At 37.7% G+C, this 72,089-nt stretch overlaps 2 protein-coding genes and 2 long non-coding RNA genes across 5 annotated transcripts in view; 2 read left to right on the top strand and 2 right to left on the bottom strand.

Annotated features, from left to right (window-relative positions):
* LOC110800684 (uncharacterized) overlaps positions 1-385 on the bottom strand; it is a 13,441-nt gene extending 13,056 nt beyond the window's left edge. Inside the window, exon 1 of one of the 2 annotated variants that reach the window (XR_002536719.2) lies at positions 73-385. This is a non-coding gene — a long non-coding RNA (uncharacterized lncRNA). The remainder of the gene's footprint in view (positions 1-72) is intronic. The other variant, XR_002536718.2, reaches the window with a different exon arrangement.
* A 46,489-nt stretch (positions 386-46,874) lies between these two features.
* LOC110800688 (uncharacterized) lies at positions 46,875-47,570 on the top strand. Its single transcript, XM_022005995.2, has one exon. The coding sequence runs from the start codon at positions 46,875-46,877 to the stop codon at positions 47,568-47,570; it is 696 nt and encodes a 231-aa protein (XP_021861687.2).
* A 460-nt stretch (positions 47,571-48,030) lies between these two features.
* Positions 48,031-50,781, top strand: LOC110800683 (uncharacterized). The gene is made up of 2 exons (XR_002536717.2): positions 48,031-48,394; positions 49,424-50,781. It is a non-coding gene; the product is annotated as an uncharacterized lncRNA (long non-coding RNA).
* A 20,196-nt stretch (positions 50,782-70,977) lies between these two features.
* The window catches only part of LOC110800685 (uncharacterized), a 2,934-nt gene continuing 1,822 nt past the window's right edge, over positions 70,978-72,089 (bottom strand). Inside the window, exons 2-4 of the mRNA XM_022005992.2 lie at positions 71,736-71,850; positions 71,528-71,634; positions 70,978-71,438 (exon numbers count right to left, since the gene is read on the bottom strand). Coding sequence (XP_021861684.1) covers positions 71,223-71,438; positions 71,528-71,634; positions 71,736-71,850 — 438 coding nt within the window. The 3' untranslated portion in view covers positions 70,978-71,222. The remainder of the gene's footprint in view (positions 71,439-71,527; positions 71,635-71,735; positions 71,851-72,089) is intronic.

The raw sequence follows: 72,089 nt of genomic DNA, 5'->3' as shown, positions 1-72,089 counted from the left end.
ACAAAACAAAGAGAAAAATCAAAAATTCAACAAATCTTGTCAATTGAAAGCAAGGTAATTGAGTGGAATTACATAACAAAGGAGGAAGAAGAAAGAAGAACCAAGGGTTTAAAGGCGAGCCGTAGAGTAGGCGTCGCAGAGCTGAGCGCGGTGACGGTGGACTGTATGTGAGCCGACGAGCCGTAGAGTGGGCGTCGTAGTGTGCGGTGAGGTGAGCCTCAGAGTTGGTCTCGAAGGTGGACAGGGTCGGTGAGGCAGTGACGGCGACTCAGCGAGGCAGAGGGCTGGGCACCTGGGAAAATGGGCAGCCTGTGCGGCGGGGAGCAAGGGAGGGGTCTATATGACTTAAAAAAATTGGGGTCCTTACTTGTGTACGTTTTGGGAATTTTTTTAACTTTTCTTTGTTAAATTCTATTAAGGCTTTTTTTACCTTTTCAAAAATTTCGCCGGTAACGTGATTCATCTTGACTCTCCATAATCACGGCATTACGAGAGGCTTAGAGATTTAGAGTAGGTTAAGGCCTGGTTCAATTCCTTCGAAATCTTTAGGAAATTTGAGTTTTTTTTATGCGAAAATGTTTAGAAAATATTCGTCCCGCGAATTTAGTTTTTAATTAGTTTTTCAAGTTTTAATCAGACAATTTTATTTTTTAATTGTTTTTTCCTGATGTATTGTATGGTAGTAATTCTAATATAGTGTCGCTTATTATTTCTTTAATTAACAGGTGACACTAAAACTAATTTGTATAATTTTTAAAAAAATAATAAAATAAAAAATTAAGGGATAGGTGTCGCCTGTTTTAATGTGTGGCACCAACGCTTTTAGAGTCCCATTTGATATCACAAGCAACACTAAAAGTATTTCATTTCAATTTTTTTAACAAAATAGGTGTCGCCTGTTATCATGTGCGACACCAAAACTTTTAGAGTCCAATATTTGAACACATGCGACACCGAAATTATTTAATTTAATTTTTGAAAAAATATTGAAAATAAAATTTAGAAGAAATAGGTGTCGCCTGTTAATAATGTGCGACACCAAAACTTTTAGAGTCCCTTTTTAAAACACATGCGACACGCTAGCCTCTTTGAAATATCTACTAGCTACTTTATGTGTCGCCTGTTTTATAAAATGGGACTCTATATATTTTGGTGTCGCACGTTAATTTGAGGCGACTCTAAAAAGGCGACTTAAAAAGGTGTTTTTGTAGTAGTGAAACCATAAAAATTCAAACATGCAAAATAAATTTAAAGAGGCAAAAGAATATGGAATACATATTTTTATTGATGTTTTTGGGATTACACTTCTCGTAACTCTCTTGATTCTTCTCGTCTAGGGTTTGTAATATTTGAATCTTGTCGACTTATTCCAGTACTGCATACCTACAATTTGATAGTAGGAAGGTGATGGGTCTTTGTGACTTATTCCATCTGAGCCTTCCGGAACTCTAATGTTAAAACTCTATTATATAGGAGAGTTGAGAGTCCTAATAGGTTCAAATTCCCTAAATCTTTGAAATATTATCTTTTCATTGAGGTATAATTGACACCACAAATTTACAAAATTTCGGTGTCTACAGACTCGTAGCTTACGTGGCGCCTAAATCTACCAATTAAACTCCGACACGTGAGATTGCGACAACTAAATGTTGTCGCAACTTGCGACCTTTATCATCACCCATTGACTTTTTATTATATAGATGGTACTCCCTCCGTCCCAAAATTACAGTCTTGTTTTCTAAATCGGGGCGTCCCAAATTTATAGTCTTGTTTCTAATTTTGGCTACTAAGGTCTCCACTTTCTCATGTACTATATTAATTAAAAATGTATTGAAAACCCCACCCATGTACTATATTCCACTTTTCTATATTCCATATTCTCTTTCACATGTACTTTATTCTACTTTTCCATACAACTCAATCATCATTTGTACTTTATTCCACTTGTCATGTACTATATTCTATTTTTCTTAAAATTCGTGTTTTTGGTCAAATAGGACTATAATTATGGGACGGAGGGAGTAGTTGATAGTGGAGTATTTTTTAATATAGATAGGGGTATGTGTCAACTTTTTAAAGGAGGTAAGGGGGAAGGGGTAGGATGCATGAGACCACAAAATAACATGTGAAAGAAGTAATTGATATAATATTACTTCTTAGCTTGCAATCTTACTGGTGTCAGTTGTTTGTGCTGCCTAAAAGAGTGATCAAAGAAATACAAAGTTACTGTAGGGTCTTTTTGTGGACTGGTGACATCTCTCCTTCCAAAAAAAGCTCTTGTTTCTTGGCACAATTCGTGTCTCCTTAGGTGTGTAGGAGGTTGGAATATTAAGAATATGGAGGTCTGGAACAAATCCGCAGTGTGTAAGTTGCTTTGGGCTATCACCAATAAAAAAGACAAGTTATGGGTTAGATGGGTGGATAGCTACTATATGAAAGGGAGGGATATTGCTAAGTTTCATTGTCCTAGCACTATGTCCTGGTCTCTCAAGAAAATCTTTGGTTATTTGCATCCAATTGACACTGTTGGAGGATGGCAGTTAGTTGTCATGAGAATGGGCCTTTTTCGATTAAGCTTATGTATTAGAAGTTGTGTGGTGTGCATAACAAAGTGCCTTGTAGAAGAATCGTTTGCAATAATCAGTCTACACCTAAAAGTCTGTTCATTCTATGGTTGGCCCTATGGAAAAGAATGCCCACCCTAGACAAGTTACTTCAATGGAAGGTAGTCACTGCTGACTCTTGCCTTCTGTGTGGATCAGCTGGGGAAACTGTGGATCATCTATTCTTTGAATGTGCTATCTTTGATCAATTATGGCAGAAAGTTCTACAACTCTTAAACTTTAGCAGACCCACTGCTAGATTTACAGAAGAACTTAGTTGGATGATTAAAAGTAGTAAAAGAGGTGGTGGAAGACATAAATTGTTTCTCATGTCCTTTGCTGAGTGCATCTATTCTCTGTGGCTAAACAGAAATGACAAGCTGTTTAACAATCATTGTAAAAGTGCTGATGTCTTGTTTAGGGAAACCATGTTTAGAGTTGCAGCTAGAGCTCCTGCTAATCTTATTACTCTGTTGATTGAGTTAAGTTGTAAGTAGGAGTTATTTTGTAGCATTTGGTTGTTTTGGCTGTTTTGGCTTTGAGGTCAGTTTGTAAGGGTTGTGCCTGTTTTCTCTTCCTTTGGTATTAAAATCATTTTATTTATTATTTACAAAAAACTAACTCCAAGTGAAAAAGGAAACCTTCTCTCTCTAGCCATGGAGGGTGGTGTATGATAAGGTAAGCTTCTATCGTGCGCACTCCATCATGCCGAGAAAGAAGAAGACCACGACGAAGCCTGATACTCAAGAAACATCTGAGACCCCCTCTTCTCTATCATTGGAGAAGATTTTGAGACCCCAAAGTCAGAATCAGAAGAGAACGATGACACCCAGCTCGACCTCGAATGAAACTGTAGATCTGTTGCAGAGCCTTCCGGTGCCACTGAAGGAAATAATGCCCTTGGTCCAAGTATGCATTCTATGTTAAGTCTAATAAATGCGGTTCAGTATTAATTAACAAGTTAATAATTCAGTGAGATCAAGTGAACTGAATGCCTATCTAGAGGCCGCTTCAGTTCAAGTAGAATTAATGATATTAATCCACAGCTTACTATTGACTGAACCCGTAGGGTCACACAAATAGTACGTAAACGGATCAAGTATTTAATGGCATTAAATTCTCTATCTATGGATATTCGGAATCGACGGATCTTGGTTTCAGTGGGAGCTGAGATCGTCACAAGCAAGAAATGAATACTCCGGAAACGATGATATTGCCGGAAACGGAAATATGGATCGTATCGGAAATATAAATATTATCCAAGTCGTAGATGTTGCCGGAAACGGAAACATGGTACGTATCGGAAAATATTAATGGAAATGGAAATATTGCCTGAATCGGAAATATTGCCGGAAACGGAAATATTGTCAGAATCGGAAATATTATCGGAATCGGAAAATAATTCTGGAAACGGAAATATTAAATATTTGTTCGAAACGGAAATTAATTCCGGAATCGGAAATATTAAATATTGTTCGTATCGGAAATGAATTCCGGAATCGGGAATTTGATCGGAAGCGTATCGTACGAATTAGCATCGGACGAGGCCCGCTAGACGAAGCCAGGCCATCGCCCAGCGAGCCGCACGCACCAACGCACACCTCGACCAGGCCCAACAAAAGGCCAGGCCCAGCCAAGGGCGCGCGCGCGCAGCACAGCAGCGTGGGTTGTGCGCCTGTCGTGGGCCGCAAGGCTTGCGCGGGTGCACGGCTTGTGCAATGCTTGTGCGGGAAATCCTAATCATATTAGGATTTGTGCAAAGATTAAAATCCTAATCCTATTAGATTTGTTTTGTTATTTAGAGTCCTAATAAAGTTCTAACTAGCAAATCCACATCCTAGTAGGATTACAATTCCTTTTCCATACTCCTATAAATAGGTGCCTAGGGTCACAATTTATGGGTACGATTGAAGTATTCAAAGGGTAAGTCTTTGAAATAAAAATCAGCCATACACTTGCAAACACTAGCCGAAATTCCTAAGCACCTTAAGGACGATTCTAGTTGGTCTAACTTGAGGCGGATCCGGACGTACTGTGGACTATCTACGGAGGGACGACATTTGGAGTCTTAAAGACTTGTTCTTGTTCGGTTCGGGCGCAGCTAGGGAAGGCACGCTACAACATGTATGCATCTATTCTATGCTAAATGATTATGTGTAAATAATATGCTTTCCTGGCTTTATGGTTTTTCCGCATGATTTATGAATTGTCATATGTATCATAACCTAATTTCTAGAACTTTAGAAGCTTCTGGTGAGATCATCTAGTTGAAACTTAATATTCAACATAAATGGTAAGAACTTTGTTGGAGTGACATTGGACATGTCTAAACAAAGTATAAAAGTCAACACTAGAGAGTTCAATTCTTAAGGCTATAAGAAAGCGTACAAGAAATAGGAAAACAAGGAACAAATGAAAGGAATTTACGATTCCGTTTCTACCTAAAAGTTAATGTTTAAAGAAAAGTAACCTATCATCAAACTTCCTTGGTATCATATACCGCTTGAGGTTCTTACTGCGGTAATAACTCAAACAATGGAAGCTAGGCTACACTAATGACCTACAAGTGGGAAATGAAGCATGGCATTGCTACATTAGTTGTAGGGTCATCTAGTTTGTTTTAAGTCCTTTCAAAGGCTAGAACTTAATGGCTATTTTGTTCCATAATCAGCATACCTAAATTTCTGCTTCAAACACAGAAAGACTCACATTCAAAAGAACAAAAATAATGCTTGTTTGTTTGTTTATTTGAATGAAATGGTCATTTACAGGTTCAGTCAATATGCTTGATTAAAACAAACAACTCTTTAAACAATAAAGAACTTTACTAGGTTCAAATCAACCCCTTGATTTGAGTTCCACTTATCTTTGGCATTGTTGCTTAGACCATATTAACAAGTTAACATTCGTAAGCTCTATTTTAATGGACTTTTGAAAGTTGATTGATTTCTAGATCATTCAAGACAAGCTAGTCTTACTTGTTGAAAGTAACAAAAGATATGAACTATTGTTAGAACGCCTAGACAATAGAGTTCAAAGCTAAAGAAAGATTTTATGACTTTATGGATTTGAGTGAATATAGGTTTATTTACTCAAATATGATATAAGTTGAATCTGTTTGGCTAGTTCAAAGATTCAGAAGTATAAAATCCACTTGGCAAGAAATCATAAAGATCTAGGATAGATCATGTTAATGATTACTTGAGACCAAAATGATCATCAATGATTGTGTGTAGTAAAATTCACAATCTAGCTCCATAAGATATGGCATATCTAAGTGGAATGATCAAAGTCAATTAATACTTGATTCGATCAATGATGAATCATAAAGACTTTTCCTATAATTTCTAAACAAAAATGCTCAACTACCACCAAACTAAACCAAATTCGTCAAAGCTATTGAAAAGTAATTTCAGAATATCTTTTCATAATATATATCTAGAGAGTTGCTAAACTCAGTGGGAGCTTAGTGTTTGTCATTCGACAAAATAAGGCCCGAGTATAGATATATGTTTCATTGTGATTTATTCAAATGAGACACACGGGTATTGTTTCTACCACGAATTTTTGAAAACATAATGTTTGTTTGCTCGAAATAATGTCCTTTTGGAGATTCGTTTCCAAAATGACAAGTGGGAGAAAATAGACCTCGAAAGTCTTCGAGGCGAACAACAAACATAAACGGACATTCCGGAGGCTTTTCGAAGTACTTCAGAAAATCCGAACTTATTCTTTAAGGACTTTAGAAGTGGCTTTAAAGAATAGACATCTCTTAGAAGACTTTACAAGTGCTTCAAGGAGAAAAGAATATTCAAAGGACTTTCAAAGTGTTTGTTGATATTCAATTGTTTGATGTTCTATACCCATGTAGGCATAGAGTTCAAGTCACTGAAACTATGAGATTCTTCTATTAGATAATGAAGAAACATAGAGTTCAGGTCAATGAAACTATGAGATTCTTCTATAAGTGAAGAAACCTACAACTTGCAGTTAAACTATTATCATTAATGAGTTTGTGACTTGCAAGAAAACTATGACGAAATATAGATTCCCTAAAATGGTTAGAGGCCATATATAGACTCAAATGTTTTAGATGGTTAAAGGCCATAAAACATAACCAATGTTTTGATGACAAAATTGAAATTTTGTTGATTTGCAAGAATAGTTTCACACCTATTGGTTGCAAGTTTGTTTTAAGGATTGAAACCATCAAACATGAAATTGTGTTCACACATAAAGCTAGATTAGTTGCTAAAGGTTACAAGCAAATTCATGGCATGGATTGTGTTGAAACCTTATGCATAATCTTAATGCTCAATTCTATAAATCAAGCAATGATTGCATATTGGTACATATGGCAATTGGATGACAAAACAATTCCTCAATAAAATGATGGAATAAACTATGTACATGGTATGTCATAGGATTTGTGGATCCAAATAAATGCTTGAAAAAGGAAAGCTAGCTTATGAAATCTAAAGTACAGATTTAAGCAAGCAATTGGGAATTAGAAATGTATTTTAGTGAAGCTAATAAGTATTTTAGTTTCATAAAATGTACATGATTCTTATAGATATATAAGAAGTTTAGTGGGAGTACGTAAAACTTAATTGGTCCTATGTGTATCATACACATATCTCTCTATTGTGAAATAACATCCAAATGCTAATGACTTAGATTTGAAATTATTCATCAATGATGGACCATGGCGAAACTTAGTGCATACTGGGTATTAAGATCTATTTATAAAGATCTTATAATATTGTTTTAGATTAAGTAATGGCATTTACTAAATCAAACACGAAATACTCCATTGGAGACATTCGACCTATATGAATAAATCTAAGTAAAGGATGTTTGAACTATGTATAAGCATTTACTAAGTTAAACATCAAAGGATCTAAATAAGATTCTTAACCTATATTATATGTCAAAGAATTTAGCTGGATTTAGTATCTACTGAAACTAGATGAGCTAAAATTACATGAATAGAATTCAATTGGGAATTATTCTGCAAAAGAATTTATCATGTATGATATAATATGAGGATCGCCAAAAACGTATCGTATGGCTTTAGGCATGACGAACATATACCAATCTCTATTGATCTAAGTGAAGATCAACTAGATTGAGATCAAGAATACTTATGGTACTTGAAAAGGTACATAGGAATAGTTCTTGATTCAAGGAAATAAAGATATGCTAAATATTGATGCTACACGCATAAACACTGGCAAAGGATCAAGCAAGATTCCCTTGGAGTTAACCATTGGCAAGGACGAGCTATAGAGCATCGTGTTTTGAAAATGGCAACATGGATTGGAGACCATGAGTTGTTGCGTGGGAAATTAAAATAATAATTTCTATGTTCTAAGATACAGCTGGAAAGTTTTCCACATATCTGTGAACTTCTTGGATAAGTAAATCCAACCAAAGCATCACTAGCAACCTAAACAGTTGAAGTAGAAGTACTTATTGCCTAAGAAGCAATAAAACAGAGTTGTTTGTATTAATGAGTTCTTCATTGAACTTAGGTAGATCACATGTCTACTGACTTGATGATTCTTCATTGAAAAATGCGTAGATCCACTCTTGTAGCTGGACAGACTAGATCACAAAATACACATACTCAGAAGATCTTATCATCATATCTCGAGAACATTCGAGAAAAGGAGATTAAGATTGGCAAAGCATGATAACTAAACCTATGCAACAAGTGAGAAGCAGCACTCACGTTGTAGCACTGGAAATCAAGCATAGCTTTGAATTCCATGAACTGTTTTAAAGATGGGTTCGAGGCCCATGGTTGTAAAACATTAGGGGTTGAACATTTATCATATACGAAATGTATTTTCATATTCCATTTAATCTTGGTTTAGTATTAAATGATGAGTCCCTTCAATTTGACGATATATTCAAGATAGACTGTCAGGACCAGTCCTGTGACTAAGAAATGTCTATCAAGTGAACTTGAATGTCAAAAGTTGAAAATGGTCCTTGGTCGGAGTTTTCTATAAAGATGGACGCATAGAAAACGTTAGACGACTAGAATGCAAGATGAATATTAGTTCTGTTTCTTGAACTATGTGGACATGGCAATGTCATAATCATTTGCATAGATACTTACTTTGGGAAGACTAGTATCGGACAGACCTATGAAACTTTACTGTAAGAGATGAAAATCTGTCATAAGTAAATTTCATTAAAATTATTAGACACTAAATCCTCAATACCTGAGTGATTTGAGATTACTTGTTTGAGAACTGGTTGCTTTGACGTTGACCAACCGTCGCACCGTAAAAGGAGGCTATAAAGGCAACGCTCAGGTAATCACCTATCAAACGAAGTCTAATCTCAAGATCACAAGATTGGGATTGTCCTCCCATAAATCGGGATGAGATGCTTAAAAGTTGTACAAGGCCACTCGGAGAGCTAGAAACTGTGAAATGCATGGCCGTGCTCAGATGAATCATAGGCTATGATTATCTGTTTATTTGATCAGTTGAACTCTGAAACCGAGAAACACCTCTGGGCATAATAAGGATGACAACTCTTACCTTATGTTCAAGAGCAAGCATCAAGTGACAAAGGAATTAGGAAATGCACACTTGTCCCTAAGGACAAGTGGGAGACTGAAGGAAATAATGCCCTTGGTCCAAGTATGCATTCTATGTTAAGTCTAATAAATGCGGTTCAGTATTAATTAACAAGTTAATAATTCAGTGAGATCAAGTGAACTGAATGCCTATCTAGAGGCCGCTTCAGTTCAAGTGGAATTAATGATATTAATCCACAGCTTACTCTTGACTGAACCCGTAGGGTCACACAAATAGTACGTAAACGGATCAAGTATTTAATGGCATTAAATACTCTATCTATGGATATTCGGAATCGACGGATCTTGGTTTCAGTGGGAGCTGAGATCGTCACAAGCAAGAAATGAATACTCCGGAAACGATGATATTGCCGGAAACGGAAATATGGATCGTATCGGAAATATAAATATTATCCAAGTCGTAGATGTTGCCGGAAACGGAAACATGGTACGTATCGGAAAATATTAATGGAAATGGAAATATTGCCTAAATCGGAAATATTGCCGGAAACGGAAATATTGTCAGAATCGGAAATATTATCGGAATCGGAAAATAATTCTGGAAACGGAAATATTAAATATTTGTTCGAAACGGAAATTAATTCCGGAATCGGAAATATTAAATATTGTTCGTATCGGAAATGAATTCCGGAATCGGGAATTTAATCGGAAGCGTATCGTACGAATTAGCATCGGAGGAGGCCCGCTAGACGAAGGCCCAGCACGAAGCCAGGCCATCGCCCAGCGAGCCGCACGCACCAACGCACACCTCGACCAGGCCCAGCGCAAGGCCAGGCCCAGCCAAGGGCGCGCGCGCGCAGCACAGCAGCGTGGGCTGTGCGCCTGTCGTGGGCCGCAAGGCTTGCGCGGGTGCACGGCTTGTGCAATGCTTGTGCGGGAAATCCTAATCCTATTAGGATTTGTGCAAAGATTAAAATCCTAATCCTATTATATTTGTTTTGTTATTTAGAGTCCTAATAAAGTTCTAACTAGCAAATCCACATCCTAGTAGGATTACAATTTCTTTTCCATACTCCTATAAATAGGTGCCTAGGGTCACAATTTATGGGTACGATTGAAGTATTCAAAGGGTAAGTCTTTGAAATAAAAATCAGCCATACACTTGCAAACACTAGCCGAAATTCCTAAGCACCTTAAGGGCGATTCTAGTTGTTCTAACTTGAGGCGGATCCGGACGTACTGTGGACTATCTACGGAGGGACGACATTTGGAGTCCTAAAGACTTGTTCTTGTTCGGTTCGGGCGCAGCTAGGGAAGGCACGCTATAGCATGTATGCATCTATTCTATGCTAAATGATTATGTGTAAATAATATGCTTTCCTGGCTTTATGGTTTTTCCGCATGATTTATAAATTGTCATATGTATCATAACCTAATAGCCACCTCACCCTAGCAATGGACCTCCGTCGCCGGAACTTATGGAGGTGATTAAAGCATATCACTATGCAGTGCGACAACCCTCCCCCCCATTTCAGAATGCTTCAATGCCCGTACGTCCAGTAATGGAGGATGGTTTGTTTGCTTCGGCTGCAAGTAGGTGTCTGAATAGCAGGCTAGCTAGTGGTGATGGAGGAGTGGGAATTTCTCGAGAACATAGAGATCCTTGTGATACTTCTGGTGGTTTATCAAACCCTCATATTGAAGCAAAGCACAATGAACAAAGTTTTCCTGATGATGAACACCAAGCTGAACCTGTGAACATCCCTCAACCAACCTAGGCTAATCTCAAACCTCTCTTGCTGCAAAGGGTACATCTCTCTCTTTCATTCCTCCCACAATACTTGATGTAAAACATGTTGCCTTGCTTGACAAGTTAGATTTGGATAAATGAAAGCTAGAAATGCAAACATATAAAGAGATTCTAGAGGATTCGGGAATCGGCAATGGAAATTGAATCAAAGAAAGAACAAGGTCAAACCATTCATGAATATGCAACGACTTAGCACATAGGGGAATAGAATCGAATGACGTGCCCGCCACCTCTCGGATGGGGCACGCGAAGCGTCTAATCTACGGAAGAGCTTTCGCCTAATCCTAGACTAAACAACTTGCATATAATAGGCACCACTATTCACTTACACAAGTAAGGCTCACAATGTCTTGCCAAACCTAGCCTATGCATTCCAATCAAATCCCAATCATATAGCATTTGCAACTACTACTCAATTAGTCATGGATGTGCTATCACCAAATCACATTTAATCACACCATCAATCATGAATTTCCCTAAAATTCCCCAAATTCAAGCCCAAGGCTTCAACTCTAACCTCTAGACTAAACTACTCAATTAGCATGATTAACATCAACATGGAACTAACATTAATCCTAATCATGAAACTAATTGAATTAAAGAAACTAATTGAATCAAGAAAATTCAGAAAATTCAAACCTCAAAATTGGGGGAAAATCAATGAAATTCAAAACATGGAACTAATTCTAGAATTCAAGCATGAAATCAAAGCATAAACGAAATTAATAAAGCAATTAAAGAATTAAAGAACAAATCAAAAAGAAAAGTAGAATTATACCTTGAATTGTTGAAATTGCATCAAAATTGAAGAACAAAAATGAAGAACAAAGCTCAAATGAAAGAGAAAAGAAATCTGAAATTTGATGTTTGTATTCACTAAGAATTGAAGAATTTGAAGCTAAGAATCCTAATCCTAACCTCTAATCTAATTCCTAATCTAATTCTCTCTCTAGAATTCTAAGCTAATCTAAAAAAATGAAAATCTAAAAATGAAATTACGTCAATTCTAATTGTGTTTACAATGCTGCGATTTTAAACTTTTATAATAGCAGCCCCGCATCCGTGTTCGGTCGCACAAAAGAATGTGTTTGGTCGCACAAGATGTGTTCGGTCGCACAACAGAATGCATTCGGTCGTTTACCAAAAATCAGAGATTCTATCTGAAAACTCCAGTTTGTTCGACCGCACAGAATGGACATTCGATCGCACAGAAGCCTGTTCGATCGCACAACACTTCATGTGCAACCGAACAGATCAAATGAGTTGTTCTGACTGCGCTATGCTGCTGTGACTGTTCCGCTGCGTGTATGATGTGGCTGTGCTGTGATAGCATGCTGTTGTGATGCTTGATACATGGCTGCTATACTGCCTAGGTACTGCAAGAAAGCTTTGTGGTGAGCACAAGAGGTGCTGCAAGGAGCTCGTGCATTGTTGTGAGTGCACAGCTACTGTTCTGTCCATGCTAAGCTGTTGCTGCGATGTTCTGTTGTGGCTCGAGTGTTGCTGGCTGCACGTATAGCCAGGGCTTGCTCCGTCGCTGCATAAAGAATATCGTCGCTGCACTCAATCAAACAACGAATAGCCAAGTTATTCAAATCGCCTAGCACACTAATTAAATCGCATAGCATTTTATTAATTCGTATCGCATGTTTGCAAATCGTAAAATTATTTTAAACATCGTCAAGCATAATGGCACAATATTAAACGCGTTAATACTCGAAACGACCCTTGCGCAAAGAGAATGCGCACAAAAGGCACATTTAGAGCAAAAACGACTAAAATATACACAAGACGAGAAAATGTTACGATAAATGCAAAAATGCAATAAACGAACTAAAAACGATAAAACTAAGTGAAAATAATAATAAAATGCTAATGAAATAAACTAAAATCCTAAGCTAAGAGCGACATAAATGTCGCTCATCACATATTCATTCTACAATAAGCCTATGATAGTTAAGCCATGGTCTGCTAAATTTGATTTTCAAGAAGAAATACTCAAGGTTGTGCCTATTTGGATTAGATTGCCTAACCTACCTCTAAATTGTTGGGTCTGATTCTTTAAGCAGGATTGGTAGTATTATTGGTGTTCCTTTGTTTGCTGATGATTGTACCTCCAATCAACTAAGGGTGTCCTTTGCTAGACTGCTGATAGAAGTTGATGTCACCAAACCAATGCCAAAGCAAGTAATGGTACAAGACCCTTATGGGAAGACTTTCAATCAAACTGTGCTGTATGATTGGTTGCCTTCCTTCTGTGGAAATTGTAAAGTGATAGGGCATATGTGTGGTGAAAAAAAATCAACCAGATTTAAGCCTACACCTCAAGTAGCAAAGAAACCTAAACAAGTCTGGCAACCTAGGAAGCAAACACAAAATGATGTTGTGATTCCTCAAGCTGTGATGCCTGTTGTAAGTGATCCAGTGGCTGCTGATAGTCACATCACTATTGCATCCACTCCAGTTATGGATGGACAAATTGTTCACAATCCTCCAACTCAGGATGATGGTTGGAGTGTGGTCTCTAGGAGAAGGAGAGTGTTAGGTTATGATACATATGACTAAACATAAATCATGCGGAAAAACCATAAAGCCAGGAAACATATTATTTACACATAATCATTTAGCATAATTTAGATGCATACACTTTGTAGCGTGCCCTCCCTAGCTGCGCCCGAACCGAACAAGAACAAGTCTTTAGGACTCCAAGTGTCGTCCCTCCGTAGATAGTCCACAGCACGTCCGGATCCGCCTTAAGATTAACCAACTAGAATCGCCCTTAAGGTACTAGGATTTTAGGCTAAATAGGGAAAGTGTTTGTGGCAGATTTTTGCTTGAAAATCTTACCTTTGAATACTTCAATCCTCGATGTAAATATGTGACCCTAGGCACCTATTTATAGAGTTTATGGAAAGGAATTATAATCCTACTAGGATGTGGATTTATTAATTAGAATCCTAATAGAACTCTAAATAATAAATTTAATCTTTTAGGATTAGGATTTAATCAATGCACGAATTCTGATAGGATTAGGATTCGTTACGAACACGAGCGTGCACGACTACGAGCATCGTACAAACCCGCGCAGGCCTTACGGCCCACACGAGCAGGCGCTGCTCGCAGTCCACGGGCATCAGCCCGCGCGCGCCCCATGGCCTTGCTGGGCCTGGCCTTGCGCTGGGCCTTGCGAGGCTCTGGCAGCTTCGTGTTGGGCGCTTGGCTTGCTGGGCGCGGGCCTGGCTTCGTGCTGGGCCTTCGTCTAGCAAGCCTCGTCCGATGCTAATTCGTACGATGCGCTTCCGATTAAATTCCCGATTTCGGAATTTATTTCCGATACGAATAATATTTAATATTTCCGATTCCGGAATTAATTTCCGTTTCGAACAAATATTTAATATTTCCGTTTCCGAAATTATTTTCCGATTCCGATAATATTTCCGATTCTAACAATATTTCCGTTTCCGACAATATTTCCGATTCCGGCAATATTTCCATTTCCATTAATATTTTCCGATACGTACCATGTTTCCGTTTCCGGCAACATCTACGACTTGGATAATATTTATATTTCCGATACGATCCATATTTCCGTTTCCGGCAATATCATCGTTTCCGTAGTATTCATTTGCTTGCCTTTGACGATCTTAGCTCCCACTGAAACCAAGATCCGTCGATTCCGAATATCCATAGATGGAGTATTTAATGCCATTAAATACTTGATCCGTTTACGTACTATTTGTGTGACCCTACGGGTTCAGTCAAGAGTAAGCTGTGGATTAATATTATTAATTCCACTTGAACTGAAGCGGCCTCTAGCTAGGCATTCAGCTCACTTGATCTCACTGAATTATTAACTTGTTTAATTAATACTAAACCGCATTTATTAGACTTAACATTATATGCATACTTGGACCAAGGGCATTATTTCCTTCAGTCTCCCACTTGTCCTTAGGGACAAGTGTACATTTCCTAATTCCTTTGTCGCTCGATGCTTGCTCTTGAACATAAGGTAAGAGTTGTCATCCTTATTATGTCCAGAGGTGTTTCTCGGTTTCAGAGTTCAACTGATCAAATAAACAGATAATCATAACTTATGATTCATCCGAGCACGGCCATGCATTTTACAGTTTCTAGCTCTCCGAGTGGCCTTGTACAACTTTTTAAGTATCTCATCCCGATTTATGGGAGGACAATCGCAATCTTGTGATCTTGAGATTAGACTTCGTTTGATAGGTGATTACCTGAGCGTTGCCTTTATAGCCTCCTTTTACGGTGCGACAGTTGGTCAACGTCAAAGTAACCAGTTCTTAAACAAGTAATCTCAAATCACTCAGGTATTGAGGATTTAGTGTCTAATAATTTTGATGAAATTTACTTATGACAGATTTTCATCTTTTACAGTAAAGTTTCATAGGTCTGTCCGATATTAGTCTTCCCAAAGTAAGTATCTATGCAAATGATTACAGCATTGCCATGTCCACATAGTTCAAGAAACAGAACTACTAGTCATCTTGCATTCTAGTCGTCTAACGTTTTCTATACGTCCATCTTTATAGAAAACTCCGACCAGGGACCATTTTCAACTTTTGACATTCAAGTTCACTTGATAGACATTTCTTAGTCACAGGACTGGTCCTGACAGTCTATCTTGAATATTTCGTCAAATTTGAAGGGACTCTTCATTTAATACTAAACCAAGATTAAATGGAATATGAAAATACATTTCATATATGATAAATGTTCAACCCCAATGTTTTTACAAGCATGGGCCTCAAACCCATCTTTAAAACAGTTCATGGAATTCAAAACTATGCTTGATTTCCACTGCTACAATGTGAGTGTTGCTTCTCACTTGTTGCATAGGTTTAGTTATCATGCTTTGCCAATCTTAATATCCTTTTCATCGAATGTTCTTCGAGATATGATGATAAGATCTTTTGAGTTTGTTTATTATGTGATCTAGTCTTTCTTACTTCGATAGTGGTTCTACGCATTTTGCAATGAAGAACCATCAAGCCAGCAGACATGTGATCTACCCAAGTTCAGTGAAGAACTCTTTAATGTAAACAACCTTGTTTTATTGCTTCTTAGGCAATAAGTACTTTTACTTCAACTGTATAGGTTGCTAGTGATGCTTTGTTTGGATTTACTTATCCAAGAAGTCCATAGATATGTGGAAGACTTTCCATTTGTATCTTAGAACATAGAAATTATTATTTTAATTTCCCAAGCAACAACTCATGGTCTCCAATCCATGTTGTCATTTCAAAACACGATGCTCTTTAGCTCGTCCGTGTCAATGGTTAACTCCAAAGGAATCTTGCTTGATCCTTTGCCAGTGTTTATGCGTGTAGCATCAATATTTAGCATATCTTTATTTCCTTGAATCAAGAACTACTCTTATGTACCTTCTCAAGTACCATAAGTTTTTCTTGATCTCATTCTAGTTGATCTTCACTTATATCAATAGAGATTGGTATATGTTCGTCATGCCTAAAGTCATACGATACGTTTTTGGCGATCCTCATATTATATCATACATGATAAATAAAAAAATTGCAGAATAATTCCCAATTGAATTCTATTCATGTAACTTTAGCTCATTCTAGTTTCAGTAGATACTGAATCCAGCTAAATTTGTTGACATATAATATAGGTTTAAGAATCTCACTTGGATCCTTTGATGTTTAACTTAGTAAATGCTTATACATAGTTCAAACATTCATTACTTAGATTTATTCATATGGGTCGAATATCTCCAATGGAGTCTTTCGTGTTTGATTTAGTAAATGCCATTACTTAATCTAAAACAATATTCTAAGATCTTTGTAAATAGATTTTAATACCCAGTATGTACTAAGTTTCGCCTTGGTCCATCATTGATGAATAATTTCAAATCTAAGTCATTAGCATTTGAATGTTATTTCGCAATAGAGAGATATGTGTATGACACACATAGGACCAATTAAGTTTTATGTACTCCCACGAAACGTCTTATATATATCTATAAGAATCATGTACATTTTATGAAACTAAAATCTTAATAGATTCACTAAAATACAGTTCCAATTCCCAATTTCTTGCTTAAATCTGTACTTAGATTTTATAATCTAGCATTCATTTCAAGCATTATTTGGATCCACAAATCCTATAACATGCCATGTACATAGTTTCTTCCAACATTCGACCGAGGAAGATGTTTTGTCATCCAATTGCCATATGTACCAATATGCAATCATTGCTTGAATTATAGACTTAAGCATTACGATTTTGCATGAGGTTTCAACACAATCCACACCGTGAATTTGTTTGTAACCTTTAGCAACTAATCTAGCTTTGTGTGTGAACATAATTTCATTTTTGATGGTTTTTATCCTTAAAACAAACTTGCAACCAATAGGTGTGAAACTATTCTTGCAAATCAACAAAATTTCAATTTTGTCATCAAAACATTGAGTATGTTTTATGACCTCTAACCATTTAAAACATTTGAGTCTATATATGGCCTCTAGCCATTTTAGGGAATTTGGGTTTCGTCATAGCTTTCTTACAGGTCACAAACTCATTAATCTACATGATAATAGTTTGACTGCAAGTTGTAGGTTTCTTCACTATCTAATAGAAGAATCGCATAGCTTCAGTGACCTGAACTCCATGTTTCTTCACTATCTAATAGAAGAATCTCATAGTTTCAGTGACTTGAACTATATGCCTACTTGGGTATAGAACATCAAACAATAGAATATCAATAGCCACTTGAAAGTCCTTTGAATATTCTGTTCTCCTTGAAGCACTTGTAAAGTCTTCTAAGAGATGTCTATTCTTTAAAGCCACTTCTAAAGTCCTCAAAGAATAAGTGTTCGGATTTTCTAAAGAACTTTGAAAAGCCTCTGAAATCTCCGTTTTATGTTTGTTGTTCGCCTCGAAGACTTTCGGGGTCTATTTTCTCCCACTTGTCATTTTGGAAACGAATCTCCAAAAGGACATTATTTCGAGCAAACAAACATTATGTTCTCAAAAATTCGTGGTAGAAACAATACCCTTGTGCTCATTTGAATAAATAACAATGAAACATATATCTATACTTGAGCCTTAGTTTGTTGAATAACAAACACTAAGCTCCCACTGAGTTTAGCAACTCTTTAGATATATTTGAAAAAGTATTCTGAATTTAATTTTTCAATAGCTTTGACGAATTTGGTTTAGTTTGGTGGTAGTTGAGCATTTTGTTTTGAAATTATAGGAAAAGTCTTTATGATTCATCATTGATCGAATCAAGTACTAATTGACTTCGATCATTCCAACATAGATATGCCATATCTTATGGAGCTAGATCGTGAAATTACAACACACAATCATTGATGATCATTCTTGGTATAAGTAATCAACAACATGATCTAACCTAGATCTTTATGATTTCTTGCCAAGTGGATTTTATACTTCTGAATCTTTGAACTAGCCAAACAGATTCAAATTTATATCACATTGAGTAAATAAACCTATATTCACTCAAATCCGTGTGAAATAATAAAGTCATAAAATCTTTCTTTAGATTTGAACTCTATTGTCTAGGTGTTCTAACAATAGTTCATATCTTTTGTTACTTTCAACAAGTAAGACTAGCTTGTCTTGAATTGATCTAGAAATCAATTAACTTTCAAAAGTCCATCAAAATAGAGCTTATGAATGTTAACTTGTTGATATGGTCTAAGCAACAATGCCAAAGATTAGTGGAACTCAAATCAAGGGGTTGATTTGAACCTAGTAAAGTTTTTATTGTTAAAGAGTTGTTTGTTTTTAATCAAGCATATTGACTCAACCCTTAAATGACCATTTCATTCAAATAAACAAACAAACAAGCATTATTTTTGTTCTTCTGAATGTGAGTCTTTCTGTGTTTGAAGCAGAAATTTAGGTATGCTGATTATGGAACAAAATAGCCATTTAGTTCCAGCCTTTGAAAGGACTTTAAAACAAACTAGATGACCCTACAACTAATGTAGCATTGCCATGCTTCATTTCCCACTTGTAGGCCATTAGTGTAGCCTAGCTTCCATTGTTTGAGTTATTACCAAAGTAAGAATCTCAAGCGGTATATGATACCAAGGAAGTTTGATTGCTAGGTCACTGCTCTTTAAACATAAACTTATAGGTAGAAACGTAATTGTAAATTCCTTTCATTTGTTCCTTGTTTTCCTATTTCTTGTACCCTATCTTATAGTCTTAAGAATTGAATTCTTTACTGTTGACTTTTATACTTTGTTAGACATGTCCAATGTCACTCCAACAAGGTTCTTACCATTTTATTTATGTTGAATATTCTTTTCAACTAGATGATCTTACCAGAAGCTTCTAAGGTTCTCTAAGCATCGATCTATTCGAATGTCTAGGGACTAGACTCATTCGAGAATTAAATGGACAAAGATATTAGGTTGTTAACCATTGGTAAGGCTGAGCGTTTAAACTCAATGCTTTATGATCTCAAAACTACATTGTATTTTGAATTCAAAAGCACCAATCGGTTTGCCATTCGACTTTGATACTCGAAAACAACCATAAAAGTCGCTAAAAGAAACGTACATTTTAAATTGCTCACATCTCTCATTTCCGTGAATCGTTCTTGGATTCACTACCAATCGAGGAAATTTACTGTTACCTTTCTAAAAGGATTTATTGCAGTGCAAGATATTTAATTATAAACAATAATTAAAACAATAATTGAAGCATGCAAAGTCTAAACATTTATCATGAGTAATAACTTGAAAATTAAAGCAATCATGCAATTTAAACAAGTTATTAGCATTTTATTCGATTTTATTGTTCCGGCAGGTGTGAATAAAATGATTCCAAGACCCTAAAACCATTGAAGAATTAAGAACATTATGTATTTAGACTCAATTCTAAAATCTTTAAGGTAAGCAAATTAAAAGCCTTTTGCTAATAGTCTAGAAACTACTCTTGGTTGATAGGTACGTCTAAGAACTTATTAGGTAAGCCTATCGATTTTGCCACGACATAAAAGGACTCCTTACTTATATCGTTGAGTTTCACCAAAACTAACATGTACTCACAATTATTTGTGTACCTTACCCCTTTAGTATCGATAAGTAACACCTCGCTATGGCGGAAAACTATTACTAAGATCGATGAAAAAAGGATATCCAAGTAAGTGTTATTTTGGCATGACACCTTTTAACTCAATTTTTAAGTTTGGAACTTAAGGCTCTTACTATGTTGGTTAGACTTTAAGTGAACTAAAATCCTTAATCATGCAACATAGTCAAGCCACAATATCATGCATATTTAAGACATATTTAAAAGCAATAAATAACTTAAAGCATGCATAAGATAAATGTGATCTAGTATGGCCCGACTTCATCTTGAAGCTTCAACTTCAAAGTCCGTCTTGAAAATCTCCGTGGGAGGCGCCATTTTCTTCAAATAGTATAAGCTATAATTAAACTAATTACAACTATTTGATGGTACGCAGACCATATTTGAATTGAAAAAGAAAGTTGGTGCTTTAGACCAATTACATTCAAATTAATGGTACGCAGACCATATCTTCTATCCTATTTGGGCCATACTAGTCACTTCATAACCTGCAAAACAGTACATATACAATATATACCATTCACCCATTCATTATCATGAATGGCCCACATAGCTGGTTAGTAAAACACGTTATGCATCACATAAATATTTGCAGCAATTAATCAAGGGCACCAATAATCTACCAATTATTCAATCCTTATTAATTCTAATCAAGTTGTTTAACCTTAAAGGATTTGTAGACCTAATCAAGAGTTTATGACTAAAATTGCTCCCACTTAAAGCAATAACTTTATATGCTTTACTAATTTTAAACATAAAAATGTATTTCTAGTCTAACCGGAAACATACAAGTTTAATTAAAATTTAAAGCTCATATAAAATTATAATCGAATCCATTAATTTAATTTATTTCAGTTGAATTAAACGAATTTTAATTAATTCAAGGTTTAATTTTAGTAAAATAATTAGTATAAATTAAAATTTATAATAATTATAATATTCAAAATTAAAATCCCGAGAAAACAATTTAAATTATTAATTTTAAAGTTAATTAAAATTATTTCCGAACTGAAAATTCAAAATTAAAATCAAAACGTACCAATCGTCGCAAGACGAGGCACTTGGGCTTGCGCCCAAGCCTCATCAAGCCACGAGGCAGCGTGCCCCGCTCGATCGATCGTTGCACAAGGCACACACAGCCACACGCCACATGCAGCCACACGCCACAAGCACACGGAGCCATTGTTGGCCACGCTGCGCGCAGCCTTGTGCTGTGTCGCGTCTGCTGCTGCGCAGGCCAGTGCGCGCCGAGCGACGGATCGCTCCCTGCTTGCGCGTTCTGCTTGCTTGCTGGGCGAGCCAGGCGCGCTGTGGCGCAGCACCATCGCTGCCCACACGCGTCTTGCTCGTCGCTCGTGCCTTGCATCGTCGCCCTCGCCCATCGCATAGCACACACGGCCAACACCTTTGCCTCGCGCGCGCGCCATGCTATGTTGCTCGTTGCATTCGTACCGCACGGGCGACGAGCTCCCTTGCTCGTCGTCGCGTGCCCGCACTATACAACACCCCTTTAGGGTAACACGTAGCGTCAATTGCTTTGTGCGTGCAACATTTATGAGCGTTTTTCATAAAAATTTAAAATTTTTAATTCAAAATTAATGACAAATTAATAAATCATATTAATTTCATAATTTTAGGGCGAAAAATCGAAAATTTATTAAACAATTAATTTCCGATTAATATGGATTCAAATCTATGTCATAAAAATTAAAAATTTAACATAAATTAACAATTTTTATGGTGGATTTTAATCATGGATACCTAATTAAATTATTAATTGATTATGAAAAACAAATCAATTCTAAATTATTCAAATTTCAACAAATTAATCATAATTACAAATTAGGTTGTATAACTAACAAGTCTAGGCATTCATAATTGTTAAACATATACAGTAGGTAAAAAACTCAAGATTTATCAACAAGAATCGCAAATACTTAATTTAACATCTTAAATTTACAAACTTTTGCGTTCGAAAAACTAAAACCTCCGAAAAGTCATAGTTAGGCTTCGAATTTGGGAATTCTGCGTTCGGCCGAAAAATACTAGTTTTGTCAAAAATTTAGAATGCCTTTTACATGCGGAATTGACACAAAAATCACTCGATTTGGATGAGTAACGAAGAAACTGCCGAAAAACTGCGTACATATAATTAAATAAACGCAATTTGTAATTAATTACGAAAATTAATCACCCCTTTAATTATTTGCAAATTTGTAAAATTTAACCATGTTCATGCAATTTAGATTATGAAAATATTAAGAGGCTCGTGATACCACTGTTAGGTTATGATACATATGACTAAACTTAAATCATGCGGAAAAACCATAAAGCCAGGAAACATGTTATTTACACATAATCATTTAGCATAATTTAGATGCATACACCTTGTAGCGTGCCCTCCCTAGCTGCGCCCGAACCGAACAAGAACAAGTCTTTAGGACTCCAAGTGTCGTCCCTCCGTAGATAGTCCACAGCACGTCCGGATCCGCCTTAAGATTGACCAACTAGAATCGCCCTTAAGGTACTAGGATTTTCGGCTAAATAGGGCAAGTGTTTGTGGCTGATTTTTGCTTGAAAATCTTACCTTTGAATACTTTAATCCTCGATGTAAATATGTGACCCTAGGCACCTATTAATAGAGTTTATGGAAAGGAATTATAATCCTACTAGGATGTGGATTTATTAATTAGAATCCTAATAGAACTCTAAATAATAAATTTAATCTTTTAGGATTAAGTAAAATGCACGAATTCCGATAGGATTAGGATTCGTTACGAACACGAGCGTGCACCACTACGAGCATCGCACAAACCCGCGCAGGCCTTACGGCCCACACGAGCAGGCGCTGCTCACAGCCCATGAGCATAAGCCCGTGCGCGCCCCGTGGCCTTGCTGGGTCTGGCCTTGCGCTGGGCCTGGCGAAGCTCTGGCAGCTTCGTGTTGGGCGCTTGGCTTGCTGGGCGCGGGCCTGGCTTCGTGCTGGGCCTTCGTCTAGCAAGCCTCGTCCGATGCTAATTCGTACGATGCGCTTCCGATTAAATTCCCGATTCCGGAATTTATTTCCGATACGAATAATATTTAATATTTCCGATTCCGGAATTAATTTCCGTTTCGAACAAATATTTAAAATTTCCGTTTCCGGAATTATTTTCCGATTCCGATAATATTTCCGATTCTGACAATATTTCCGTTTCTGGCAATATTTCCGATTCCGGCAATATTTCCATTTCCATTAATATTTTCCGATACGTACCATGTTTCCGTTTCCGGCAACATCTACGACTTGGATAATATTTATGTTTCCGATACGATCCATATTTCCGTTTCCAGCAATATCATCGTTTCCAGAGTATTCATTTGCTTGCCTTTGACGATCTTAGCTCCCACTGAAACCAAGATCCGTCGATTCCGAATATCCATAGATGGAGTATTTAATGCCATTAAATACTTGATCCGTTTATGTACTATTTGTGAGACCCTACGGGTTCAGTCAAGAGTAAGCTGTGGATTAATATTATTAATTCCACTTGAACTGAAGCGGCCTCTAGCTAGGCATTCAGCTCACTTGATCTCAGTGAATTATTAACTTGTTTAATTAATACTGAACCGCATTTATTAGACTTAACATTATATGCATACTTGGACCAAGGGCATTATTTCCTTCAGAGAGTAGTTAGAACACCTAGTCAGATGATTGGTTTAGCCCAAGTTCAAGCAGTGATCGACTAGAGAGTTCTCTTTTGATGGGGGAGGGGAGGAAGAAGATGGTTTAGATCCTCACATATGAATATCTGCTCATGGAATGTGAGGGGATTGAATGATCTAAAGAAGTTTTTGTTGACTAATAATGTCAGTGTTGTAGCATTCTTGGAAACTAGAGTTAAAGAACAAAAAAGTAAAAAGATTCATGAGAAGTTTGGTAATGCTTGGAGTTGGTGTACAAACTATGAATTCTCTCCTAGAGGGAGAACCCGGGTTGGTTGGAAGCATAGTTGTATTTCCTTTCATCTCATTCAGAAAACTGAGCAGGCCATTCATGGAGCTCTCAATGCCAAAACCTTCTCTTTCACTGCAGAATTTACAGCAATTTATGGCTTACACACAATTGATACTAGAAGGCCTATATGGGCAACTTTGAAAAGTATTAAATCTCTAAATAATGGCCCTTGGCTGGTGGTGGGGGACTTTAATTCAGTTTTGGTGTCTGGTGATAGAATTAATGGCAATGCAGTGACTCAGAGTGAAACTGTTGATTTTGAAGATTGTTTGGATCATGCTGAGTTGACTGAAGTGAAGAGTTGTGGGCACTTGTTTTCATGGTATAAGGGGCATGGTAACAATAGAATTAGCTCTAGAATTGATAGAGCTTTAGGTAACATTTCATGGCATGCTGCTTTTGCTGATGTGGTGGTTGATTATATGAATCTTGGGTTGTCAGATCATACTCCTTTGCCTTTGTCCTATAAAGTCAATGTGCCTAAGAGAGGTAGACCCTTCAAATTCTTCAATTGTATGGCTGATCATGAGGGCTTCTTACCCTTGGTTCAGAAATGCTAGGAGGAGGATATTTCTGGTTCAGCTATGTGGAAAGTGTGGTGCAAGCTTAAGAAAGTGAAAGTTCAGCTGAAACCTCTTCACAACAGAGATATCTCCAGGTTTTGCTAAACTTGAGGAGAAATTTGTTTCGATTTTGCTAAACTTGAGGAGAAAATTGAAACATTGAGGGGGGAGTTAGATTTGGCTCAATCTGCTTTAGTTGTTTCTCATCAGGATTTGGTGAATCAAGAGAATGAAAGAAATTGTCTTGCACAATTGAAGAAGCTTTTGGCAGTTCAAGAGAGTGCTTATAAACAAAAGTCCAGAATTCAGTGGCTTCGACTAGGAGACTCTAATTCTAAGTTTTTCTTTAGTGCGATGAAGGAGAGGTATTCTAAAAACAGTATTGATATTCTTTATGATTCTCAAGGTACCAAGCTCACAAATGAAACTGAAATCACAGAGGAGATTGGAAAGTTTTACATGCATTTAATTGGCACTGCTGCAACAACTTTGACTGGTATTGATGTTCCTTTGGTGAGACATGGAAATCAACTCAATTCTGATGATGCTGAAATACTTGCTAGACCAGTTACAGAGAAATAAATTGATGAAGCTATTAAAGGAATCAATGTCCATAAGGCTCCAGGGCTTGATGGATATAACAATGTGTTCTTTCACAAAACTTAGGGGATTGTAAAACATGATATCTATAATGTTGTTAGAGATTTCTTTGCTACTGGTGTTTTGCTGAAGCAAGTTAACACTACTGATGTTACCTTAATTCCCAAAGTACAGAATGCAACAACAATCAAGGACTTTAGGCCTATTGCCTGCTGTTCAGTGGTTTATAAGATTATTTCCAAGATTCTGACTACCAGAATGCCGAGTGTGATTGGGAAAGTGGTTCATTGTGCTCAAGCTGGCTTTATTCCTGGTAGGAATATTTCTGATAACATTCTTTTAGCTTCTGAGTTGATCAAATGCTATACTAGGAAGAATATTTCTCCTAGATGTATGATTAAAGTTGACTTGAAGAAAGCTTATGATTCATTGGAGTGGCCATTTCTCAAAAGTATGTTGGCAGAGTTGGGCTTCACTAATGTCCTACTCTATTTTGGTCAATGGCTATCCTACTAATCCTATCCCTGCAAAAAAAAAGGTCTTAGATAAGGAAATCCCATGTCTCCTTATCTTTTTGCTTTAGGTATGGAATACTTATCTAGGTGTCTGGGTTCTGTTGAAACAAAGGCTAATTTCAAGCACCACCCAAGATGCAAGAAATTGAACATCACCCACATGATATTTGTTGATGATTTGTTGATGTTAGCAAGGGCTGATCTTACTTCAGTTAGTACTATTTTTGAGGCTTTCACTAAATTTTCAAAAGCTTCTAGCTTAGAGGAAAACTTGCATAAGAGTGAAGTCTACATTGCAGGGGTTTCTGATGATGTTGCTACTCAAATTGTTGATGCTATTGGCATTCCTAAGGGAACTTCCCCTTTCAGATACTTAGGGGTCCCCTTATCCACAAGAAAGCTAAGTTTCACTGATTGTAAACCACTAATAGAGAAAACAGTAGCTAGGGTGAAAAGGTTGGCTGCTAAGCTGCTTTCTTATGCAGGAAGGTTACAATTACTAAAGACTGTTCTTTTCAGCATTCAGCTGTTTTGGTGTTAGATCTTTGTAATGCCAAAGAAAGTCATGAGGGAAATTCAGAAGATTTGTAGGACCTTCCTGTGGTCTGGTACTGATGTAGGTTCAAAGTGTTAGGTTATGATTCATATGACAAAAAATAAATCATGCGGAAAAACCATAAAGCCAGGAAAGCATATTATTTACACATAATCATTTAGCATAGTTTAGATGCATACACTTTGTTGCGTGCCCTCCCTAGCTGCGCCCGAACCGAACAAGAACAAGTCTTTAGGACACCAAGTGTCGTCCCTCCGTAGATAGTCCACAGCACGTCCGGATCCGCCTTAAGCTTAATCAACTAGAATCGCCCTTAAGGTACTTGGAATTTTCGGTTATTTGTAGGCAATTATGTGACTGAATTTTGCTCACAAAATCACTTTGAATACTTTAATACTCGATATAAATTATAAGCCCTTAACTCATATTTATAGACCATGGAATAAGTAATCGAATCCTACTAGGATACGAATTAATTAAATTAGAATCCTAGTAGAATTCTTATTTAATTAATTTATCTTTTAGGATTAGGAATTTAATCATTAAACAAATCCTATACTCTTTAGGTTTCGTATGTGAACACAAACTCTACACGAGCATGACCCGCAAGCGTGCAGGCCATGCCCGCGCACAGCCCACACGGCCGCTCGGCCCACGCGAGCTACAAGCCCACGCGAGCTGCAGCAATGCTCGCAGCCCACTGCTCGCAGCTGCGCGCGCTGTCACGGCCTGCTGGGCCTGGCCTTGCGCTGGGCCTGGCGTGGCCTTGGCTGCTCGTGTGGTGCACATGGCTTGCTGGGCGATGGCCCGGCTTCGTGCTGGGCCTTCGTCTGGCAGGCCTCGTCCGATGCTAATTCGTACGATACGCTTCCGATTAAATTCCCGATTCGGAATTCATTTCCGATACGAATAATATTTAATATTTCCGTTTCCGGAATTATTTTCCGATTCCGATAATATTTCCGATTCTGACAATATTTCCGTTTCCGGCAATATTTCCGATTCTGGAAATATTTCCATTTCCGATAATATTTTCCGATACGTACCATGTTTCCGTTTCCGGCAACATCTACGACTTGGATAATATTTATATTTCCGATACGATCCATATTTTCGTTTCCGGCAATATCATCGTTTCCGGAGTATTCATTTCTTGCCTGTGACGATCTCAGCTCCCACTGAAACCAAGATCCGTCGATTCCGAATATCCATAGATGGAGTATTTAATACCATTAAATACTTGATCTGTTTACGTACTATTTGTGTGACCCTACGGGTTCAGCCAAGAGTAAGCTGTGGATTAATATAATTAATTCCACTTGAACTGAAGCGGCCTCTAGTCGATCAGGCATTCAGCTCACTTAATCACACTGAATTATTAACTTGTTAATTAATACTGAACCGCATTTATTAGACTTAATATTATATGCATACTTGGACCAAGGGCACTATTTCCTTCAGTCTCCCACTTGTCCTTAGGGACAAGTGTGCATTTACCTAATTCCTTTGTCGCTCGATGCTTGCTCTTGAACATAAGGTAAGAGTTGTCATCCTTATTATGTCCAGTGGTGTTTCTCGGTTTCAGAGTTCAACTGATCAAATAAACAGATAATCATAGCCTATGATTCATCCGAGCACGGCCATACATTTTACGAGTGGCCTTGTACAACTTTTCAGCATCTCATCCTGATTTATGGGAGGACAATCCCAATCTTGTGATCTTGAGATTAGACTTCGTTTGATAGGTGATTACCTGAGCGTTGCCTTTATAGCCTCCTTTTACGGTGCGACGGTTGATCAACGTCAAAGTAGCCAGTTCTCAAACAAGTAATCTCAAATCACTCAGGTATTGAGGATTTAGTGTCTAATAATTTTAATGAAATTTACTTATGACAGATTTTCATCTCTTACAGTAAAGTTTCATTAGTTTATCCGATACTAGTCTTCCCAAAGTAAGTATCTATGCAAATGATTGCGACATTGCCATGTCCACATAGTTCAAGAAACAGAACTACTAGTCATCTTGCATTCTAGTCGTCTAACGTTTTCTATGCGTCCAATTTTTATAGAAAACTCCGACCAGGGACCATTTTCAATCTTTGACATTCAAGTTCACTTGATAGACATTTCTTAGTCACAGGACTGGTCCTGACAGTCTATCTTGAATATATCGTCAAATTGAAGGGACTCATCATTTAATAAACCACAAATTAAATGGAAAAATGAATTCTATTCATTTATTGTGAATGATTAACCAATAATGTTTTACAAAGAATTAAACTCTAAAACTTTAAAACATTAAATAAGGACATCAAAGCCATTCTCCAATATGCTTGATTCCCATAGCTGCAGTGTGCGAGTTGTGCTTCGCCTGCGGCAGAGGTTTAGTCAATGGATCTGATATGTTGTCATCAGTTCCAATCTTGCTTATCTCGACTTCTTTTCTTTCAACGAACTCTCGTAGAAGGTGAAATCTACGAAGTACATGCTTGACTCTTTGGTGGTGTCTAGGCTCCTTTGCCTGTGCAATAGCTCCGTTATTATCACAATACAGGGCTATTGGTCCTTTAATGGAGGGGACTACACCAAGTTCAACTATGAACTTCCTTAGCCATATAGCTTCCTTTGCTGCTTCATGTGCAGCAATGTACTCCGCTTCACTTGTAGAATCTGCAATGGTGCTTTGCTTAGCACTTTTTCAGCTTACTGCTCCTCCGTTGAGGCAGAAGACAAACCCAGACTGTGATCTGAAATCATCTTTGTCGGTTTGGAAACTTGCGTCCGTATAGCCTTTAACAATTAATTCATCATCTCCACCATAGACCAGGAAGTCATCTTTGTGCCTTTTCAGGTACTTCAGAATGTTCTTGGCAGCAGTCCAATGTGCCTCTCCTGGGTCTGACTGGTATATGCTCGTAGCACTGAGTGCGTACGCAACATCCGGGCGTGTACATATCATAGCATATATAATTGAACCAATCAATGATGCATATGGAATCCCATTCATTCGTCTACGCTCATCAAATGTATTTGGGCACTGAGTCTTGCTTAGAGTTATTCCATGAGACATGGGTAGGTAGCCTCGCTTGGAGTCTGCCATCTTGAACCTATCAAGCACCTTATTGATATAAGTTCTTTGACTAAGTCCAATCATCTTTTTAGATCTATCTTTGTAAATCTTGATGCCCAATATGTACTGTGCTTCTCCTAGATCCTTCATCGAAAAACATTTCCCAAGCCAAATCTTGACAGAGTTCAACATAGGAATGTCATTTCCGATAAGTAATATGTCATCGACATATAATACTAGGAAAGCAATTTTTCTCCCACTGACCTTCTTGTATACACAAGATTTGTCTGCGTTCTTGATGAAACCAAAGTCACTGACTGCTTCATCAAAACGTATATTCCAGCTCCTGGATGCCTGCTTCAATCCGTAGATTGATTTCTTTAGCTTGCATACCTTTTTAGCATTCTTTGGATCCTCAAAACCTTCAGGCTGTGTCAGAAACACAGTTTCTGTTAAAACGCCGTTTAAGAAAGCGGTTTTGACATCCATCTGCCATATTTCGTAATCGTAATATGCAGCGATTGCTAACATTATCCGAATAGACTTTAGCATTGCAACTGGTGAAAAGGTTTCATTGTAATCCACACCGTGGACTTGCCTGTAACCTTTTGCAACCAATCTAGCTTTGAAAACTTCAAGTTTTCCATCCTTGTCCTTTTTCAGTTTGAAAACCCATTTGCTTCCAATGGCTTGGTAGCCATCTGGCAAATCGACCAAATCCCATACTTGGTTTTCTGACATGGAGTCTAATTCAGATTGCATGGCTTCTTGCCATTGCTTGGAGTTAGGGCTCGTCATAGCTTGTTTGTAAGTCGCAGGTTCATCACTTTCAAGTAATAGAACATCATAGCTCTCATTCGTCAAAATACCTAAGTACCTTTCCGGTTGAGATCTATATCTCTGCGATCTACGCGGGGTTACATCTCTAGATTGACCATGATCCTCACCAGATACTTCTAAAGATCTCTGAGTTTCATCTTGAATGTCATCTTGAGCATTCTCTAGAGTTTGTTGTTCGACTCGAATTTCTTCGAGGTCTACTTTTCTCCCACTTGTCATTTTGGAAATGTGATTCTTTTCCAAAAAGATACCATCTCGAGCAACAAACACCTTGTTCTCAGATGTATTGTAGAAGTAATACCCCTTTGTTTCCTTTGGATAGCCCACAAGGATACATTTGTCAGATTTTGGATGAAGTTTGTCTGAAATTAATCGTTTGACGTATACTTTACATCCCCAAATCTTAAGAAAAGACACTTTTGGAGGCTTTCCAAACCATAACTCATATGGAATCTTTTCAACAGCTTTAGACGGAGCTCTATTTATAGTGAGTGCAGCTGTATTTAGTGCATGTCCCCAAAATTCTAATGGAAGTTCTGCCTGACCCATCATTGACCTAACCATGTCTAGCAAGGTTCTGTTCCTCCGTTCCGACACACCGTTCCATTGTGGTGTTCCAGGAGGAGTCAATTCTGATAGAATTCCACATTCTTTCAGATGGTCATCAAATTCATAGCTCAGATATTCACCGTCTCTATCAGACCGCAGTGCCTTAATCTTCTTGCCTAATTGATTCTCTACTTCACTCTGAAATTCCTTGAATTTATCAAAGGATTCAGATTTATGCTTCATTAGGTAGACATAACCATATCTACTGAAGTCATCAGTGAAAGTGATAAAGTAGCTGAAACCACCTCTAGCATTTGTACTCATTGGTCCACATACATCTGTATGGATTAAACCCAATAGTTCAGTTGCTCTTTCTCCAACTTTAGAGAAAGGTTGCTTTGTCATTTTGCCAAGTAAACATGATTCGCACTTACCATAATCCTCTAAGTCAAATGGTTCTAGAATTCCTTCCTTTTGAAGTCTTTCCATGCGTTTCAAGTTAATATGGCCTAATCGACAATGCCACAGATAGGTGAGATCTGAATCATCTTTTTTGGCCTTTTGGTATTTATGTTATAAACTTGTTTGTCGTGATCTAATAAATAAAGTCCATTCACTATTCTAGCAGATCCATAAAACATCTCTTTAAAATAAAACGAACAACTATTGTCTTTTATGAAAAAGGAAAATCCCTTAGCATCTAAGCAAGAAACTGAAATGATGTTTTTAGTAAGACTTGGAACATGGAAACACTCTTCCAGTTCCAAAACTAGCCTAGAGGGCAACGACAAATAATAAGTTCCTACAGCTAATGCAGCAATCCTTGCTCCATTTCCCACTCGTAGGTCGACTTCACCCTTGCTTAACTTTCTACTTCTTCTTAGTCCCTGGGAATTGGAACATAAGTGTGAGCCACAACCTGTATCTAATACCCAAGAAGTTGAATTAACAAGTGTACAGTCTATAACGAAAATACCCGAAGATGGAACGACTGTTCCATTCTTCTGATCTTCCTTTAGCTTCAAGCAATCTCTCTTCCAATGCCCTTTCTTCTTGCAGTAGAAGCATTCGGATTCATAAGTGGGTTGACTGACCTTCCTCTTTTCAGACTTGGCGCCAGTTTGCTTAGTTGGGCTGGCCTTCTTGCCACCTTTCTTAGCATTCCTCTTCTTTCCAAATTTCTTGAACTTGCCCCCACGCACCATAAGCACATCTTGCTTATCACTTTTGAGCGTCTTTTCAGCGGTCTTCAGCATACCGTGAAGCTCAGTGAGCGTTTTGTCCAGACTATTCATACTGTAGTTCAGTTTGAACTGATCATACCCGTTATGAAGAGAATGGAGGATGGTGTCTACAGCTATTTTCTGAGAGAATTGCTGATCCAGCCGACTCATATTCTCAATGAGTCCAATCATTTTGAGAACATGTGGACTTACGGGCTCGCCTTTCTTAAGCTTGGTCTCAAGAATTTTCCTATGAGTCTCGAATCTTTCGACCCGAGCCAGATCTTGGAACATGTTCTTTAACTCACTGATGATCGTGAAAGCATCTGAGTTGATGAACGTTTTCTGTAGATCTGCACTCATGGTTGCAAGCATTAGACATTTCACATCCTTGTTGGCATCAATCCAACGGTTGAGGGCTTCCTGAGTGACCCCGTCGCCTGCGGCTTCGGGCATCGCCTCTTCTAGGACATACTCCTTTTCTTCCTACATAAGAACTATTTGCAAGTTCCTTTGCCAGTCAAGGAAGTTTTTCCCGCTCAACTTCTCCTTTCGAGAATTGATCGAATGTTGAATGAATTGTTGTTCTACAATTGAAAAAGAATAAACAAATAAATAACCATTCACAGTTTCTCTTAATAAACTTAAGTTCTAGCATGCATGCATAATTCAATGTTCATTAAGCATTTTATTCAAGTTATGTGTTCCGGCAGGTGTGAATAAAATGATTCCAAGATCCTAAAATCCATTGAAGAATTAAGCACATTATGTATTTAGACTCAATTCTAAAATCTTTTAGGTAAGCAAAAGCCTTTTGCTAATAGTCTAGAAACTACTCTTGGTTGATAGGCACGTCTAAGAACTTATTAGGTAAACCTATCGATTTTGCCACGACATAAAAGGACTCCTTACTTATATCGTTGAGTTTCACCAAAACTAACATGTACTCACAATTATTTTTGTACCTTACCCCTTTAGTACCGATAAGTAACACCTCGCTATGGCGGAAAACTATTACTAAGATCGACGAAGAAAGGATATCCAAGTAAGTGTTATTTTGGCATGGCACCTTTTAACTCAATTTTTAAGTTTGGAACTTAAGACTCTTACTATGTTGGTTAGATTTTAAGTGAACTAAAATCCTTAATCATGCAACATAATCAAGCTTTGATCTCATGCATATTTAAGACATATTTAAAATAAATAACTTTAAACATGCATAAGATAAATGTGATCTAGTATGGCCCGACTTCATCTTGAAACTTCAACTTCAAAGTCCGTCTTGTAAATCTCCGTGGGAGGCGCCATTTTCTTCAAATAGCATAAGCTATAATTGAACTAATTACAACTATTTGATGGTACGCATACCATATTTGAATTGAAAAACTATTTTGGTACTTTAGACCAATTACATTCAAATTAATGGTACGCTTTACTAATTTTAAACATAAAAAATGTATTTCCAATCTAACCGGAAACTTACAAGTTTAATTAAAATTTAAAGCTCATATAAAATTATAATTGAATCCATTTATTTAATTTATTTTCAGTTGAATTAAATAAATTTAAATTAATTCAAGGATTTAACTTTAGTAAAATAATTAGTATAAATTAACATTTATAATAATTATAATATTCAAAATTAAACTCCAAGAAAACAATTTAAATTATCAATTTTAAAGTTAATTAAAATTATTTCCGAACTGAAAATTCAAAATTAAAATCAAAAGGTACCAATCGTCGCAAGACGAGGCACTTGGGCTTGCGCCCAAGCCCCATCAAGCCACGAGGCAGCGCCCCGCTCGATCGATCGTTGCACAAGGCACACACAGCCACACGCCACAGGCAGCCACACGCCACACGCACACGGGCCATTGCTGGCCACGCTGCGCGCAGCCTTGTGCTGTGTCGCGCGTTGCGGCGCAGGCCAGCGCGCGCCGAGCTAGGGATCGCTCCCTGCTCGCGCGTTCTGCTTGCTTGCTAGGCGAGCTAGGCGTGCTGTGGCGCGGCAGCATCGCTGCCCACACGCGTCTTGCTCGTCGCTCGTGCCTTGAATCGTCGCCCTCGCCCATCGCATAGCAGCCTCGTGCGCGCGTCATGCGCTATGTTGCTCGCTGCATTCTTACCGCACGGGCGACGAGCTCCCTTGCTCGTCGTCGCGTTCCCGCACTATACAACACCCCTTAAGGGTAACACGTAGCTTCCATTGCTTTGTGCGTGCAACATTAATGAGCGTTTTTATAAAAATTTAAAATTTTTAATTCAAAATTAATGACAAATTAATAAAACATATTAATTTCATAATTTTAGGGCGAAAAATCGAAAATTTATTAATCAATTAATTTCCGATTAACATGGATTCAAATCTAGGTCATAAAACTTAAAATTTTAACATAAATTAACAATTTTTATGGTGGATTTTAATCATAGATACCTAATTAAACTATTAATTATTTATGAAAATCAATTTAATTCTAAATTATTCGAATTTCAACAAATTAATCATAATTACAAATTAGGTTGTATAATTAACAAGGCTAGGCATTCAAACTTGTTAAGCATATACTGTAGGTCAATCAAAAATTCAAAATTTATCAACAAGAATCGCAAATATTTAATTTAACATCTTAAATTTACAAACTTTTGCGTTCGAAAAACTAAAACCTCCGAAAAGTCATAGTTAGGCTTCGAATTTGGGAAGTCTGGGTTTGGCCGAAAAATACTAGTTTTGTCAAAAATTTAGAATGCCTTTTACATGCGGAATTGACACAAACATCACTCGATTTGGATGAGTAACGAAGAAACTGCCGAAAAACTGCGTACATATAATTAAATAAACGCAATTTGCAATTAATTAACAATTACGAAAATTAATCACCCCTTTTAGTTCCTTGCAAATTTGTAAAATTTAACCATGTTTATGCAATTTAGATTATGAAAATAATAAGAGGCTCTGATACCACTGTTAGGTTATGATTCATATGACAAAACATAAATCATGCGGAAAAACCATAAAGCCAGGAAAGCATATTATTTACACATAATCATTTAGCATAGTTTAGATGCATACACTTTGTTGCGTGCCCTCCCTAGTTGCGCCCGAACCGAACAAGAACAAGTCTTTAGGACTCCAAGTGTCGTCCCTCCGTAGATAGTCCACAGCACGTCCGGATTCGCCTTACGCTTGATCAACTAGAATCTCCCTTAAGGTACTTGGAATTTTCGGCTATTTGTAGGCAATTATGTGACTGAATTTTGCTCTCAAAATCACTTTGAATACTTGAATACTCGATATAAATTATGAGCCCTTAACTCATATTTATAGACCATGGAATAAGTAATCGAATCCTACTAGGATACGAATTAATTAAATTAGAATCCTAGTAGAATTCTTATTTAATTAATTTATCTTTTAGGATTAGGAATTTAATCATTAAACAAATCCTATACTCTTTAGGTTTCGTATGTGAACACAAACTCTACACAAGCATGACCCGCAAGCGTGCAGGCCATGCCCGCGCACAGCCCACACGGCCGCTCGGCCCACGCGAGCTACAAGCCCACGCGAGCTGCAGCAATGCTCGCAGCCCACTGCTCGCAGCTGCGCGCGCTGCCACGGCCTGCTGGGCCTGGCCTTGCGTTGGGCCTGGCGTGGCCTTGGCTGCTCGTGTGGTGCGCATGGCTTGCTGGGCGATGGCCCGGCTTCGTACTGGGCCTTCGTCTGGCAGGCCTCGTCCGATGCTAATTCGTACGATACGCTTCCGATTAAATTCCCGATTCCGAAATTCATTTCCGATACGAACAATAATTAATATTTCCGTTTCCGGAATTTTTTTTCGATTCCGATAATATTTCCGATTCTGACAATATTTCCGTTTCCGGCAATATTTCCGATTCCGGCAATATTTCCATTTCCGATAATATTTTCCGATACGTACCATGTTTCCGTTTCCGGCAACATCTACTGTTAGGTTATGATACATATGACATTACATAGATCATGCGGAAACAACCATCAACCCAGGACAACATATTATTTACACATAATCATATAGCATAATTTAGATGCATACTCTTTGTTGCGTGCCCTCCCTAGCTGCGCCCGAACCGAACAAGAACAAGTCTTTAGGACTCCAAGTGTCGTCCCTCCGTAGATAGTCCACAGCACGTCCGGATCCGCCTTAAGATTGACCAACTAGAATCGCCCTTAAGGTACTAGAAAATTTCGGCACTTTTGAGCAAGATGTATGTTTTAATTTTCTCTCAAAAAACTCACTTTTGAATACTCTGAAAACTTATGTATAAATTATGACCCCTAGGCCTTTATTTATAGAGTTATGGAAAAGGAATCGTAATCCTAGTAGGATGCGAATTAATTGGAATTAGAATCCTACATGAATTCAATTTAATTAATTTATCCAATTAGGAATAGAAATTTAATCATACACTGACTCTTGTAGATTCAGGAATCACTCATGAGCACAAACTCACACACACACGGCAGCCACAAGGGCTGCCCATGCGCGTGCGAGCAGCAGCCCGCGTAGCACGGCCCACGCAGCCGCGGCCCTTGGCGCGCGCTGGGCCTGCCTTGCGGTAGGCCTGGGCGCTGCCTTGGCTGGGCTTGTGGCGCGCATGCTTGCTGGGCGATTGGCCCCGGCTTCGTGCTGGGCCTTCGTCCGGCAAGCCTCGTCCGATGCTAATTCGTACGATACGCTTCCGATTAAATTTCCATTTCCGGAATCTATTTCCGATACGAACAATATTTAATATTTCCGATTCCGGAATTAATTTCCGTTTCGAACAAATATTTAATATTTCCGTTTCCGGAATTATTTTCCGATTCCGGCAATATTTCCGATTCTGACAATATTTCCGTTTCCGGTAATATTTCCGATTCTGGTAATATTTCCATTTCCAATAATATTTTCCGATACGTACCATGTTTCCGTTTCCGGCAACATCTACGACTTGGATAATATTCATATTTCCGATACGATCCATATTTCCGTTTCCGGCAATATCATCGTTTCCGGAGTATTCATTTCTTGCCTGTGACGATCTTAGCTCCCACTGAAACCAAGATCCGTCGGTTCCGAATATTCATAGATGGAGTATTTAATGCCATTAAATACTTGATCCGTTTACGTACTATTTGTGTGACCCTACGGGTTCAGTCAAGAGTAAGCTGTGGATTAATATCATTAATTCCACTTGAACTGAAGCGGCCTCTAGCTAGGCATTCAGCTCACTTGATCTCACTGAATTATTAACTTGTTAATTAATACTGAACCGCATTTATTAGACTTAACATAGAATGCATACTTGGACCAAGGGCATTATTTCCTTCATCCTCCCACTTGTCCTTAGGGACAAGTGTGCATTTCCTAATTCCTTTGTCGCTCGATGCTTGCTCTTGAACATAAGGTAAGAGTTGTCATCCTTATTATGTCCAGAGGTGTTCCTTGGTTTCAGAGTTCAACTGATCAAATAAACAGATAATCATAGCCTATGATTCATCCGAGCACGGCCATGCATTTCACAGTTTCTAGCTCTCCGAGTGGCCTTGTACAACTTTTAAGCATCTCATCCCGATTTATGGGAGGACAATCCCAATCTTGCGATCTTGAGATTAGACTTCGTTTGATAGGTGATTACCTGAGCGTTGCCTTTATAGCCTCCTTTTACGGTGCGACGGTTGGTCAATGTCAAAGCAACCAGTTCTCAAACAAGTAATCTCAAATCACTCAGGTATTGAGGATTTAGTGTCTAATAATTTAATGAAATTTACTTATGACAGACTTTCATCTCTTACAGTAAAGTTTCATAGGTCTTGTCCGATACTAGTCTTCCCAAAGTAAGTATCTATGCAAATGATTATGACATTGCCATGTCCACATAGTTCAAGAAACAGAACTACTAGTCATCTTGCATTCTAATCGTCTAACGTTTTCTATGCGTCCAATTTTATAGAAAACTCCGATTAGGGACCATTTTCAACCTTTGACATTCAAGTTCACTTGATAGACATTTCTTAGTCACAGGACTGGTCCTGACAGTCTATCTTGAATATATCGTCAAGTTGAAGGGACTCATCATTTAATAAACCACAAATTAAATGGAAAAATGAATTTCTTTCATTTATTGTGAATGATTAACCAATAATGTTTTACAAAGATTTAAACTCTAAAACTTTAAAACATTAAACAGAGACATCAAAGCCATTCTCCAATATGCTTGATTCCCATAGCTGCAGTGTGCGAGTTGTGCTTCGCTTGCGGCAGAGGTTTAGTTAATGGATCTGATATGTTGTCATCAGTTCCAATTTTGCTTATCTCGACTTCTTTTCTTTCAACGAACTCTCGTAGAAGGTGAAATCTACGAAGTACATGCTTGACTCTCTGGTGGTGTCTAGGCTCTTTTGCCTGTGCAATAGCTCCGTTATTATCACAATACAGGGCTATTGGTCCTTTAATGGAGGGGACTACACCAAGTTCTCCTATGAACTTCCTTAGCCATATAGCTTCCTTTGCTGCTTCATGTGCAGCAATGTACTCCGCTTCAGTTGTAGAATCCGCAATGGTGCTTTGCTTAGCACTTTTCCAGCTTACTGCTCCTCCGTTGAGGCAGAAGACAAACCCAGACTGTGATCTGAAATCATCTTTGTCGGTTTGGAAACTTGCGTCCGTATAGCCTTTAACAATTAATTCATCATCTCCACCATAGACCAGGAAGTCATCTTTGTGCCTTTTCAGGTACTTCAGAATGTTCTTGGCAGCAGTCCAATGCGCCTCTCCTGGGTCTGACTGGTATCTGCTCGTAGCACTGAGTGCGTACGCAACATCCGGGCGTGTACATATCATAGCATACATTATTGAACCAATCAATGATGCATATGGAATCCCACTCATTCGTCTACGCTCATCAAGTGTTTTTGGGCACTGAGTCTTGCTTAGAGTCATTCCATGAGACATGGGTAGGTAGCCTCGCTTGGAGTCCGCCATCTTGAACCTATCAAGCACCTTATTAATATAAGTGCTTTGACTAAGTCCAATCATCCTTTTAGATCTATCTCTATAAATCTTGATGCCCAATATGTACTGTGCTTCTCCTAGATCCTTCATCGAAAAACATTTCCCAAGCCAAATCTTGACAGAGTTCAACATAGGAATGTCATTTCCGATAAGCAATATGTCGTCGACATATAATACTAGGAAAGCAATTTTGCTCCCACTGACCTTCTTGTATACACAAGATTCGTCCGCGTTCTTGATGAAACCAAAGTCACTGACTGCTTCATCAAAACGTATATTCCAGCTCCTGGATGCCTGCTTCAATTCGTAGATTGACTTCTTTAGCTTGCATACCTTTTTAGCATTCTTTGGATCCTCAAAACCTTCAGGCTGTGTCATAAACACAGTTTCTGTTAAAACGCCGTTTAAGAAAGCAGTTTTGACATCCATCTGCCATATTTCGTAATCGTAATATGCAGCGATTGCTAACATTATTCGAATAGACTTTAGCATTGCAACTGGTGAAAAAGTTTCATCGTAATCCACACCGTGGACTTGCCTGTAACCTTTTGCAACCAATCTAGCTTTGAAAACTTCAAGTTTCCCATCCTTGTCCTTTTTCAGTTTGAAAACCCATTTGCTTCCAATGGCTTGGTAGCCATCTGGCAAATCGACCAAATCCCATACTTGGTTTTCAGACATGGAGTCTAATTCAGATTGCATGGCTTCTTGCCATTGCTTGGAGCTAGGGCTCGTCATAGCTTGCTTGTAAGTCGCAGGTTCATCACTTTCAAGTAATAGAACGTCATAGCTCTCGTTCGTCAAAATACCTAAGTACCTTTCCGGTTGAGATCTATATCTTTGCGATCTACGCGGGGTAACATTTTTAGATTGACCATGATTCTCACCAGATTCTTCTAAAGATCTCTGAGTTTCATCCTGAATGTCATCTTGAGCATTCTCTAGAGTTTGTTGTTCGACTCGAATTTCTTCGAGGTCTACTTTTCTCCCACTTGTCATTTTGGAAATGTGATCCTTCTCCAAAAAGACACCATCTCGAGCAACAAACACTTTGTTCTCAGATGTATTGTAGAAGTAATACCCCTTTGTTTCCTTTGGATAGCCCACAAGGATACATTTGTCAGATTTTGGATGAAGTTTGTCTGAAATTAATCGTTTGACGTATACTTCACATCCCCAAATCTTAAGAAAAGACACATTTGGAGGTTTTCCAAACCATAATTCGTATGGAGTCTTTTCGACAGCTTTAGACGGAGCTCTATTTATAGTGAGTGCAGCTGTATTTAGTGCATGTCCCCAAAATTCTAATGGAAGTTCGGCCTGACCCATCATTGACCTGACCATGTCTAGCAAGGTTCTGTTCCTCCGTTCTGACACACCGTTCCGGAGGAGTCAATTCTGATAGAATTCCACATTCTTTCAGATGGTCATCAAATTCATAGCTCAGATATTCACCGCCTCTATCAGACCGCAGTGCCTTAATCTTCTTGCCTAATTGATTCTCTACTTCACTCTGAAATTCCTTGAATTTGTCAAAGGATTCAGACTTATGCTTCATTAGGTAGACATAACCATACCTACTGAAGTCATCAGTGAAAGTGATAAAGTAGCTGAAACCACCTCTAGCATTTGTACTCATTGGTCCACATACATCTGTATGGATTAAACCCAATAGTTCATTTGCTCTTTCTCCGACTTTAGAGAAAGGTTGCTTTGTCATTTTGCCAAGTAAACATGATTCGCATTTACCATAATCCTCTAAGTCAAATGGTTCTAGAATTCCTTCCCTTTGAAGTCTTTCTAAGCGTTTCAAGTTTATATGGCCTAATCGACAATGCCACAGATAGGTGAGATCTGAATCATCCTTTTTGGCCTTTTTGGTATTTATGTTATATACTTGTTTGTCGTGATCTAATAAATAAAGTCCATTGACTAATCTAGCAGATCCATAAAACATCTCTTTAAAATAAAACGAACAACTATTGTCTTTTATTATAAAGGAAAATCCCTTAGCATCTAAGCAAGAAACTGAAATGATGTTTTTAGTAAGACTTGGAACATGGAAACATTCTTCCAGTTCCAAAACTAGCCCGGAGGGCAACGACAAATAGTAAGTTCCTACGGCTAATGCAGCAATCCGTGCTCCATTTCCCACTCGTAGGTCGACTTCTCCCTTGCTTAACTTTCTACTTCTTCTTAGTCCCTGTGGATTGGAACATAAGTGTGAGCCACAACCTGTATCTAATACCCAAGAAGTTGAATTAGCAAGTATACAGTCTATAACGAAAATACCTGAAGATGGAACGACTGTTCCGTTCTTCTGATCTTCCTTTAGCTTTGGACATTCTCTTTTGTAATGGCCTATTCCATCACAATAAAGACAGCTTGATGTGGACTTGTCCTGCTTTGATTTAGCATTGCCCTTGGACTTTCCACCTTTCTTGAATGGTCTCTTTCTAGCCTTGAGTAAATCTTTGGCTTCACATTCCAGTACTATTTCAGCCTTTCTGACAAGGTGAATAAATTCTGCAACTGTTTCTTCTCTTGGTTCACTTAGGTATTGTTGCTTGAAGCGACCAAACCCACTGTGTAGTGAATTGAGCAAGACAGAGACTGCCATCCTTTCGCTTATTGGTGTTCCTAGTAGACTTAGGCGATCAAAATATGAACACATATGATCCACATGGAACCTCAGTGGGACGCCTACCCTCTGTTTAGTGCGAAGGAGCTGAACATGTGTTTCTTGGACCTCCATCCTATAACACCTGTTGGGAGAACTAACCTTTAGACCAGACATTGATTCAATCAACTCATGGACGTTCAGGTCCCTGTCCTCCGTACTTCCACGACAGATATCCCTCAGATTCTTGATGAGCGTAAAAGGTTCATAAGCTACAAACCTTCTAGCCCAATCATCAGGGATATTGTTCAGCATGAGACTCATAACCTTTTTGAGATCCGCATCCCAGGCGTAAAATCTCTCAGGGGTCATGTCTCTGGCATAGTAGCTTGGCATGGGATGTGATAGTACATACTCAAGTCCATTGAGTTTGACTATTTCAACTAGCTTAGCTTCCCATTCAAGAAAATTTGTCAGGTTCAGCTTGACCATAAGCTCAGAACCCATGATGATGTTTTGATTGTTGTTTGCCATATTAAAACTACAATTGAAAAGAATAAACAAATAAATAACCATTCACAGTTTCTCTTAATAAACTTAAATTCTAGCATACATGCATAATTCAATGTTTATTAAGCATTTTATTCAAGTTATGTGTTCCGGCAGGTGTGAATAAAATGATTCCAAGATCCTAAAATCATTGAAGAACTAAGCACAGTTTGTCGACTTAATCCTAGAACATCTTAGGTAAGCAAAAGCCTTTTGCTAATAGTCTAGAAACTATTCTTGGTTGATAGGTACGTCTAAGAACTTATTAGGTAAACCTATCGAATTTGCCACGACATAAAAGGACTCCTTACTTATATCGTTGAGTTTCACCAAAACTAACATGTACTCACAATTATTTGTGTACCTTGCCCCTTTAGGACCAATAAGTAACACCTCGCTGAGCGAAAACTATTACTAGATTGATGTAAAGGATATCCAAGCAAGTGTATATTTTGGCATGGCACCTTTTAACTCAATTTTTAGGTTTGGAACTTAAGGCTCTTACTATGTTGGTTAGATTTTAAGTGAACTAAAATCCTTAATCATGCAACATAATCAAGCTTTTGATCTCATGCATTTTAAGACATATTTAAAACAATAAATAACTTAAAAACATGCATAAGATATTTGTGATCTAGTATGGCCCGACTTCATCTTGAAGCTTTGACTTCAAAGTCCGTCTTGAAAATCTCCGTGGGAGGCACCATTTTCTTCAAATAGGATAAGCTATAACTAATTACAACTATTTGATGGTACGCAGACCATTTTTGAATTGAAAAATAACTTTGGTGCTTTAGACCAATTACATTCAAATTAATGGTACGCAGACCATATTTTCTATCCTATTTGGGCCATACTAGTCACTTCATAACCTGCAAAACAGTACATATACAATATATACCATTCACCCATTCATTATCATGAATGGCCCACATAGCTGGTTAGTAAAACACATTATGCATCACGTAAACATTTGCAGCAATTAATCAAGGGCACCAATAATCTACCAATTATTCAGCCCTTATTAATTCTAATCAAGTTGTTTTAACCTTAAGGATTTGTAGACCTAATCAAGAGTTTATGACTAAAAAGCGCTCCCACTTAAACCAATAAATTCATATGCTTTACCAATTTTAAACATAAAATTGTATTTCTAGTCTAACCGGAAACATACAAATTTAATTAAAATTTAAAGCTCATATAAATTTATAATTGAATCCAAAAATTTAATTTAATTTCAGTCGCATTTAAATTAATTCATGATTTTAATTTTAGTAAAATAATTAGAATAAATTTCATTTATTATAATTATAATATTCAAAATTAAAATCCAAGAAATTAATTCAAATTATTAATTTTAAAATTAATTAAAATTATGTGAACTGAAATTTTCAAATTAAACATTCAAAACGATCTAATCGTAACGCAAACACCCTACTCGTTGCACGCCCATGGACCGTACGCACACAGCCATTGCTGGCCATGTGCGCGCAGCCCATGCGCTCGTCGCATAGCTGCTGCTGTCCTATCGCAAGCCTCCGCACAGCGCCCCATCGCACGCGTGCTATCGCTCGCAGTGCGCGCGCGCGAGATCGCTCGCTGGGCGCGCTGGCTCGCTCGCTGAGCGCGCGAGCCATCGCTCGCTGGGGCGCGACATCGCTCGCTGGGCGAGCGACATCGCGCGCTGCGCGCTGCGCGCGCGAGCAGTGCTGGGCGCAGCGCTCGTGGCACGCGAGCTTGCGCTCGCTGCGCGCGAGGCTGCGCGCACTTGTGCGAGGCAGCGCGCGTTGTGGCGCAGCTCGCTTGCTGCCCACACGCGACTGCCTTGGCTCGCCCTTCGCCCATGCCCATTCGTTCATTGCTCGTGGCACACGACACAAGGCAGGGCTGCTGCCTTGTGCTCGTGCACTACGCTCTAGCTCATTGCATTCGTGCCGCACGGGCGACGAGCTCCCTTGCTCGTCGTCGCATGCCCGCATTATACAACACCCCTTAAGGGTAACACGAAGCGTCCATTGCTTCGTGCGTGCAAGTTATTTGAACGAATTGCATAAAAATTTAAAATTTATATTTAAAATTAATGACAAATTAATAAATATTATTAATTTCATAATTTTAGGGCGAAAAATCGAAAATTTATTATCCAATTGATTTCCGATTGATATGGATTCAAGTCTAGGTCATAAAAATTTAAAATTTATCGTAAATTTACAATTTTTATGGTGGTTTTTAATCATAGGTTTCTAATTAAATTACAATTAATTATGAAAATCAAATTAATTCTAAATTATTCTAATTTTCAACAAATTAATCATAATTACAAATTAGATTGCATAATTAACAAGACTAGGCATTCAAACTTGTTAAACATATGCAGTAGGTCAATCAAAAATTCAAGATTTATCAACAAGAATCGCAAATATTTAATTTAACATCTTAAATTTACGAAATTTTGCATTCGAAAAACTAAAACCTTCGAAAAGTCATAGTTAGGCTTCGAATTTGAGAATTCTGGGTTCGGCAGAAAAATACTGTTTTTGTCAAAATTTTAGAATGCCTTTTACATGCGGAATTGACACAAAAATCACTCAATTCGGATGAGTAATGAAGAAACTGCCGAAAAACTGCGTACATATAATTAAATAAACGCAATTTGCAATTAATTAACAATTACGAAAATTAATCACCCCTTTTAATTCTTGCAAATTTGTAATATTTAACCATGTTCATGCAATTTAGATTATGAAAATAATAAGGGGCTCGTGATACCACTGTTGGGTTATGATACATATGACATTACATAGATCATGCGGAAACAACCATCAACCCAGGACAACATATTATTTACACATAATCATATAGCATAATTTAGATGCATACTCTTTGTTGCGTGCCCTCCCTAGCTGCGCCCGAACCGAACAAGAACAAGTCTTTAGGACTCCAAGTGTCGTCCCTCCGTAGATAGTCCACAGCACGTCCGGATCCGCCTTAAGATTGACCAACTAGAATCGCCCTTAAGGTACTAGAAAATTTCGGCACTTTTGAGCAAGATGTATGTTTTAATTTTCTCTCAAAAAACTCACTTTTGAATACTCTGAAAACTTATGTATAAATTATGACCCCTAGGCCTTTATTTATAGAGTTATGGAAAAGGAATCGTAATCCTAGTAGGATGCGAATTAATTGGAATTAGAATCCTACATGAATTCTATTTAATTAATTTATCCAATTAGGAATAGAAATTTAATCATACACTGACTCTTGTAGATTCAGGAATCACTCATGAGCACAAACTCACACACACACGGCAGCCACAAGGGCTGCCCATGCGCGTGCGAGCAGCAGCCCGCGTAGCACGGCCCACGCAGCCGCGGCCCTTGGCGCGCGCTGGGCCTGCCTTGCGGTAGGCCTGGGCGCTGCCTTGGCTGGGCTTGTGGCGCGCATGCTTGCTGGGCGATTGGCCCCGGCTTCGTGCTGGGCCTTCGTCCGGCAAGCCTCGTCCGATGCTAATTCGTACGATACGCTTCCGATTAAATTTCCATTTCCGGAATCTATTTCCGATACGAACAATATTTAATATTTCCGATTCCGGAATTAATTTCCGTTTCGAACAAATATTTAATATTTCCGTTTCCGGAATTATTTTCCGATTCCGGCAATATTTCCGATTCTGACAATATTTCCGTTTCCGGTAATATTTCCGATTCTGGTAATATTTCCATTTCCAATAATATTTTCCGATACGTACCATGTTTCCGTTTCCGGCAACATCTACGACTTGGATAATATTCATATTTCCGATACGATCCATATTTCCGTTTCCGGCAATATCATCGTTTCCGGAGTATTCATTTCTTGCCTGTGACGATCTTAGCTCCCACTGAAACCAAGATCCGTCGGTTCCGAATATTCATAGATGGAGTATTTAATGCCATTAAATACTTGATCCGTTTACGTACTATTTGTGTGACCCTACGGGTTCAGTCAAGAGTAAGCTGTGGATTAATATCATTAATTCCACTTGAACTGAAGCGGCCTCTAGCTAGGCATTCAGCTCACTTGATCTCACTGAATTATTAACTTGTTAATTAATACTGAACCGCATTTATTAGACTTAACATAGAATGCATACTTGGACCAAGGGCATTATTTCCTTCATCTACGACTTGGATAATATTTATATTTCCGATACGATCCATATTTCCGTTTCCGGCAATATCATCGTTTCCGGAGTATTCATTTCTTGCCTGTGACGATCTCAGCTCCCACTGAAACCAAGATCCGTCGATTCCGAATATCCATAAATGGAGTATTTAATACCATTAAATACTTGATCCGTTTACGTACTATTTGTGTGACCCTACGGGTTCAGTCAAGAGTAAGCTGTGGATTAATATAATTAATTCCACTTGAACTGAAGAGGCCTCTAGTCGATCAGGCATTCAGCTCACTTAATCACACTGAATTATTAACTTGTTAATTAATACTGAACCGCATTTATTAGACTTAATATTATATGCATACTTGGACCAAGGGCACTATTTCCTTCACAAAGAAGGCTGTTGTTGCTTGGGATTCTCTTTGTCTACCTAAGATTTGTGGTGGCCGGAACCTGAAGGATCTCACTGTATGGAATAAGGCAGCAGTGATCAAACATTGTTGGGCCTTATCCATGAAGCATGACAGGCTTTGGGTCAAATGGATCCATGTGTACTCTGTAAAGAATAGAGATTTCTGGACAATGGACATTCCTGCTGGGTTGACTTGGTCCTTGAGGAAAATATGGGCTGGTAGAGATGTTGTTCTGAGCACTGGTGGGTTTGATCAGTTTCAGCATGCTGGTAAGTATAGCATTCAGAAAATGTACAAGCATTTGAGGCATTACAGTAGCACAGTGCAGTGGAAAAGGATCACTTGTAATAGTAAAGCTACCCCTAAAGCAATCTTTGTCACTTGGTTAGCTCTGCTGAACAGATTAGCTACAAAGGATAGGCTAGTCAAGTGGAACTTGAATGTGGATAAGCAGTGTGTTTTGTGTCAGGAAAAGGAGGAGACTGTTCAGCACTTATTTTTTGAGTGCAATTACTCCAGTTCAAACTGGAAAGTGGTTTTGCAGAGAATTGGTGTTGGTGTTCAAAGGAATACATGGGAAGAAGAAGTTATGTGGGCAGCTAAAAAGAGCAGAGGTTCTAGAGCTAAGGATAAAGTTTGCAGCTATGCTTTCACTGAAACTATCTATGCAGTGTGGCTTCAAAGAAATGCCAAGCTATTTAGAAATACTCTTGACTCTAGTGTAGCTGTTAGTAATAGGATTCTTTACCATATTGCTTGTAGAAGTGATGATAGTATGAGGAGTTGTATACATTAGAGTCTGTGTAGGTGTTTGTTGTTGAGTTCTCTTCCTGTCCATGTTGGATTGTGAAGTAACTCTGGTGTATTTGGTGTGTTTGGTGTGTTGGTGTATTTTTGTTCTTGGTAAGTAATAAAATCATTTATTTGCCAAAAAAAAATCATTTTATTTGCCAAAAAAATATTAATAAAAAATTTACCATTTATAAAAACGGTAAAAGTAATCCGAAACGACTTTATAAGAAAAACGGTGCAAGTATTTCGGGACGGAGAGAGTAATCTGTTTATCTAGCTGTGAAAAAAAAAATAGCATTTGGTAGCACGAGGTGAGAAAGTCTTAATATATACTGGATATACCATTAAAATGGTATACTAAGGATAAAATAGTAACTTTAAGTGGGTTTTTTGAATTTGGCCCACCAATTATTTATTTTCCTTTATTTTTGTACTTCTCTCTCTAAACTTCTGAAATCAAATTTCAAAAAAAATTATTTTTCCTTTTTTTTAATTGCAAGTGTAAAGAGTATTTAATTTGTTAAAATTTTCTCTCTCTTCTAAACTCACCTCCTCCAAACGCTCTCTGCTTCAATTCTTCAAGCCATTGCTATGAGGTTGCAATCAATTCAAACCAGTTGGGCCAAGTTACTTGCAAAGGTCCAAATTGGAAAGATCCGTTTCGAAATTGGGCATTTGGAATTCCGGAGAGAGAGATAGAGTTGCGGAAAGCAAAGTGAAAGAGGGCCAAAACCAGAGGAGAATGGGAGATCAAAAGGTGGATTTCCAGTAATCAAACATAAGCATAAGCTTCAATTCAATCATCTCAAAGGAATCGATCTTATTACTGTAACTATCTTTCACCTCTTCCTCGTTATGTGTTCAATTTTATTTGTGTGTTGAATTTGGTTTGTTTTTTGTGAACTTGAATTTTCCTGATAATATGTTCTAACATGTGAAATTGGTGCTATAATTTATTTAATTTGGGAACAAATTACCGAAATACTTAGGCTTTGAGCTATAATTTAGTGAATTGAGAATTTCTTGTTTGCGAATTATGACTTTTCAAATATGGAGGATTGATGTTCTATTATGTCATAATTGGTGCTAGAATTTATTCAATTTGTTGGGTGCAAATTACTGGAATCCTTAGGGTCTGAGTTATAATTTAGAGAATTGAGAATATTTTTCGAGAATTTTGGCTTATCAAATATAGGGAATTCCAGATTTGTAGGGTGTTAAAAAAAAGGGGGATGTTAATTGTTTTGTAGTTAGATGGGATGATCAGGGGATTATATTGGCGGTAAAAGAAGTAGTTTTGTTTCTAGAATTCTAGGGTTTGATCATATAACTCGTAAATCAACTAATTCCGGTGTTGACTGATTCCCTAATCACCCCCAAGAACCTCGAGCCGAGAAAGGTGAATTGTAACATGAAAATAGTATTATTTTTTTTGTCTAACTTAGCAAATTAGATAGCGAATTGTGAACGCATACCCAGTCTCATACTAGCGAATCAGGTAACAATTGGTCATGGTCATCGTCTCATAGACCCTTCAACATTGTAATAGAGATGTAAAAATACGGTTTTCGTAGGGATTAGAACGTTATGAATACTCAGGCACCTGTTAGTGGTTTATGTAGGTTGGATTCTGTAGTAGACCAATAAGAGATGAACTCCTTGAAAGCAACCATATCGAACCCTAAATTACTAATTAATTAGTCTGAGACTTTCTCGCAGTGCAGTCGTCCTTTGAACATTTTTTTGGTACCCAGAGAACTGTTTCAGCTATTGGAACTGTTGGTTTTGATAATTTACCACTGTCCGAGAGGTAAATTGTGTTAGCTATTGAAGAATTCCAGTGTTCTCTTTATATAGTTAGTTTTGCGGATCAAGATTTGAGAGAGCAAGGACTAGAGTAGCGGAGGAACAATAGCAGCTGCAGCAGGTGAGAGAAATTAGGATAGAAGAGTATAAGAATCCTAGAGGAGTGGAATTGGACTCCTTCTAGGATCTTGCAACTTCTTGTGAACTTGAACATCTTCATTTTGGGGGTATTTTTTGTTGGGTAAAACTCACTGCTTTTATTCTGTTTTACTTCTTTGAATAATGTTTTGGTCACTCGTATTCAATCTCATCTGTTTTTCTCTTGTCATGCAAGTTTTTGGCCGCACATGGTGTTGCAGGATCATTTCCTTTGGCATTTAACCACCTAAATAAGGTTTGTTTCACAGATCTTTACTTGGGTCGGGTAGAAGTGTATGATTTTGTTTTTCGTATGGTTCAGAGGTTTCCTAGCATCAAGGAACTCTGTGAAACAGGTAACAAACGTTGTTGTTTTCTTAGCATTTTTGCGTGAGTGATTGAATAAACTATATTGTGTCATCATTAGTGGTTTTCTTGGAAGACTTGGAACAAATATCATATCGGATATATGTTCATGAATTTAATTTAAGATTCGCATATATTCTCATGACCGTTACTCCATTAGCCAACATGAAAATTGTTAGTGTAAGCTTAGTCACATAATTTACATGACTGCAGTTCTTCTATCTTTCCTGAGATCACTTACTGCAGTAAGGGGGATTGTGAGGTTGAAGTGAGTTCATGGTTAGGGCAGAGATTAAAGTCAATGGCGGTGTTGAATCGGTTTGGAATGCTCTCACAAATTATGAATCCTTGTTGATTTTGTCCCTAATCATGTTTGTATGCGGAGATTAAAGTCAATGTCCATGTCAAAAATTCCTGATGTTTGAGATATTTGTATGGGGATCTATATGCAAGTACTATATGGGCATCTAATGAAAAACTGAAAAATAGAGGAAACTTCAGCACAACAGCAATGTGCACACTGCCAGCTGGATACAAATATTCATTTGCGAAGCATAACAGTAAGGATGTCCTCATTCTAGCCAGGGGTTTACAGAGTTTGTTCGCCCAAGTCGTTGCAACTATGCTTGTTCAAAGGAGGTCGTAAAGCCTGCTGCAACTCCAACTCCATCTTCCCCTTCAACTGGAACTCAATCTATTGCAGCTCTTAGAGATCGTCTCTTGTTTCTCCTTTGCAAAGTGTAGATTATTGAGTGTTTTAATTCTTTTAGTTGTTTTTGGTCAATACCTCAAAACCGTAAATGCCACAACAGAGAGTACTCTCTCCCATTGTTCTCTACTACCTTTGCATGCGTGTATAAATCAATATAATTCATGCGTGTACTTCATGCAAGTGATTTCTTCCACTTTACCTGCATACTTCAATGTTTCTTCTCAAGACTGAGCTCATGGTGGCAGGTCACACCAGGAATGCTAAAACCTCTACTTGATTCGATCATATCAGTATCATTTTCTGTGAAGCATAGGGGAACACCATTCTAATATATATGTTCTTGGGTTGTTATAATCTAGAACACATCACGACAAGAAATTTCCTCACATTGACTTGTGAGTACCAAATATATTGTTTGGTAGCAAATAAAAAAAAAAATCACGCTGACTTGTGAGTATCAAACTATATTGCTTGGTACCAAATTTCCAAAACTATTTTACAAGATACCAAATACATTTGGTATCCAATCCAAATTTTCTATGATTCTTCCTTTTTAGCTCGATCGTTGCTCACCCCAATTGGCTCATTCAAATGTCTTGAAATTTTCCTACGATGATCTTTTATGATTCATAATAGGAAAGGTATTTATGATTATGTTTTGAATAATCTGTTCTGAGCCTAGAAAAGATCCTCTCAGGGAAGGGCTGGAAATATCTTATAAGAAAATCGACCAAATATTGGATTAATATTACCAAATTTTCCTTGGAAGTTTGGATTGAAAATTGGGCTCGGATAATGAATTTGTGGAGTTTTGAATTGGGAAACAGAATTGGAATTTTGTTTTACTTGAAAATTGTGCTCAAGTTTTGCACTAATATCAATTGAATTATGCCCTTTGCAATTAGACCTGGTTATTGGGCGGGTCGGGTCAGGGTCGGTGCGGGTCAAAAGAGGGTCCGGTATTAAAAGGGTCATTTTTAGCGGGTCGATAATGGGTGGGTCAAAAGCGGGTCGCGGGTTAATAGCGGGTCATTAGTAGGCGCTTAGGCGGGTCAATAACCGAGCAATGAAAAATGAAAAACAAAAGAGTCATGTGCAAGTACAAGTGAATACGAAGCTATACAAGTAATTTTTTGTACCATTACTATTTTAATTTTCAAAATAATTGTAGTATAAGTTTGACCCTATAATGACCCTCTCCAATAAAGGCCCTGTCCAATAAGAGCCCTGCCCAATAAAAGCCCTATTAACTTGACCTTAACCCTATATACATTGGACTACCCTGTCCAATAACCAGGTCTATTTGCAATCAGTCGCTTGCACTAATATCAATCTCTCAAATCTATTGGCGGTATCGTCGTAGGAATTCCAGGGAGACATAAATGTGGTTCTTATTATTATATACTCCCTCTGTATTTATTTAAGGGATACACTTCCCTTTTTTCCGACCGTATTTATTTAAGAGATACATTTTCCATTTTTAGTAACTTATCAACTCCATCATCTAATTAAATAATACATCTAATTTACCTTATGACCCATCATCCTATTATACAAATAATTTCAGAAACCCACCCCACCTCCCACCCCCAAAATTACATGGTCCCCACTTATTTACTTATTAAAATATCTACTCAACCTCACTTGATTTATTATTTTATTTCAGTCAATTCTTCTCCTTAATACCCGTGGCGGGCCAAATGTATCCCTTAAATAAGTACGGATGGATTAATTTTTGTTGTTAATTAATATCTTATAATATCATATCTATTGGATTAATTTCATAGTTTTGTTGCATATATGTTTTGAATAATGAACTTAGATGTTTAGAAAATCGACTTGTTATACGTTTAATAACTAAACATACGCTTATATTTTTAAATGCAAACATAGTTATATAATTAATATTAATCATTTTATCAAGTCAAAGACTTTAACATTCAAATAACCATCATATTTGTTTTATTATAAGGAAAAATTAACGTTAATAATCTCAACTATCGATGATCTTTCAATTTTAATCCCAACTATAGTTTATTCTAGAATAATCCTAATTATATAGCTAGCCTTCTTTAAACAGTCTTCCTAATTTAAAAACTTGTTATTGCCTGTCATTTCATTAAATGTGGCCCACTGAACCTAGCGTCCCCTTTTTTCTTCATCTTCTTCAATATTCTACCTTCTTCCATGGATACAGTGGCTTTTTCACCTTCTTCCTTTCACCGTCTCTACGCACCACAAGGCAACAAGAAAATTAACAATTGCATGTCTAGTTACAATTGGGCAATCAGCCACACCAATTGTAAACTGATAACAACCATGTGTAGATCCGGCTAGATTTAAGCAACCCATATGTAATTACTACTGAGCAATAGACGAAACAACCTGGGTTGATGAGGATGAATTGAAAGGGAAATCAAGATTAATAGACCCCCCCAAGGGTGATAAAAGAATACGGGAGTTTGAATCATTTTGGGTTTAACGGGAAAAGTGAGGACATTGAAGAAGAATAGATGAACAATCTGGAGAATTAACTGAAGGAAATAATGCCCTTGGTCCAAGTATGCATTCTATGTTAAGTCTAATAAATGCGGTTCAGTATTAATTGACAAGTTAATAATTCAGTGAGATCAAGTGAGCTGAATGCCTAGCTAGAGGCCGCTTCAGTTCAAGTGGAATTAATGATATTAATCCACAGCTTACTCTTGACTGAACCCGTAGGGTCACACAAATAGTACGTAAACGGATCAGGTATCTAATGGCATTAGATACTCTATCTATGAATATTCGGAACCGACGGATCTTGGTTTCAGTGGGAGCTAAGATCGTCACAGGCAAGAAATGAATACTCCGGAAACGATGATATTGCCGGAAACGGAAATATGGATCGTATCGGAAATATAAATATTATCCAAGTCGTAGATGTTGCCGGAAACGGAAACATGGTACGTATCGGAAATGGAAATATTGCCAGAATCGGAAATATTGCCGGAAACGGAAATATTGTCAGAATCGGAAATATTACCGGAATCGGAAAATAATTCCGGAAACGGAAATATTAAATATTTGTTCGAAACGGAAATTAATTCCGGAATCGGAAATATTAAATATTGTTCGTATCGGAAATGAATTCCGGAATCGGAAAATTTAATCGGAAGCGCATCGTACGAATAAGCATCGGACGAGGCCTGCCGGACGAGGCCCAGCACGAAGCCAGGCCATCGCCCAGCAAGCCAAGCGCGCCGCACAAACAGCAAGGCCAGGCCCAGCAGGCTGCGCGCAGCGCGCGCGGGCGCTGAGTGGGCTGCTGCTCGCGCGCACGCATGAGGCCCATCGTGGCTGTCGTGCGTGTGTGTGCAAGTGTTTGTGTTCGTGCACGTTTCCTAAAACATGCAGAGTTCGGTTAATGATTAAATTCCTAATTCTAATTGATAAATTAATTAAATTAGAGTTCTTGTAGGATTCTAGGTTTGATCAATTTGTATCTGAATAGGATTTCGATTCCCTTTCCATACCGCTATAAATATGAGGCTAGGGCTCACAATTTATAACACAAGTTTCAAAGTATTCAAAGTGAGTTTTTGAGAGAAAATTCAAACACACATCTTGCTCAAATTGCCGAAATTTTATAGTACCTTAAGGGCGATTCTAGTTGGTCAATCTTAAGGCGGATCCGGACGTGCTGTGGACTATCTACGGAGGGACGACACTTGGAGTCCTAAAGACTTGTTCTTGTTCGGTTCGGGCGCAGCTAGGGAAGGCACGCAACAAAGAGTATGCATCTATTCTATGCTAAATGATTATGTGTAAATAATATGTATTCCTGGGTTTATGGTTTTTTCCGCATGATTTATGAATTGTCATATGTATCATAACCTAACAGTGGTATCACGAGCCCCTTATTATTTTCATAATCTAAATTGCATGAACATGGTTAAATATTACAAATTTGCAAGAATTAAAAGGGTGATTAATTTTCGTAATTGTTAATTAATTGCAAATTGCGTTTATTTAATTATACGTACGCAGTTTTTCGGCAGTTTCTTCGTTACTCATCCGAATTGAGTGATTTTTGTGTCAATTCCGCATGTAAAAGGCATTCTAAAAATTTTGACAAAAATAGTTTTTTTCTGCCGAACCCAGAATTCTCAAATTCGAAGCCTAACTATGACTTTTCGAAGGTTTTAGTTTTTCGAATGCAAAATTTCGTAAATTTAAGATGTTAAATTAAATATTTGCGATTCTTGTTGATAAATCTTGAATTTTTGATTGACCTACTGCATATGTTTAACAAGTTTGAATGCCTAGTCTTGTTAATTATGCAATCTAATTATTAATTATGATTAATTTGTTGAAAATTAGAATAATTTAGAATTAATTTGATTTTCATAATTAATTGTAATTTAATTAGAAACCTATGATTAAAAACCACCATAAAAATTGTAAATTTACGATAAATTTTAAATTTTTATGACCTAGACTTGAATCCATATCAATCGGAAATCGATTGGATAATAAATTTTCGATTTTTTCGCCCTAAAATTATGAAATTAATATTATTTATTAATTTGTCATTAATTTTAAATATAAATTTTAAATTTTATGCGATTCGTTCATAAAACTTGCACGCACGAAGCAATGGACGCTTCGTGTTACCCTTAAGGGGTGTTGTATAATGCGGGCATGCGACGAAGAGCAAGGGAGCTCGTCGCCCGTGCGGCACGAATGCAATGAGCAAGGGCGTAGTGCACGAGCACAAGGCAGCAGCCCTGCCTTGTGTCGTGTGCCACGAGCAATGAACGAATGGGCATGGGCGAAGAGCGAGCCAAGGCAGTCGCGTGTGGGCAGCAAGCGAGCTGCGCCACAACGCGCGCTGCCTCGCACAAGAGCGCGCAGCCTCGCGCGCAGCGAGCGCAAGCTAGCGTGCCACGAGCGCTGCGCCCAGCATTACTCGCGCGCACAGCGAGCGATGTCGCCCGCCCAGCGAGCGATGTCGCGCCCCAGCGAGCGATGGCTCGCGCGCCCAGCGAGCGATGTCGCGCGCCCAGCGAGCGATGTCGCGCGCCCAGCGAGCGATGTCGCGCGCCCAGCGAGCGATGTCGCGCGCGCGCACTGCGAGCGATAGCTCGCGTGCGATGAGCGCTGGCGCGCGCAGCGAGCACCAATGCGTGCGGAGGCTTGCGATAGGGAAGCAGCAGCTATGCGACGAGCGCATGGGCTGCGCGCACATGGCCAGCAATGGCTGTGTGCGTACGGCCCATGGGCGTGCAACGCGTAGGGTGTTTGCGTTACGATTAGATCGTTTTGAATGTTTAATTTGAAAATTTCAGTTCACGTAATTTTAATTAATTTTAAAATTAATAATTTGAATTATTTTCTTGGATTTTAATTTTGAATATTATAATTATAATAAATGTTATTTATTCTAATTATTTTACTAAAATTAAAATCATGAATTAATTTAAATACGACTGAAATTAAATTAAATTTTTGGATTCAATTATAAATTTATATGAGCTTTAAATTTTAATTAAATTTGTATGTTTCCGGTTAGACTAGAAATACATTTTTATGTTTAAAATTGGTAAAGCATATGAATTTATTGGTTTAAGTGGGAGCGCTTTTTAGTCATAAACTCTAGATTAGGTCTACAAATCCTTAAGGTTAAAACAACTTGATTAGAATTAATAAGGACTGAATAATTGGTAGATTATTGGTGCCCTTGATTAATTGCTGCAAATGTTTACGTGATGCATAATGTGTTTTACTAACCAGCTATGTGGGCCATTCATGATAATGAATGGGTGAATGGTATATATTGTATATGTACTGTTTTGCAGGTTATGAAGTGACTAGTATGGCCCAAATAGGATAGAAAATATGGTCTGCGTACCATTAATTTGAATGTAATTGGTCTAAAGTACCAAAGTTATTTTTCAATTCAAATATGGTCTGCGAACCATCAAATAGTTGTAATTAGTTATAGCTTATCCTATTTGAAGAAAATGGTGCCTCCCACGGAGATTTTCAAGACGGACTTTGAAGTCAAAGCTTCAAGATGAAGTCGGGCCATACTAGATCACAAATATCTTATGCATGTTTTAAGTTATTTATTGTTTTAAATATGTCTTAAAATGCATGAGATCAAAAGCTTGATTATGTTGCATGATTAAGGATTTTAGTTCACTTAAAATCTAACCAACATAGTAAGAGCCTTAAGTTCCAAACTTAAAAATTGAGTTAAAAGGTGCCATGCCAAAATATACACTTGCTTGGATATCCTTTACATCAATCTAGTAATAGTTTTCGCTCAGCGAGGTGTTACTTATTGGTCCTAAAGGGGCAAGGTACACAAATAATTGTGAGTACATGTTAGTTTTGGTGAAACTCAACGATATAAGTAAGGAGTCCTTTTATGTCGTGGCAAATTCGATAGGTTTACCTAATAAGTTCTTAGACGTACCTATCAACCAAGAATAGTTTCTAGACTATTAGCAAAAGGCTTTTGCTTACCTAAGATGTTCTAGGATTAAGTCGACAAACTGTGCTTAGTTCTTCAATGATTTTAGGATCTTGGAATCATTTTATTCACACCTGCCGGAACACATAACTTGAATAAAATGCTTAATAAACATTGAATTATGCATGTATGCTAGAATTTAAGTTTATTAAGAGAAACTGTGAATGGTTATTTATTTGTTTATTCTTTTCAATTGTAGTTTTTAATATGGCAAACAACAATTCATTCAACATTCGATCAATTCTCGAAAAGGAGAAGTTGAACGGGAAAAACTTCCTTGACTGGCAAAGGAACTTGCAAATAGTTCTTATGCAGGAAGAAAAGGAGTATGTCCTAGATGAGGCGATGCCCGAAGCTGCAGGCGACGGGGTCACTCAGGCAGCCCTCAATCGTTGGATTGATGCCAACAAAGATGTGAAATGTCTAATGCTCGCCACCATGAGTGCGGATCTGCAGAAAACGTTCATCAACTCAGATGCTTTCACAATCATCAGTGAGTTGAAGAACATGTTCCAAGATCTGGCTCGAGTCGAAAGATTCGAGACTCATAGGCAAATTCTTGAGACCAAGCTTAAGAAAGGCGAGCCCGTAAGTCCACATGTTCTCAAAATGATTGGACTCATTGAGAATATGAGTCGGCTGGATCAGCAATTTTCTCAGGAAATGGCTATAGACACCATCCTCCATTCTCTTCATAGCGGGTATGATCAGTTCAAACTGAACTACAGTATGAATAGTCTGGACAAAACGCTCACTGAGCTTCACGGTATGCTGAAGACCGCTGAAAAGACGCTCAAAAGTGATAAGCAGGATGTGCTTATGGTGCGTGGGGGCAAGTTCAAGAAATCTGGAAAGAAGAGGAATGCTAAGAAAGGTGGCAACAAGGCCAGCCCAACTAAGCAAACTGGCGCCAAATCTGCAAAGAGAAAGGTCAGTCAACCCACTTCTGAATCCGAATGCTTCTACTGCAAGAAGAAGGGGCATTGGAAGAGAGATTGCTTGAAGCTAAAGGAAGATCAGAAGAACGGAACAGTCGTTCCATCTTCAGGTATTTTCGTTATAGACTGTATACTTGCTAATTCAACTTCTTGGGTATTAGATACAGGTTGTGGCTCACACTTATGTTCCAATCCACAGGGACTAAGAAGAAGTAGAAAGTTAAGCAAGGGTGAAGTCGACCTACGAGTGGGAAATGGAGCACGGATTGCTGCATTAGCTGTAGGAACTTACTATTTGTCGTTGCCCTCCGGGCTAGTTTTGGAACTGGAAGAATGTTTCCATGTTCCAAGTCTTACTAAAAACATCATTTCAGTTTCTTGCTTAGATGCTAAGGGATTTTCCTTTATAATAAAAGACAATAGTTGTTCGTTTTATTTTAAAGAGATGTTTTATGGATCTGCTAGATTAGTCAATGGACTTTATTTATTAGATCACGACAAACAAGTATATAACATAAATACCAAAAAGGCCAAAAAGGATGATTCAGATCTCACCTATCTGTGGCATTGTCGATTAGGCCATATAAACTTGAAACGCTTAGAAAGACTTCAAAGGGAAGGAATTCTAGAACCATTTAACTTAGAGGATTATGGTAAATGCGAATCATGTTTACTTGGCAAAATGACAAAGCAACCTTTCTCTAAAGTTGGAGAAAGAGCAAATGAACTATTGGGTTTAATCCATACAGATGTATGTGGACCAATGAGTACAAATGCTAGAGGTGGTTTCAGCTACTTTATCACTTTCACTGATGACTTCAGTAGGTATGGTTATGTCTACCTAATGAAGCATAAGTCTGAATCCTTTGACAAATTCAAGGAATTTCAGAGTGAAGTAGAGAATCAATTAGGCAAGAAGATCAAGGCACTGCGGTCTGATAGAGGCGGTGAATATCTGAGCTATGAATTTGATGACCATCTGAAAGAATGTGGAATTCTATCAGAATTGACTCCTCCTGGAACACCACAATGGAACGGTGTGTCAGAACGGAGGAACAGAACCTTGCTAGACATGGTCAGGTCAATGATGGGTCAGGCCGAACTTCCATTTGAATTTTGGGGACATGCACTAAATACAGCTGCACTCACTATAAATAGAGCTCCGTCTAAAGCTGTCGAAAAGACTCCATACGAATTATGGTTTGGAAAGCCTCCAAATGTGTCTTTTCTTAAGATTTGGGGATGTGAAGTATACGTCAAACGATTAATTTCAGACAAACTTCATCCAAAATCTGACAAATGTATCCTTGTGGGCTATCCAAAGGAAACAAAGGGGTATTACTTCTACAATACATCTGAGAACAAAGTGTTTGTTGCTCGAGATGGTGTCTTTTTGGAGAAGGATCACATTTCCAAAATGACAAGTGGGAGAAAAGTAGACCTCGAAGAAATTCGAGTCGAACAACAAACTCTAGAGAATGCTCAAGATGACATTCAAGATGAAACTCAGAGATCTTTAGAAGAATCTGGTGAGAATCATGGTCAATCTAGAAATGTTACCCCGCGTAGATCGCAAAGATATAGATCTCAACCGGAAAGGTACTTGGGTATTTTGACGAACGAGAGCTATGACGTTCTATTACTTGAAAGTGATGAACCTGCGACTTACAAGCAAGCTATGACGAGCCCTAGCTCCAAGCAATGGCAAGAAGCCATGCAATCTGAATTAGACTCCATGTCTGAAAACCAAGTATGGGATTTGGTCGATTTGCCAGATGGCTACCAAGCCATTGGAAGCAAATGGGTTTTCAAACTGAAAAAGGACAAGGATGGGAAACTTGAAGTTTTCAAAGCTAGATTGGTTGCAAAAGGTTACAGGCAAGTCCACGGTGTGGATTACGATGAAACCTTTTCACCAGTTGCAATGCTAAAGTCTATTCGAATAATGTTAGCAATCGCTGCATATTACGATTACGAAATATGGCAGATGGATGTCAAAACTGCTTTCTTAAACGGCGTTTTAACAGAAACTGTGTTTATGACACAGCCTGAAGGTTTTGAGGATCCAAAGAATGCTAAAAAGGTATGCAAGCTAAAGAAGTCAATCTACGGATTGAAGCAGGCATCCAGGAGCTGGAATATACGTTTTGATGAAGCAGTCAGTGACTTTGGTTTCATCAAGAACGCGGACGAATCTTGTGTATACAAGAAGGTCAGTGGGAGCAAAATTGCTTTCCTAGTATTATATGTCGACGACATATTGCTTATCGGAAATGACATTCCTATGTTGAACTCTGTCAAGATTTGGCTTGGGAAATGTTTTTCGATGAAGGATCTAGGAGAAGCACAGTACATATTGGGCATCAAGATTTACAGAGATAGATCTAAAAAGATGATTGGACTTAGTCAAAGCACTTATATCAATAAGGTGCTTGATAGGTTCAAGATGGCGGACTCCAAGCGAGGCTACCTACCCATGTCTCATGGAATGACTCTAAGCAAGACTCAGTGCCCAAAAACACTTGATGAGCGTAGACGAATGAATGGGATTCCATATGCATCATTGATTGGTTCAATAATGTATGCTATGATATGTACACGCCCGGATGTTGCGTACGCACTCAGTGCTACGAGCAGATACCAGTCAGACCCAGGAGAGGCGCATTGGACTGCTGCCAAGAACATTCTGAAGTACCTGAAAAGGCACAAAGATGACTTCCTGGTCTATGGTGGAGATGATGAATTAATTGTTAAAGGCTATACGGACGCAAGTTTCCAAACCGACAAAGATGATTTCAGATCACAGTCTGGGTTTGTCTTCTGCCTCAACGGAGGAGCAGTAAGCTGGAAAAGTGCTAAGCAAAGCACCATTGCGGATTCTACAACTGAAGCGGAGTACATTGCTGCACATGAAGCAGCAAAGGAAGCTATATGGCTAAGGAAGTTCATAGGAGAACTTGGTGTAGTCCCCTCCATTAAAGGACCAATAGCCCTGTATTGTGATAATAACGGAGCTATTGCACAGGCAAAAGAGCCTAGACACCACCAGAGAGTCAAGCATGTACTTCGTAGATTTCACCTTCTACGAGAGTTCGTTGAAAGAAAAGAAGTCGAGATAAGCAAAATTGGAACTGATGACAACATATCAGATCCATTAACTAAACCTCTGCCGCAAGCGAAGCACAACTCGCACACTGCAGCTATGGGAATCAAGCATATTGGAGAATGGCTTTGATGTCTCTGTTTAATGTTTTAAAGTTTTAGAGTTTAAATCTTTGTAAAACATTATTGGTTAATCATTCACAATAAATGAAAGGAATTCATTTTTCCATTTAATTTGTGGTTTATTAAATGATGAGTCCCTTCAACTTGACGATATATTCAAGATAGACTGTCAGGACCAATCCTGTGACTAAGAAATGTCTATCAAGTGAACTTGAATGTCAAAGGTTGAAAATGGTCCCTAATCGGAGTTTTCTATAAAATTGGACGCATAGAAAACGTTAGACGATTAGAATGCAAGATGACTAGTAGTTCTGTTTCTTGAACTATGTGGACATGGCAATGTCATAATCATTTGCATAGATACTTACTTTGGGAAGACTAGTATCGGACAAGACCTATGAAACTTTACTGTAAGAGATGAAAGTCTGTCATAAGTAAATTTCATTAAATTATTAGACACTAAATCCTCAATACCTGAGTGATTTGAGATTACTTGTTTGAGAACTGGTTGCTTTGACGTTGACCAACCGTCGCACCGTAAAAGGAGGCTATAAAGGCAACGCTCAGGTAATCACCTATCAAACGAAGTCTAATCTCAAGATCGCAAGATTGGGATTGTCCTCCCATAAATCGGGATGAGATGCTTAAAAGTTGTACAAGGCCACTCGGAGAGCTAGAAACTGTGAAATGCATGGCCGTGCTCGGATGAATCATAGGTTATGATTATCTGTTTATTTGATCAGTTGAACTCTGAAACCGAGGAACACCTCTGGACATAATAAGGATGACAACTCTTACCTTATGTTCAAGAGCAAGCATCGAGCGACAAAGGAATTAGGAAATGCACACTTGTCCCTAAGGACAAGTGGGAGACTGAAGGAAATAATGCCCTTGGTCCAAGTATGCATTCTATGTTAAGTCTAATAAATGCGGTTCAGTATTAATTGACAAGTTAATAATTCAGTGAGATCAAGTGAGCTGAATGCCTAGCTAGAGGCCGCTTCAGTTCAAGTGGAATTAATGATATTAATCCACAGCTTACTCTTGACTGAACCCGTAGGGTCACACAAATAGTACGTAAACGGATCAGGTATCTAATGGCATTAGATACTCTATCTATGAATATTCGGAACCGACGGATCTTGGTTTCAGTGGGAGCTAAGATCGTCACAGGCAAGAAATGAATACTCCGGAAACGATGATATTGCCGGAAACGGAAATATGGATCGTATCGGAAATATAAATATTATCCAAGTCGTAGATGTTGCCGGAAACGGAAACATGGTACGTATCGGAAAATATTATCGGAAATGGAAATATTGCCAGAATCGGAAATATTGCCGGAAACGGAAATATTGTCAGAATCGGAAATATTACCGGAATCGGAAAATAATTCCGGAAACGGAAATATTAAATATTTGTTCGAAACGGAAATTAATTCCGGAATCGGAAATATTAAATATTGTTCGTATCGGAAATGAATTCCGGAATCGGAAAATTTAATCGGAAGCGCATCGTACGAATAAGCATCGGACGAGGCCTGCCGGACGAGGCCCAGCACGAAGCCAGGCCATCGCCCAGCAAGCCAAGCGCGCCGCACAAACAGCAAGGCCAGGCCCAGCAGGCTGCGCGCAGCGCGCAGCGCGCACAGCGCGCACAGCACGCGCAGCGCACAGCGCGCACAGCGCGCGCAGCGCGCAGCGCGCGCGGGCGCTGAGTGGGCTGCTGCTCGCGCGCACGCATGAGGCCCATCGTGGCTGTCGTGCGTGTGTGTGCAAGTGTTTGTGTTCGTGCACGTTTCCTAAAACATGCAGAGTTCGGTTAATGATTAAATTCCTAATTCTAATTGATAAATTAATTAAATTAGAGTTCTTGTAGGATTCTAGGTTTGATCAATTTGTATCTGAATAGGATTTCGATTCCCTTTCCATACCGCTATAAATATGAGGCTAGGGCTCACAATTTATAACACAAGTTTCAAAGTATTCAAAGTGAGTTTTTGAGAGAAAATTCAAACACACATCTTGCTCAAATTGCCGAAATTTTATAGTACCTTAAGGGCGATTCTAGTTGGTCAATCTTAAGGCGGATCCGGACGTGCTGTGGACTATCTACGGAGGGACGACACTTGGAGTCCTAAGGACTTGTTCTTGTTCGGTTCGGGCGCAGCTAGGGAAGGCACGCAACAAAGAGTATGCATCTATTCTATGCTAAATGATTATGTGTAAATAATATGTATTCCTGGGTTTATGGTTTTTTCCGCATGATTTATGAATTGTCATATGTATCATAACCTAACATTAACATGAGAAATGAGTTTGATTTTTTTTTTAAATGTTGACATTGTGTTAGTTTGATCTTAGATTCTTAACTAGTATTGTGATTGATCGTTTTAGGTTACTGGGAAAGTGGGAAAATATGGCATTAATTTCAATTAGTGGTGGGTTAGTTTATGGTTTGTTAATTCATGTATTTGTGCTCTTCTTTGAGCATTATTTCTTTCTTTGAAAGAAGATTTTGCATTTTGTTACTGGATTAAGGACAACTCTTATACGATTTGTAAGGTGGTGTAAGAGGTGGATATTAGAAGGCATATAAGTTGGATGGATGATGGTGGAAGAGGAGGGATTAAGGGTAGGTGGGTTGGGTTGGTGTTGGCCGTGGTGGTGTTGGCATAGGTTACTTGACTATGGTGGTTTTAAGGAAGAAAGCATAATACTTTTAAATAGATTAATTTTCAAAAAACGAATATATGCAATCACCGGTTTGAAAGGTTACTGGTAAACTTAGACTGTTTAAAGAAGATTAAGTATATAATTAGGATTATTCTAGAATAAACTGTAGTTGGGATTAAAATTGGAAGATTACCAATAGTTGGGATTATTAATGTTATATTTTCCTTATTATAATAACACTCGTACCATGGAAGGAACTAATCACTAACCCTAAATTACTTTTCTAGGGAGTAATGAGTACCATTCTTATCATTAGAATAAGAATGGTACACTTGTTATTAATTAACTTAGATGTTTAGAACTACATATTCCATTCGTTATGAGTTTTATAAGTCATGTGATTATCTTATATGTTTTTATGACACAGTAATTGACAATCAAAAGTCGCAAGTTAATTGGTACTCAACTCCAATGTTCCAATACTAGTTACAAGATAGTAAATGAATTTGGTACAAATATTTTAATTCTTAAGTACCATTTTACAAGATAGTTAATGAATTAGTACTCACATTTAGGTTTTCAACACCATGTTACAAGATAGTAAAAGAATTTGGTACTTAAATCCAAATTTCCAATACCATTCCCCCATTTTTTGCTGAATCGTTCCTTACAATGTTCAACAATTCATCTCTATTGGTCCCCCTTTAAGCTCAATCATTCTTTACAATGATCAACATTCCTTCTCGAGATTTCTTTTTGCTCGGGTTTCAAAATCGGGGCTCGGGTTTTCTCGGATTTGGGGTCGACGCCCGTTTTTGTAAGTTGGTACTTTATTGGAAACGTGCCTCAAAGTTCGATTTAGGTATCAGATTTTGTATTGTAAATGTAAGTGAACTTGAATAGGGGTACGAAATCATGATTTGGACTCGAGGATTGGAATATCGTAACTTTGAATTGGAAATTTGCGGATATTGAACTTGCGGAGTTTTAAATTAGGAACCAAGATAAGAATGTTGGACTTTAGGATGTTTTGAAATTGTAATTGTGTGTAACTTGGAATATGTGGTTGAGTTTTGAACGAAACTTCAGAATTTAATTGAATTATGTCCTTTTAAATTAGTTGCTTGCACTTAGACATCAACCTCTCAAATTTAGTGTCGGTGTCGTCGTAGGACTTTTCGGTAAACAAATGGGATGGATGAATCGAGCTAAGCAGGCTATCCCGCCCATGATCAACTATAAAAAGGAAGTCAAAGGAGCTTGTAGCTTGTGTGAATAGTGACAAAAACACAATTGTGTCATGTGAATAAGAATGAAGGAAGTCCTTAGCTTATGTTTTTAATTTATATCTTATAAGATCATATATATATATAGCATATGTAAATGAAATTTGTACTCGATTTCAAATTTTAAATACCAATTTACAAGATAGTAAATGAATTTGTACTAGATTTTAAAATTTCAATACCATTTTACAAGTTAGTAAATGAATTTGGTACTCTGTTTTAAATTTTCAATACCGTTTTACAATATAATAAATGAATTTGGCACTCGATTTTAAATTTTCATTACTATTTTATAAGATAGTAAATGTCGTGGTACTCAGCAATAGTCAAAATTGATTTGTGGACTCGTTGAGGATGCTAGTCGTGATTTAGCTTTTTTTGTCTAAATCGTTCTTTACAATGATCAACAATCCTTCTCGAGATTGCTTTTTGCACGAGTGTCAAAACTGAGGCTCTCGGGTTTGGGGTCGGCGCCCGTTTTTTCAATGAAAACGTTCCTCGGAGTTCGATTTTGGTATCGGAATTTGTAATTGAGGTTTGCAAATATAGTTGAACTTGAATTGGGGTCCGAATCAGGATTTTTACTCGAACATTGGAATATCATAACTTTGAAATGGAAGTTTGGATTGGAAATTGGACTCGAATATTGAATTTGTGGAGTTTTGTATTACGAACCGAAATTGGAATTTTGGATTTGGTAATGTTTTGAAATTGGAATTGTGTTTGACTTGGAATTTGCTAAGATCATATTTATCGGATTGGTATTATAATTTGTTTGCTTATAAATAATTAATTACATGTTTATAACATCATATAACATCATTGGAATATCGTAACTCTGAATTGGAAATTGCGGCTATTCAACTTGTGGAGCATTTAATTAGGAATTAGAATTTTGAACTTGGAATGTTTTGAAATTTAAATTGAAATTGTGTTTGACTTGGAATTTGTACTCGAGTTTTGAACGAAACTTCATAATTAAATTGAATTATGTCATTTGCAATCAATCGCTTGCACTTAGAGATCAATCTCTCAATTTTATTGACGGTGTCGTCGTAGGACTTTCGGGAAAACATAAATGTGGTCACGATAATGATATACTTTGCTTATGTTTAGAATTAATATCTTATAAAATTATATTATGGATTAATATCATAGTTTGCTTATAAGTAATTAACTTAGATGTTTAGAACATCATATTTGATTCGTTATGACTTGTACGTTTAACAACTAAACATACACTTATATTCCGGAATGCTAATATATACTAGGAACTGATATTCATCATTTTAACAAGTCAAAGCCTTTAACATTCAAACAAATATTCATGTTTATTTTATGATAATAACAGTTGTAGAATGGATGTTACAATCACTAACCCTAACTAAGTTTTCTAGGGAGTAATAAGTACCATTTTGTCACTTGAATCGGAATGGTACTCGTTGTTACTTCCTCACTACTATTTGTGTAAATAATTTCAGTGAAGAGGGAGTAGAGAGTGTAACTAATTTCAATATCATGCCTCCCAGCTACTTCCTCACTACTATTTGTGTGTAATAACTAGTATGTAGTAACTAATAAATTTCAAAACCTTGTTTCCACGATTAAAGTTTGCTTAAAAGCTATTTTCTTTGTAAAAATACCGTATTTCCCTTAAAGTCGCTAGTGTTATGCTAGCGGCAGGTTGTTTTAAAAAAATGAGGGGCTAATGAGTATAGCACTAACAAGGTATAACTGAAAAAATTCAACACTAAACATCTGTGGCAGAAAGCCTTTACCGGTACCAACAATAGGAGGAAAGTCCCACTTAATTTGGTTGTTTTATGACCATTTTTCAAAGTTTTTAGTCACAAGTTATTTCAGTAAGTAAATTGAATTACAACTCTAAATATTTGTGTCAATAAAGGTACCTCAATGACATCATTCTTAAGCCGACTGTAAACTCTACTTAATACTCCGAGGGGCTAGTTAATATACTAAAGTAATCAAGGTTAATTCCTTGATAAACTAATGGTGTGTACGATCATATTCAAGTCCTTAAGTATCATTAAAATTATCGTGAATTCGTAACCAGTAACACTAAAACAATTTCATATCATTGTAATAAAGAGTCATGTGCCAAATTATATGGGTGTCCTTCTAGTCGGCCATTTATACTTTTTAGTGCTGCTAGATCGCATTTTGATTTATAAATACTTAAGCCCCTAAAACGACAAATTTATTGACTTAGAACAAACTACTCACACACTTACTCGTATGATACGTATAAAACTTGTTAAGATAATGCTCGTGCTAATATAATTTTCGTATTAAAAGGGTTGAAGTGTTAACTTCCCACACAATATGATGATGCCATGCTAGTATGTCATAAGATCTGCATAATTAAGTACCATCGCTTGTCTAAATGCATGTATTCCTTTTAAGTTTCACGATTGAAAATTAATCTCTTACCGGTCAAATTTCGTTACCGTCATTTGAGGTGCATATAAAAAACAAATATTATACTAATAGTTATGAGGATGTTGTGCAATCTCACATATGCATGTGATTTGGTTAATTATAATTATCACCTTATATTCTCTACAGCAAGATTGCAGGTGCTAAATAGCCGGTGTGTTTGAAGTAAGAAAAAGGCTGACATCGCATATCAAAGGTGAAATATGGCAACCAATAAAATGTATGGATGTGATCAGTAGCTTTGGGGAAAATAAATGCCGTAGGGGCACTCCACTGTGAAGCGTAGCAGTCCATAAGGAATGGATGTGATCACTAGCCTTGGGGAAAATAAATGCCGTTAAGGGCACTCCATCGTGAAGCGTAGCAGTCCAACGAAATGTATGGATGTGATCAGTAGCTTTGGGGAAAATAAATGCCGTAGGGGCACTCCACTGTGAAGCGTAGCAGTCCATAAGGAATGGATGTGATCAGTAGCTTTGGGGAAAATAAATGCCGTTAAGGGCACTCCATTGTGAATCGTAGCAGTCCAACGAAATGTATGGATGTGATCAGTAGCTTTGGGGAAAATAAATGCCGTAGGGGCACTCCACTGTGAAGCGTAGCAGTCCATAAGGAATGGATGTGATCAGTAGCTTTGGGGAAAATAAATGCCGTTAAGGGCACTCCATTGTGAATCGTAGCAGTCCAACGAAATGAATGGATGTGATCAGTAGCTTTGGGGAAAATAAATGCCGTTAAGGGCACTCCATTGTGAATCGTAGCAGTCCAACGAAATGTATGGATGTGATCAGTAGCTTTGGGGAAAATAAATGTCGTAGGGGCACTCCACCGTGAATCGTAGCGGTCCATAATAAAGCAATGATAAAATAAAATATGAAATATAGTGTTGAAAAAAGACCGGCAAGACATATCAATGCAAAAAGGAGGCTAGTCATCCTACAAAAATCAAAGGGGCTAGTCGTCCTAAAAAAGAAAAAAAAAAAAAATAATAATAATAATAAAAAAAAGAAAATCAAATCAAAGGGCTAGTCGTCCTAAAAAATCAAGGGGGCTAGTCGTACTAAAAAATCAAGGGGGCTAGTAATCCTAAAAAAATAAAGGGGGCTAGTAATCCTAAATATTAAATACGCTAGTCGTCCTAAAAAATCAAGGGGGCTAGTCGTACTAAAAAATCAAGGAGACTAGTCATCCTAAAAAAATCAAATGGGCTAGTTGTCCTAAAAATTCAAAGGGGCTAGCCGTCCAAAAAAAAAAAAAAAAAAAATCAAGGGGGCTAGTCATCCTCAAAAATCAAAGGGGCTAGTCGTACTAAAAAATCAAGGGGGCTAGTCATCCTCAAAAAATAAAGGGGGCTAGTAATCCTAAATATTAAATACGCTAGTCGTCCTAAAAAATCAAGGGGGCTAGTCGTACTAAAAAATCAAGGGGGCTAGTCATCCTAAAAAAATCAAAGGGGCTAGTTGTCCTAAAAATTCAAAGGGGGTAGCCGTCCAAAAAAAAAAAAAAATAAAAAAAATCAAGGGGGCTAGTCATCCTCAAAAATCAAAGGGGCTAGTCGTACTAAAAAATCAAGGGGGCTAGTCATCCTCAAAAAATAAAGGGGGCTAGTAATCCTAAATATTAAATACGCTAGTCGTCCTAAAAAATCAAGGGGGCTAGTCGTCCTAAAAAATTAAAAGGGCCAATCGGCCAGAGCAAACAAATTACATTATTATTTTTATCTGCATATCTTCGACTCATGAGCAGGTAATATCAGTTCTGAAGTAGTTTCAAATATCAACACAGAATTAAGATATCCGCCCATTCTACGAATCTCTGCAGATAAGGGGGCTAGTTGTATGGGGTGATTACTTTTTCAGAGCAAGCACAACAGTCTAAGACGGTTGTACTTACTCTGAGGGGGCTAGTTGTACGGGATACTCCCGTAGGCCCAGTTCTATACCAGAATACCATATTCTAGTATTTTGGGCCCAGGGAGTAATAAAGGCCAAGGCCCAATCCATGACCTAATAATCCATAAAATCCCTATAAATACTCATTTATTGGGGAAGGTAAACTTAACTTCTCTACACTCTCTACTCCCTCTTCTCTGTATTCCATCACTTTATGATATTTCACTAATGTTGGGCGTTGGAGGCTCCGATCCGGGGAACCTCCCCCGGGTTCGGGGTTCACTTTGCAGGAAATCACCTCCACATTCAAGATACGAAGATCCGACCACACCACCCGATTCCAATACCGGAACACTCGTGTTATTGATAAACAATACCATCTTTACAAAAGACATAAAGATGAGATAGGCAGATGTACCATTTATCATAACTTACAGTTCTGCATAATGATTTCGTACATATATTGTTTTAATTGCAAACAACAAATTTGTTTTTATTCTACCTCTAACAACAATTATGATTCATATACCATGAATTTATCATACTTTCTTGATTACGAGTCATATAAAAAGTTCAGGTATCTTATAATATCACATTGGTTTATATAATTATCTTACGAGTCATGTAATATTTTATAAGATCATATTGAATCGTATACTTTGCTTTTGTTTTGAATTAGAGCAACATCAGCACCAAGTCTTAAGACTTGGATTTTGCTGACATGGCATATGACTCACTTAGTCATAAGATAAAACATATATGTTTTTAGCATTGAAGTGGGTTAATCTTAATAAAGTCTTAAATCGAGTCTTGAAAAACTAAGGCTCAATTTAAGACTCAATATGTGAGTTAAATAATTTAATAAAATTAAGATCTTATATTATTTGAGATATTTTAAATGAGTTTGAGGGGTGAAAAACTAAATTTGGATGAGTCTTAAGAAGTCTTAACAAAATTTAATTAATTAAATATTAGTGGAAAGCTGACATGGCATATAAGAAATGTCTTAAGATAAGACCCCCTGATGTTGCTCTAATATTTTATAAAATCATATTTATTGGACTAAAATCATGGTTTGTTTAATTTGCATATAAATAATATAATGTAGATGTTTTAGAACACCATATTTAATTCATTATGACTTTTATCGTATGATTATCTTTTATGTTTTTGACACAAGATAATTGACTATCATAAGTTATTTGGTGCTCAACTCCAAATTTACAATACCATTTTACACGATAGTAAATAAATTTGGTACCCAGCTCTAAATTTCTAATTTCTGCACATTAACTTTTGAGTACCGAAATACAATATTTGATACTTAAAGAAAATGCAACCACGTTGACTTGTGAGTACCAAACTATGACGTTTGATACCGAAATAAGTTAGAAAATTGTACCAAATTTCCGATACCATTTTATAAAGTCACAAGCTACTTAGTACTATTCCAGTACCATTTTCTAAGATAGTAATTGAATTTGGTACTCAACTATAAATTTTTAATACCATTTTACAAGATAGTAAATGGATTGTTCTTCATGAATGTACAAAATAAGTAAAGATGAAACAATACATCATCAAGCAAGTTTCATGGTTTCTTGTCATAACGCCTTAAAAGTTGAAGGGCTGTTCCAGTTATCAATTGGTCCATGTATGTCTCCCATAGAATCTCCTTTTGGGAACCTTAAAAAAAACAGAGGACGGGAGAATGAGAGAAAAAATACAAATACAAATTTGTTCACAACAATCTAGTAGCTCGGCGAATATGAAAAACGAACCCTGAGGCTTAAACTCAACCTGGAAACCAATACCACTGAGCATTTCTGTTATGAAGTCTCTTCTTAATTCATAGTCCTAGGAAACAGAACATGTACTATCAATGAAAACTGATAAGCATTTTTTTATAAGCAGGCCCGAAAGATAACTAGATATATAAATCTTACTTCTCTCAGTGACTTGTAATAAGCCTTACGTGGATATTTCTTATAGCACCAGCAATGCATGCAGGGGCACTCAACAACCTCTCTTAAGGTCACTACCCTTTTATGCCCTACGAGAGCAGAGTTAGATCCAGGAAATATAAAGTACGAAGTAGAAAATAAGGGTTTAAAGGATGGAACATGGTTAGCATGGGAAGGCAGTTGAGATCACCTGTCACATAATAAGTTTTAGACAAGGAGGAAGTGATGATGGTTCTCTCTTGCATTCCTGGAAGTGACGCGAGGGCTATGTGTCTTTCATTATCATAGGTTATATATTCATACACCTGGAAAAACAAGATATATAATACCAGTATAAATGTGGATTGTTACTGTCATCTTGAAGATTAGTCATGTTATGGGTCTTATGGAAATAATGCAAGCTTCAGCGATTATGTCCAGCTCGTCTAGTCCAAACACTTTCCCTGTTGGATTGTGAGGGCTGTCATTTGGTATCAGTATTTTATATGATATTGCAGCAGTTTCAGTATATTACACGGTCATAATTTGAAAGATAGTTGTTACA

This window comes from Spinacia oleracea, chromosome 6 (genome assembly GCF_020520425.1).
Source record: "Spinacia oleracea cultivar Varoflay chromosome 6, BTI_SOV_V1, whole genome shotgun sequence".
Taxonomy (NCBI): Eukaryota; Viridiplantae; Streptophyta; class Magnoliopsida; order Caryophyllales; family Amaranthaceae; genus Spinacia; species Spinacia oleracea.
Note: the sequence above shows the minus strand (reverse complement) of the source record. Positions and strands in the feature narration are given on the sequence as shown.

Excerpts from the sequence above, each read along its gene's own strand:
- LOC110800688 (XM_022005995.2), top strand. The coding sequence starts at position 46,875 with ATGAAGCATGACAGGCTTTGGGTCAAATGGATCCATGTGTACTCTGTA.